At 40.3% G+C, this 72089-nt stretch overlaps 2 protein-coding genes across 3 annotated transcripts in view; both read right to left on the bottom strand.

The window, feature by feature from the left end:
• The window catches only part of cemip (cell migration inducing hyaluronan binding protein), a 198561-nt gene extending 185833 nt beyond the window's left edge, over positions 1-12728 (bottom strand). Inside the window, exon 1 of the mRNA XM_022743348.1 lies at positions 12606-12728. The gene's annotated coding sequence lies outside the window, so the exon portion shown is untranslated. The remainder of the gene's footprint in view (positions 1-12605) is intronic.
• Positions 12729-31999: 19271 nt separating this feature from the next.
• abhd17c (abhydrolase domain containing 17C) lies at positions 32000-59962 on the bottom strand. Of its 2 annotated transcripts, none has more exons than XM_022745909.1 (3): positions 59099-59962; positions 43473-43652; positions 32000-34158 (listed from the first exon to the last, which is right to left on the bottom strand). In XM_022745909.1, exons 1-3 carry the CDS (start codon positions 59581-59583, stop codon positions 33939-33941), a joined length of 885 nt encoding a protein of 294 aa, XP_022601630.1. In that variant the 5' UTR covers positions 59584-59962; the 3' UTR covers positions 32000-33938. The 2 variants fall into 2 exon arrangements, with proteins under 2 accessions (XP_022601630.1, XP_022601639.1); XM_022745918.1 differs by having other exon boundaries at positions 32000-32288.
• Between the last annotated feature and the right edge of the window lie 12127 nt (positions 59963-72089).

Below are 72089 nucleotides of genomic sequence, written 5' to 3'. Positions count from 1 at the left end.
CATCTTCAGACAGGAAAACTGTGGTTATTTTGTCATTACTGAAACCTCTGTGCTTGAAGTCTTCACGGGGCAGAACTCTATGAATATTGCCCATAACTCATTAACCAATCATCATAAATCTTGGTAGATATCTTCAGGCCGTGTTTGGGAATTTACTCACCAAAGCATTCTGAGTCTGACCCAACTTCAGACTTTCCTTATCTCAACTTGTTCAGGAAATTTTGTTTTGTTAATCCAGTACTGCAACTTAAGAAAACACATGCAAATACACACACGTGCTCCAAATTCAGAAAGCATCTTCATCAGTTTGACTGTCGCTCTCGGAATTAAGGCAAAAATAATTTAAAAAGAAAAAAGTGATGAACATGCTGGGACGCACTTGTTGTTCAATGCCCAATTGCGACTTTTGAAGTTGAAAGTATTGAACAACAAGTGCGTCCCAGCAGGTTCATCACTTCCTAGTGTCCCCCTGGAAACACTTCCGTTGTGTTGTGAGTATTAGCAGCTCATGTGTTGTCAAATTGATGAAGATGTTTTCTGTATTTGTTTGTGTTTTGTCTATTTGCATGTGTTTTCTTAAGCTGCAGAGCATTTAGCTCTCAGTGCCACCGTAAAATTGGCTTAAACGATCAAAACAAATTTCTACACGTTTCACCTGCCAGACTTCAGAAAAATTCAAATAAATCACTCGTACGTCCCACAGAGCTGAAATCATTTCAGCACATCCACTGAACTGCAACAAAAGCCTCACTGCAAACTATGGTCAATCCAGTGATATTCATCCTCTTGTTGTAATTTGTACTGTATGCATATGCAACATTTACATTTTTGCAATGTGTTGGATTTGATGATTCTCCTGAAACCAGCAGAATGCTGTTTTTTTTCAGGTCTTTCACACCAACATTGTATCTGTTTTAAATGTTTTGAGGTTAAACAGACAAAACAAATACCTGTTTTGCCTGTGATATCTCCGTGGAAACACCAGATCACCAGAGTCCTACTATGGTACCAATGTAGCAACTCATACATATGGCATCCTACTGCTTGGACCCTGGTAATTTCCACTTGTGGCTGTATTTTAAACTTTAGTGCTTCAGTCTATTCACTAACATTTGTTGGCCGTTCCATTGTCACAGACTTAATCAACACAGAGACTATTCAAGTGATTTACTATTACACCTGAAACGTCACAGAGACACATTTTTAAAAAGAATGGAAAAAAATGTTGAAGCGACATATCAGATATCCTATGGGCCACGCTTCAAAAATTGCATCCTACATTTCCCACAATACAACTTTTTAGAGCTAAATGCCCACATCTTTCATTCTCCACGTGCCTGTTTGTAACACAGGCTTTCGATTATAAGTCTCTCATCTGGAAGCACAAACTGAAATAACCCTGGTGACATCCCCATGACATCACCAGGGTTATGTTAGGTTTGTTCAACTTCATGTTCGACAGCAGTTCCTGAAGTCAGGTGAAGTCGATCTCGAAAGCACTGTTTCTCAAATTTTGGAAAACTGAGAACTGAGCCTGATGTATAAAGTTGGTGGGGTGCTCCTTTAGAATGATGACATTTACAAAAACTGCTATCATTCACAAAAATAAACAGAAAGTGAGTGGCCTGCGGTAAAAGTTACCACAGTCCAGACCTCTGGGACTTCAGTGGCAGCCTCTGTGGCGGGTGCACAGAATATTAATGGGATGTGGGCGTACTAAAGTACTTTCATTGCCAGATGACTGCTGGAATGACTTGTGACTTACTAAACTGTATCTAAAACAGCTTTCATACACTTAGTACCACAAACTATTTTTAGCTTCGCTCCAAAAATACATATCAGTGGAGAGCAGACGGGACAGGAGCTGCTGCTGTGACAGTGGCCAGGTGAGATGAGTGACAGCCAGCAGACACATGTGAGATGATCATCAACAGTAGATTGACATGTTTTATTCAACACAGCGCAAAGGATACGCTACGGTTACACAGCATGTACACACTTTGTATTAATGGATGAATATTAACAAGTATATTCATCACTCCTGGGAGAGTGTGATATGACACATACTATCCTTATATGAGTGTGTGTGTGTGTGTGTGTGTGTGTGTGTGTGTGCGTGTGCATGTGTGTGTGTGTGAATGCGTGTGCGTGTGTGTGTGTGTGTGTGTGCGTGTGTGTGTGTGTATGCGTGTGCGTGTGTGTGTGTGTGTGTGCGTGTGTGTGTGTGTTGTGATGAGAAACTGACAAAGTGATTTCCCTGTGTCCTGAAAATAATCCGTGTGGAAGGTCTGCAAGTCTGACAGCAGTTCTGGACTGGGCAAGAGACGAGAGAGAGAGAAAGAGAGAGAATGAGAGAGAAAGAGAGAGAGAGAGAGCAAAAGACATGAATAGAAATTAGGAGGAAAATCCAGTAAAATGGATGGCATTCATAACGTCTCAATATGCCTGTGTCTTCTCTTTATGCTTTAATAAAAAGGAGATCAGATATCTTGCTGAGCTACTGCTGATACCAAACTGGTGTCACATACATTCATATATCTGCATATTGCAGCTTTACACAACCTAGAACCAAAACCTGCCTCACCATACTCGGATTTGCATTATATTCTTTTTAAAGCTGCATAAAACAGGATTTTTTATTTACACAATGAATCATATGGCTGTGTAATTCGTTACCAGTTGTCCTGATGTCACTGAGGATCAACAGCCAGGCCTGCCAGCTTTATATAAAACTAAAAAACAGACATAAAACACAAAATCATATAAGATGACATATAAGACAAAAGCTGACATAGACATTGACAGAGTGTGTTTGTACACTAAGAGATAATGGACATTATCGTGAAGCAGTTATAATGATGTATGTGATGATGTATGATATGAGTCGGGGAGTGAAGATTAGATTAAGTGTAGATTAATTAGGGTGTGTGTGTGTGTGTGTGTCCATGTTCAGTGGTCTAGATTAGTGGTTGGTGTGTGAAGTAGGGAAATGTGGCAAGTGAAATTAATTTCCTACAGAGAAAAATGGTAACAGGTGTAAGCATTAAACTTTACTCTCCAGACATGTTTTAAACTTAAAAATATTCTTAAACTATGATTAATATTTTGTTTAATATGGTTTTAAAAATAAAATCAGAGACTAGCAGACGGTCAGCAACAATTAGCATAGTTAGCATTTTCTATTTGTTTATGTTGTTTGTTAGCTTGTAACTGGCAGTGGCTGACACTGTGTCAGTGGTCGTGCTAATGCTAACTCTCTTTCTCTGTACTGACAAGGTTTCAGGTTTATTTAGCCCCGCCCCTCATCCCCACAAGTTGACAGGATTGGTTCCTTAGGTTTGTGACGTCATTGGTTCACTGCAGTTCAAGGTGGGAACACGCAGTCATGGTGCTGATGATTATTTCTCTCATCTTGTGTTATATAAAAACATATGAACGTTAAAAAGGGGTGAAACACTTGATTTTCATCGGAGGGGTCTTTCAGTTAATGGAAGGTTCTGTATGACCAGTGATATCCACCTCAGCTGAACAGACAAAGAAATAAATAAAAGCAAAAAATTCAGAAGTGCTTTAACTGAAACTCAAACAAATAACTCAGCACAATACCAGACACGCTGTCTGAGTGACAGGTGTATCACCACCAGAGTAATGAACACAGCAGCAAAGGCCGGGAAACTATCACACAGAAAATGGGATATTGAGGATTAACCACTTTCAATTTAAGCTTCTCCCCAAACTTAACCCAAACCCTGCACCTATACTGGAGTCTGGACCCACACTATGTTTTCACTTCAATGATTTCACTCACTCTTGTATGCTTGTCACTTTCAACATACACACACACACACATATATACAAATATAGAAGATAGAAAATAGATTTCCATAGAGAAGCTGCTCCAAGCGTTAATGGAAACGATGATCGATTTGCACAGACAAGAAAGTAGCAAGTATCCTCATCCACAGCTTCCTGTGTTTCTTTCCAAAAAAGCCTCAATACAACACACAGTTGCTCTCTGCCTGCTACTGCATCTTTCTCTCTCTCACACACACACACACACCCACACACACACACACACCCACACACACACACACACACACACACACACACAGTACTTGGAAGTCCTGCTTGTTTATCAAGCCTTGCTTCTAATGTGCCAAGATATGTGTTTGGACAGGCAAACCTCGTTATCCACATATGGAAGGAGTCACTTTCAGACACACCTTCACGGAGCTGTTTGAGGGTTAGGACTTGGTCTTAGAGGCAGAGCTAGGTTTAGGTTTAGGCTTAGGCATTTAGACGTGATGGTTAGGGTTAGGGTAAGGGCCTATTATGTTAATTATGTTCATGAGCGTCCTCACAAAGATTGAAGTACAGGTATGTGTGTGTGTGTGTGTGTGTGTGTGTGTTAATACAGGGTCAGTGCAGTGGTATCATGTTGAGATCTGCTGTTTGGAGAGCACAGACATACTCCTTTATCTCTGTCGACAGCTCCGTGCCTGCTCTGATTCTGCTTAAAAACTACTAATCACTGCTGAGACATTCTTGGCCTGTTGCATAAAGGCCCTGCAGCAGCTTCACACACACTCGAAGCTCTGAAACAGCTACATCAGTGTTCCAAGTTGGAACAAAAGATTTTTCAGAGCAGAATTAATATTTTTCCCCCTGAAGGAATAATCCGCTGAATATCTGTCTTCTCAGTATCAAACACTCAACCTGTAGGCTTGATGCTGTAGGTGGCTCCAGATGGGATTCACAATGGCAGGATCCAAACAAGGTTTGTTTTTGAATGACTCAATGGCTACATCCACACTACTACATTTTACTGATGCATCACTTTTGCTCCTGCCGTTCACACTACGCTACTGCGCCTAAAACAGAGACTTTCAGAAGCGCTGCTGGACGCGTTTTAGTTTGAAAACTTTGGGTTGTTTTGTATCTGGACGGGCAAAAACTGAGACCTTTGAAAACGATGATGTAGACATCCAGGTCTATGATATAATAATGAATTAGTGTTACTGACCTTGTTGTCTTTGCTAGCAGCTGCTGTTCAGTTAAATTCGGTTAAAACGTAGTATTTTGTGCAACTAATCAACTGCAGAGTGGACAAAGTGCTTCCTGCTTACACTGGCTCATGCATGCCCAGTGTATGTAATCAGTCATGTATGTATGCGTCTTCAGGTGTGACTGTATGGACGGATTTCACTTCTAATATGGAGCTCAACGGTCATCTGGGTGGAGATTGTTCTTGTTTAAAAACAGTTTTAAAATGAAAGTAGTGTGATTGTAGCCAGAGACATTGCAAACCATACCTGTCAAAACTGGAATACCAAAACTACAGCTGATAAATATAGTACAAATGTTTCTTCATATAGTTCAGTTCAGTTCAGTTTGATATATTAGGCGACATAGCCCTCCATTAGAGCGCTTACATTACTACACAGAGAAAGAAAAAAACATCTGATTCAACTCATAAACCCTATATTAACTAACCCAGCCTTGGTAATGACAGAAACAGAAACCAAAAACCAAAAGACAATACTTGCCTAAAAATAGCAGCTACATTTACATGTGGTGAACAGGTGCTAGTTTGTGGCAACATAATCTGCATGTCAGCTTTTGTCCATTTAGCAATGTGCTGACAATATGTTTGCTATTCATATCTGTCAGAGGTCTTTCCTTCGCCTGCTGAGGTGGTGAACCCAGTTCTTTCTAACCAAAAAGTGGGTAAACAAGAATTCCACTGGGTGTATGCTACACTACACCGCTCCTCTCAGGGCTTTGATCTAAATGAGACTCCCGGGACCCGAGCAAAACATGGTCTGCAGGACATGGCTACATTGTGTGATTTTAATGTCAGCTTTTAAGCAGGTTCTCTGGCAGGTAGGCAGGGACAACAGACTCACCCACAAAGCACGAGCAGCTGTCTGTTGTAGTGCCAGGGCAGGGCAGAGCCTGGGATCAATTTACACCCAGTTATCCACGCAGGCCCATCGTTGCTATTTTATGTCATTAATTAAGAACGTTTTTTATGGAGGGGCGTTGAAGTTTGGTCTTGCAAGTAGCAAGCAAGTACGGGCAGGAAAGTAACTGTTCTAAACAGTTTCACAGCTCATTAAGGAGTCGATGGATGGGTAAAAAAAAAGATGTCTAGATTCCATCTGGGTAAACTCATCTACAAATATGGCACTATTATTCTCTGAAGCAGAGCAGAGGGGAAAGCAGAGAGCAGGCTGCGGCCAGCAGGCCTGACTGCAGGAGGAAGAAATTTCCCTCTTTCCACTGAAGCTTGAGAGCTGATGGTTTCCTCAAGTAAACTGTGGCCTTTGGCTACCGGCCCAATCATCCACGGTGGCAGCTCTCTGCCAGTTCTTCCCTTTGACTGTACGTCTCTGACTGTATGTGCTGATGTGTGTGTGTGTGTTTGGAAACTCCAGACTGTACTGGAAAGTAGAGGCTTTTTTCTGCCAAGAGTTGTGTTCCTCACATTGGAAAAGGATTTCCTTCAATAGACATAATACAAGACAGGCCAGAAAGTTTCGGGGGTGTGTGGGTTTTAAAGGATGTAGAGGTGACTCAGTAGCTTTTCCTTCCACACTTAAAAGGCTTAAAATTGTTCCTAGATTTGTAAAGTCATCCTTTTTTTTTTTAACTCAGAGGCATATTACACAGATATACAAACTGTATACATGCATATGCACAAAGCAGTATTTTCTTATTTTCTTGGATATATTTTGGACATAATAATCTGATCAATCTTTCATAGTATATATAAATAACAACATCTCCTCCAACCTGAACGACCACACAGGTCGTTTTTTTCAACCCTCTGATTCAACCCATAGGAGCATCTCTATGGCTGCACATGTACTGGATCTCGGTTGTCATGGTTACAATAATCAACACGCCGACCGTAGCGACGCCGACTCTACCGACAGTGGTGTACCTACCTTTGTCACCATGGTTACTATGATAACAGTCATGGCTTGGTTAGGTTTAGGAAAAGATCGGGATTTTGGTTAAGATAAGTATTTCCTCAACGTTACGTGGTCTTTGTTGCCATGGTCACAATATAAACAGCTAATTTCAATTGGGAATCGAACACCGCTCTCCTGTGTCACATTCATCCATCCAGCACAACCTCCTCCTGACGTGGACTTTGTCTCTCTTTATACTACATCGCCGCACTTTTCCCTTTGCTCCTGTCATCATTACTATGACCACTAGATGTCGCCTAGCAACAAAATGTAACTATGGGTCATAATAACCTGATGCACAGACGACCTGTGGGCTTGTTTTTTCTTTTACAGGAGGACAGTCTCATAGATAAATAAACGTTGATTTTAGTGCAGCTTTAGGGTTTCACAGGTGGCTCTTCTGTCAGTTAAGTCCCTGTCATCATCATCACAGCTCATGAGAACTCCACAGTTGTTAGTCCATACAAACAAAAAGGAGGAATCACCTCCTGTGCGGGAAGCACTCACGGGGATTTAGAACACCATGTGAGAACATTTCACAGGCTTCTCACTCATGACATACTGTGGTATGAGCCAAAGTCTGGGCAGAATTGTTTTACTGATATTTTCTCCCCTTCCTTTTTCCTTGCAGGAGCACATCTGTGCAGCTGCAGTCCCTGGTTTCTTCTGCCAGTGTTTCAGGTTCAGCAGCAGAGAACTTTCACTCACTCTCTTTTGTGCTCCATTGTTGGCAGACATGCTCACGATGCAGCTTTAACAGCCTCACGTCAGGTCTTAATTAGCGGCAGTGCATTCAAATTAACTCAACCGTAGCTCTGCTCATTTACATCACTCATGCTTAATACCCCGCCAAATTAAAAAAGATTGAAAGACACAAAATGTTGTGGCTTGGACAGTAATTTGTGGTGGGCTTGGGAAGCAGAGATTTCCTCTTTAGTACCCCCTATCGGGCCCCGGCCGCCTCGCCAGCGTGCCATCCGCGCCTTCACCTACAGGTGAAGAACGCCACTGTGGTTCTGATCGCTGCATAGTCGCGCCCGGTTGTGGTTGCCGTCGCGGTCCCGCGGCTGCCGATTGGGGCGGCGTGGCCGGTCGCCGGCGCGCACAGAGTAGATCCTAATGTGTGGTGGAGTAGCTGTCGGGGGGGGGGGGGTGGGCATTAAAGACACTGACAGGGACTGTAAAAATTTTACACCTAGCAAAAAGTGGTGCAAATTGAAACATAAATGTCTTTGCTAGTTGCGGACCGACACATTTGTCATTTTCCCATCCAGCGCTCACCTTGTTTAATCTGAGCACCCATGGGCGTGTTGATCTTAAAATGAGGCGCGTTGCTATTTGAGGCAGCAAAAAGTGACTGACCAACAAAAACCTGGTCTGAAGTCGGTGGCGCAGTATTTCACTTTTATTTTAACAGCGCATTATCAAGAGAGTACAACGCGCCAACATGGGTGGGTACATTGTGCACTGATTAGATTTTGGTGGTCAAAGCTCAAGTTTGTGGTGACCTAAAAAAACATAGTTTTATCTATAACTCACACATTCATACACTAATCATGACACAATTTTACTCAAATGTCTATAAGGATAAAATGAAGTGATGACATTTGATATCCAAATGATCAAAGGTCAACTTCACTGTGACATCATAAAGTTCTGACTGTTATTCAAGACTGTAACTCAGGAAGGAGAGACTGTGACCATGCTTGCTGAAAATTGGCTGGTTAGCCGAAGCGTAGACCGTGAGGCTTTCATTCTAGTTCTTTTAGACGGGGGTTAAACCTCGGCGTGTTTGAGCTGTGGTGGGACCTTCCCCCTCTTAATAATATTGAGGATACTAAGTGAACCTCTTTAAACAGCTTGACTGGAACAGCATCAAGGCAGTCAGTAGTGAGCTTCAAGATGGAGATGATTTTGGGCAGAAATGTGCCAAATGCTGGTGGACTCTTGTCTGGGGCGGAGATAGCTTCATCAGAGGGAGAGAGACTCTGGCAGATATTTTCAACCTTGTGTAAAAATAATTTTTTTGAAGTGCTTGCAGCTGATTGTAGAGGGGTCCAGGCTAGGTCTACGAGGGGGGGTTATAACAGAGTAAATGCTCCTGAGCAAGAGTTTTGGGCTGTGGCAAGTACATGTTTTGCCCTCACATCCTTAACAGACAGTTGATATTTTGTCAAAAGATGTTTAGAAGTATCGTGGGAGAGCTGTATTTAATAATATAGCAGGTGGTTTGGGTGACAGTCATACCAGAGGCTGGAGTTCACATCCAGAATCCTGTCTGTGGTTTGGTTTAGGCAACAGAAGTACTTTGGTTATGGTAAAGTTCTTTGCACTTTATCATGGGCGATTGTTTTATAGGTCTAGGTGTGGTTTAGGCAGGTGAAGGAAGCAAGGTCAGAACTGACATTATACCGGGGGGGGTTGGAGTTGCACCCGTGGAGATTGGGGGTGGGATTGGACAGACCACAAGGGAGATGCTGGAGGCAAGACACTTTGGAGAAAAAAAAAAGCGACCGAGAAAATAGAGTATGGACTGTTTCGGTACGAACTGAACATCCACACAGAAGAGTGGACTGAAAAGACAGAACGGCTCCCGCGGCCCATTCAGAGCCTCCGTCCGGTGGAGGAAGAGAAGGACGCAGAGGTAAGTCAACTACACACTCTCTCTCACTCACACACACACATATACACACAAGCACGTTGACAACGGACCTGCCTGTCGCTGAAAACAACAACACATACCTGTTTATTTCACATGAAGCAGAAAGTAAGAGCCGATCACAAGTGGTCAATCATTAATCAGCAATTATAATCATCATTTTAAAGCAGGTGTGAACTCACGTACTTAGAGCTGTCCACTTATGATCAGATCACTGCAGACACATGTTAATGCAGCTCTGAACAGGGCCTAGGTCACACTTTCAAGTCCAATGCAGGGAGAGGCACCAGGTTATGGGCTTGCTAGCCGTAAGGAAAATCATTTATCTGTGATTAGCTCAGCAACGTACACCTTGGTTAAATGTACATTTTGGAACCTTTTTCTCTATTAAAACAAACCACAATCTTTCCCCAACTTTAACCAAGTCCTGTGAGTACCTAGACAAAGTTTAATAATGTACAGAAAGACTGAATGAACACACTCTCTGTGAACATTGTACTGATATGTCCAGTATCAACATATTTGTGGCTTACCTTATATGTGAATTAAAAACATTCCCTCATTATGGTTAATTGAAAACATAACCTGATCGCAATTACGTTTCTTTCAAAATTCATTTGCTGCTGTAAATTAGATGAATATAAACATCATTTGTAGTTGACGCATTGGGTTTCCTGTTTTCCAGCAGCAGGTCAGCTTTGTTTGTCGAAGCAGTGAAATGCAGCAGCTGAACTCAGACCAGTCGCAGCAGATCAGACACATCAGAGCAGGTGCAGATTCATAAGTGATGCAAGCCTATAATAAGGAAAGGAATCTCTGAGACACACACACACACACACACACACACACACACACACACACACACAGAGTATCAGTCATACTCACACACATACAAAACAGTTCTCACAACAGCTTGTACATTTGCAAGTCAGCCATAGATGAAAGGCAGTGCCACCATACCAGAGCTTGTGTAATCCCAACTCCAGCCTCTCACGCTGGGAGGCAGCTCGCTCTCAGATGATTCATTTTCAAGATTCTCTACACCTTCCTATTCTCTGTTTCACCACCAAAACCCAACAGACTGACAACCTGAGCTTTCTAGAGCCGTTTCTTATTTTTGGTCTCACCCGGTTGTGTAACCATCAGTTTTTACAGAGCAGGTCCCTCAAACACCAATTTGTTCGCTCCCACAAGAAAGCCACCCTCCTCGTCCTCCTCCTTCTCATTACCATCATTACTGCCACTCTTCCAGCAGCCTGCTCCTGCTCTTTAATACAGTCCTCCTCATCCTCATCATGTCATCCTTTCTGGAGGACGCTGAAGGTGAGGAAGACAGCTCTGAGGCATCACCAATTCATCAACCCAATGCACAGATTCCACTCGATCCCCACAGACACAGAATCTCCATCAGCTGCCTGAACCGGTGATGAGTTGCATTGCAGATGAAGACAAAAGGGGGAAGTGTTTAAAAGGCGGCATATGCGGATGTTAGGCACTATAGGTAAGCAACCAAGTAACTGTAGCAGTCATTATCAGACTGTACAGCACCAACACCAAGACAGTTTAATACTGTGTGGGGCAACTGTTGAGTTAATGATAGGGAATGAAACTGCAATCGTTTTCAGATGTTAAGAGTGATAATCACATGTACTTAAAATCATCCAAAGCAGCACAAGAGACCTCCGAGGAAATACAAATTCATATTGGAATATATTGTAATTACCTGTAATTATCTCATCACATAGTATTATAATGTTTCAAATAAAAATCAATATTGAGCTTTTAAGCCTGATATTATGTTTTAGAGTTAATGTAGTGTTTCGCCACGGGAATTATGCTGTAATCCTGGCATTGTGTGTGTGTGTGTGTGTGTGTGTGTGTGTGTGTGTGTGTGTGTGTGTGTGTGTGTGTGTGTGTGTGTGTGTGTGTGGAGGGCGGGAGGGGGTCGCACAGTCATATAAGAGGGTAACCTGTATTCTCTAAGTTAGATTTAAATATAAAATGCGGAAAGAGAAAGGTTTAGGGATGAGCTGCGATGAGGGACTTTAGACTCTTGCTCTAAGTGTTTCTAAAATTCTGAGATCTGCACAGACAACAGCGTTGATAAGCATAATCACTGAACACATTAAGAAGGAAAACGGTCCACTGACCTGTTGGAAGCAGCCTGGAGAGCACAGTACACTTGTTTCCTCTGGAGCCGAATGGCCGCGCGGAACTACATGAGCCGAACAGTGCGCACCATTCATAGAGTGGAGGAGTGGAGGAAACCTGCAGACGCCGGCTTTAATACACGGTGCTTTGGAGGCGAATGGTAGCTGGATGGACAGACATGCTCTATTCTCAGAAAAGCATATTTTCACTTCTTTGTTTCAGACAACAACCTCTGGCGCTCAAGTTGTGTTTAAAGGTCCATCAGCCTATAGACGCGGCTCATCTCTGCCCGAGAATAACCGGCAGTGTTCTGACAGCATCTTGAGGTGAAGTCACACCATAACACCAGTGCTGCCCTCACAGGATCCTTGTGGAGAGTATTTACAGTAATTTCTCTATTTCACTTCCAGCTGCACGCACGGTGCGACGACGGAGGGACTGAGTGTTAAAGACAGTCGGGGACCGTGTGCTGGAGCGTGCACTGTCCAGGAGTCCACTTACCTTTGCCCCTAAAGTCGTGGCAGGACAGGCGGCGTGCGTACAGTCCAGCAGCGCACGCTGACAAGATATACGGACCGCGAGCAGCTCCAGTCCGCTGTGACACGCTAATAAAGTGTACCTCCTGCCAAACAGCACAAACTGCATTTACCGACACGGATTTTTTTCCAGCACACCTGTAGCTCACATGAGTACCCACTCTGGATGCACCACAATGTCCACACACCCGTGCATACACACACACATACACACACACACACACACACACACAACGCGCTCTCGCCCTTGACAAAGGTGTTAAAGAGTCGACAGAGACCTACCGACCTGGAGCATGTAGTCTGTGTCTGGTCCCGGAGCCTGTGAGATGAGCAGCTCGGAGCTGTGCAGAGATGGAGCGGAGCGCTGTTTATGTGTCAGCCGGTGTCGGCGCGCAGAGACGTGGCCAGTCCCTGTCCGAAGCGCACGGTCCTGCGCCGCCTCTATTTACTCCAGCTGGAGGAAAGGCACGCCCACTGCATGTGTGTGTGTCTGTGTTTGTGTGTGTGTGTGTGTGTGTGTGTGTGTGTGTGTGTGGGTGTGTGTGTGTGTGTATGTGTGTGCGCGCGCGCGCGTACGTGCGCGCGCGTATGTGAGGGGGTATTCCTCATTGCTCTATTCATTGGAAACCTAGCTATTTTCAAGGTGCAGCATTTACAGATATGCCACTGAGGTCAAATGAAAGTATTGATGATCAAATAAAGAAAGAAAATACAGAATTATAAAGAAGATAAACGCAAAATCTGTTTCTAAAACGTTTTTATTGATTGTTAAACTCATTTTTCATACATTCTTTATTGTGTCAACTGTCTGTAAATCTTGTCTCTTAAAATCTAAATGCTATTTCAAAGCTTCCTCCACGCTGCCACAGATTTCGCCTAATTGTGGTGGGGAAATGATGATTATTTATTTTTTGTTGGTCTAGACGGCTAGTCAAGTTCTTCTTCAGTCGACATATATTATCCCCAAATCCTCCGAATCAAAGGAGAAAATACTTTATTTCTAACTGTGCTTCAGGATGACACAAAGTGTTTGCAGATCTGACTCTTATCAGCTGGTCAGTGTCATTTGTCAGTGACTTCCAAATCCGTTAACCTACAAATTACTGGTGAAATTGTGTTCTGGTGTTACATTATAGACATATGGACATACTGTATACCGAAACAAAAGACATGGTAACCCTTTAATTTACAGTTGTAATTATGTAATAATGTGAAGCAATTACCAATTGGTCAGTAATTATACAGTAATGAATTGTTATAATTAGTAATATATCCCACCTACAGGGTAAGACAGGTGGGTCATTTCTGTATGGGCTTAATGTCTGTCTATGTTTCAAATACACAGTGCACATGGCACTTTACAGCCAGTGGAAAGTTAATTATGGGTTAACTACAATGATGTTTCCAGCAGTTGTCACATCTTTCATATTTCATGAATTTCTCCTAGGGTGTAAATATCTATCTATCTATCTATCTATCTATCTATCATTCACTGATAAACAACTGTTGCCATGGCTACCACTCCTCTTGGCTTAATGGAAGGTAAGACTGTGGAAATTACAGATACATTAAGTTTTGAGGAAACTGGCCGCTGCGTTCATTTTGAGCAACAAAAACGTTGACATGCTGACGGTCAAAGCTTTGAATGACATGTTAAACAATAACAGCAGCTATATAGTGGAGTCACGGCATCTTGAGCAGACAACTAAGTCACACCCCCTCTGTGTGTTTTGTAATCTGAGTTTCTCTGGTCTTTGTTTTGGTTGCCGGTCTGGTCATGTGTGCATGTTAGTGCACGTACGTGTGCATGTTAGTGCATGTCAATCCCTCCTGTTTAACTGTTGGTAATCCCCACAGTTATAAACACACAGGCACCACCCACAGGTGAGATGGCACAGTGCAGCACGTAGCGTTCAGGTGAGAGCCACTGTCCAGAATTTCTTCCACTGAAGAAACCACGTTTCCATCTAAAATGGCCTCAGACAAGGAAGAGATATGGGGACTACCGGCTCAAATCCCGGTCTGCCGATACACTTCAAAGTCTTCACCAGCTCCGTCAGTGTATGTACAGGCTCCTTCAGCGTCATTCCTGCGACCGCTGTCCCAGTGGATAAGTCAGAGGCTGAATTTCTGTTCCAGCCCAACCATGGAGCAAATACTGGTCTGGCTTTACTGAGATGGAGAGACCTATGAGCTGCTACAGCACAGGGGGGGGGCGAACAGAACCAAACGGAGGCCAGAGGTGTGGCTGATGAAGCATTTGTTTTGCTCTGAGATGCATGCGGTCAACTGCAACATCTACTAGCTGGTACCTACTGGTAACGATCATTTACAGAACCTTTAAAATATGAGACCACACAACTTGGTATTAAAGGCCTGTCTTTATAAAGCAATAAGGAGTATTAAATTGACTTACTTACAGAACTCATTTTGGATTTTGAGTTCTGTAAGTAAGTCACTTTTTTGTTATTAAAAGACCTTTTTCCACAAACCCCCTTTTTCGTTGTTTGCATTTGGGTTCAGTTTTTCCCCACCATGACACTTTTAATGACAGAGGTGTCACCGCCTTCTCATCTTTCAGCCTATCACACAGCCCCCTGCTTCCCTGATGGCAAAATGTCTCCAATGAAAGCCTCTGGCCCAATATGCTTAGGTCCTCAGCCCAATTCTGGCCTATATACTTCCACATCTGGGCCAAGAGTTTCTGAGTGTGTGCCAGATTTGGTCCAGATGTGGAAGCAGCATCAGACAGTCATGCTGTAAGTGGGCTCGCGTTGGGCTGAAGAACCTGGTATATATTGAGCCAGCGGAAACACAAATATGTGGCCTGATGTGCTCACAAGAATAATTTTGCTATCTCTTAAGTTAGCAAACTCCATAACTGCCATCAGAAACAAGACGGAAATCCCTACAGATATAACAAATGTCTGAAGCGTTTCTGGGATTTGGGTTAACCATTGATTCATCAGCCTCAGAGCTTGAGAGAAAAATCATGGGCTCTATTAAAAAAAAAAAAAAGATAAAATCTCTATAAGTGCTGCAGACAAGGTTATGATGGGTCTGCAAACTAACCCTATGAGTGCCATATATTCCAGTGTAGAGGCACGAACTGCAGAGAGAGAGAGCCACCAGCCCTTTATGTGCATTGTGTAGCTCACAATCTTGGTCTTGAATTGAGTGACTTCATTAAAAATGTCCCAGAAGTTAATCAGTTTTATGACACTGTAGAAAGACTATTCAACTTTTTTGCTCATAGTATAAAAAGATGGGCTTTGGTTAGTGATTTGATGACGCCAAAGGGCAAAGAAAGAGCACTAAAACTTCTTTGTCCTACTCTGTCATCCTCCCGTTATGAGGCTCAGGTTGCATTGAAATACAGATATGGGGACATTATCAAAGACTTTACAAAAATCTTCCTGACCAGTGAAAATAGAGATGAGGCTAATGCACTTAAGAAGTCAACAAGAAAATTTGCTTTCATATTTTTGGTCAACATGCAAATCAAAATTTTCGAATTCACAAACACTGCTTCCAAGTTTATGCAAGAGAAATGCAGTGACATTCACAAAACCTCGACTCTCCTGCAACAAGTTATCATGGTTCCAGTGGAATACAGAGGAAATTTTTAATGGCACACTTGCTACTTGCTGTACTCAGTCTGAGCAGAGTGAAAAAAGTAGTCTCGCACTGATGAACTGAAGACTGTTGACTGTTCGACACAGAGGCGTTCTTGTTTTCTATCCCTGTCTCAACATAATCATCCAACAACTTTCCCAGAGATTTACCTGCCTACTGAGCAGTTCCCCCAGTGAACCAGTTACCAGTTACACTAAGTTGCCGGGTTCCGGGCTGATCAGTACAATCGGGATATTGATCCAAGCTTCCCCAGTCAGCTTATTCAATTCCTTACATAGATCAGAGATCACTGCAAAGATATCCATTCTGTATCTAGCTAAAGTATTTGACCATCCTGCACTGGTGTCTACATACAGTGAGGTTTGCACAGCCTTTCTATTATTTATGACAATTCCTATTTCTGTTGTGACTCCCGAGTTCCCATTTTCCAAACTGAAAGTCATCAAAAACTATTTGAGGAGCACAATGGGACAGGGTTTGGTTGGTCATGTTATCTATTGAAAACAAAAGAAACAGCCAACTTTAACTTAATTTAATTTACTGATGGGGATATGAGGTGAGCAATAGTGCTAGAAAATCTAATTATTGAGAATAATAAAAGTAAACCTCTAAACCCCTGTCTCCATTTAGACCTGGACTTTCCATTTCCGAAACCAATATCACAGGTGCTGCTGTTGGCTTTTCTCTTGCCAGTTTGTCCAAACACCTGCAGTCATCACACTCTCTCCACAACGCAACTGACTGTCTTATCTAAAAAGCTTCCCTAGAGCATCAAAACAACAACAAACTTGTGAAAGGGCTTTATTTACTGATGATTTTCAATAATAGTGAACATCATTAATTGATCATTATCTTTTTTTTTAAATAATCAAGTAACTGCCCAACAGTTAAGATCCTACTGTAAATATCCAGTAGTGTAAAATCTTAGCGCAAGATAGTTTTCCTTATGCAAATGATAAATCAATGATAATGTCCCCTGTACTCACAACCAGAAACAAAGAGCAACAAAATCCATGTACATTTACATTTACATTTACATTTACTCATTTGGCAGATGCTTTTACCCAAAGCGACTTACAAGTGAGGGACATCACTAAAGCTTCAGTGCAGTAGCAGACCTTGGCCTAAGTACTAAGTACTACATCTATTAAGTGCAAGGAGATGAGGTAAAGAAGTGCACCTCAAGTGCATAGTAAGTGCTTGTTAGTCATGTTACGGTGTTAGAGGTGTTAGGAGAGTATGGGGCTGAAACAGTGACAGTAAAATGTTAACATCGAAAATGAAATTTGGCATTGAAAACAAAATCTGAACTGAAAAAGGAAACATTGGCATTGAAACACTTGGTTTGGAAAAATGTGCATTGGCACTGAACCAAGTATTGGCAATGAAAAAAATTCCCAGTTTGACGTGAAAAAACAACAAAAAAAACAGCAGCAGAGAGAAACAGACTTACCTGTGCCTTGGGAGTTCCAGGTCAACTAGTTGAGGCCATCGTCCACATGTGCGGTCATGTAGGTGAGTGGACGGTGGGTTCGGTCAGAGTGACGTGATTTCTTAGTATGCAAATTATATGCAGATTATGTGTAGATCACGCGCTCCTCGCCCCTCCCATCAAGCCCACCCCACCCCCTACGCCGAAACAGTGACAGAAAGTTGAAACTAAAAACCAGTAACACTGAGAGAATACTGACAGCATAAAAAAACACTGTCACTGAAAAAGGGCAGACATGAAGATACATCATAATGCAAAAACATTCAAATAAAATACAATAATTAGATTGTAAGATTGTAATTTTTTTCAATGTCTGTGATTTGTTTTTCAGTGGAATTTTTTTCAGTGCCAATACTTGATTCAGTGCCAATGCACGTTTTTCCAAACCAAGTGTTTCAATGCCAATGTTTCCTTTTTCAGTTCAGATTTTTTTTTCAATGCCAAATTTTATTTTCGATGTTAACATTTTACTGTCACTGTTTTAGCCCCATAGGAGAGGAGGTGCTCTCTGAAGTGATGAGTCTTCAAGAGATTCATGAAGATAGAGAGGGACGCTTGTCCTCTGATAGCATCTGGTAGCCTGTTACACCATCAGAGACCCACAGACCAGAACAGTGTAGACTGAGACTGTCTTGTGTGCAGGGACGGTGATGACAGACCACATTCATTAGAGGAACACAGTGGCTGACGAGGAGAATAAAGCTGATTGATTGAATTCAAGTGGATGGAGCAGACCCACAAGTTACTGGGGGCAGCATTAGTGACCATTGGTAGCCAGTTGAAGTCGGTGGGTAGCAGAGTGACATGTACCCTTTTTGGCTGATCAAAGACCAGACAGGATGCTGCATTCTGCGTTGCATTGCAGTAGTCGAGGTGAGAGATAACCATGGCCTGGACCCAGAACTGGGTGATGTATCGAGTCACGTAACGCCTGATTTTTTGTTGTGTAGTGAAGAGTGACAGTGGAGATGGATGCAACATAGTCAGAGAAGGAGAGCTGGTCATCAAACATGACACCCAGGTCTTCCAGGTTCTTGCAACCTTAGTTGGGGAAAGGGATTAAGAGGCAATTTTAATATTGATATTGTGATGTAGAGACAGTGGGGTTGTGTGGTGGGAATGACAGGTATAGCTGGGTGTTGTCTGCATAGCAGTGATATGAGAAGTCATGCAGGAAGATAATTGGACCCAAGGAGGTGGTGTATATTGCAAAAAGGAGGGGTCCCATTACTGATCCTTGGGGCGCTCCAGTGGGGAGGGGATAGGCTAAGGACATTTTCGCTTGCCATGGCATACTGAAAAGAGCGGCCACTGAAATAAGATTCAAATCAAGGACGGGCTTTGCCCAAGATGCCCATGTTGAAGAATATGGATAGCAGGATGCAGTGGTTCACTGTATCAAAGGCTGCTGAGAAGTTTAGTAAGATAAGAACTGAGGACCGAGCTGCAGCTCTGGCTGCCCTTAGAGCTTCTGTCACAGACAAGAGAGCTGTTTCAATTAAGTGGGCACTCTTAAATGATGATAGAAAATCTGAAACCGGCTTAAAAACTGCCCTTTCTCTACACATAGAGAAGATTATGTGAAATTATGTGTATAATGTGACTAACAACGTACTGTATATTGTTAATTAATTTGTAGGACTTGTCCTAATAATGATCATCAAATAAAATAGGATTTTTAAAATAACATAATGTTTCAATCCCGATCACATCATATTGATCATGTCACTACTACACAATTAAACAATCTTTTCTGTGATCACATCAGCTGGTTAAAAAAAATGAAGAATAAGAGAAGACAAGCAAAACATGAATGATGGAGTTTGTTTGATCTCATGGAGTGCTTACGACAAGTAAATCAACCAATATGTTGAATGACCATGCAAGATGCAATAATTCTTGGCGACAAGATGGCAGTACAATGCTTAACTGCCATAGCCACAACTTCGACCATGCCTCTCCTCCCACTGGGGAAATGAAAATGCCATTTGGCTGGTTGTGTGGAGCTTCATTCTGCACTGAGTGCCTACACCGATTGAGTTGCAGTGGGAAGCACCAGCTTCTTTTTTTTTTTGAGACAATTGACAATGCAGCGAAAGTAACATCCAGAGATCAGGATGTTATTAAGGCTACATTAACAGTATTAACTAAATGTAGAGTGGTGCAGAACTGGAAGGATGATCTTTAACAATTTTCATAACATTCTTTTGAATGAAAATGAATTACTGTAAGTTCAAATATATAATTTGACAGTGTTATGCAGTATTTGTGATGTTAAATGACTCACCTTTGACAGTTAACATCTCTTGGCTTCGGCACTAACGATTCATCATGATGCTCGCTGACACTTGAGGACACAAATGCACAGGTCATGTGGTTGAATGAGTCTCTGTGACAACTGTGTCTCTGCATATATGCCAAATGAATGTGTCCCCCCATGTGCCGTGCGCCTTCGTGCCAAAGACACTGTTCATGAATTAAGGACAGGAATTATCAGCGCGCATTGGCAGTTTACCAAATAAAGTTGGTCACAGTGGCATGCTCAAGTTAATGAAGTGGTGCAAATGCCACACATGCCAAGCTGATTTGCATGAAATTGGACTTCCTATGCCACTGGCACTTTTCATCTATCATCACACTCCAGTGAAATCGAACGGGCTGTTTGAATGGATGTTTATGAAAAAGGCTTTATATCATCCTGCTGTCATCAACTGGACTTTCTTAATAGCCTATAAACAATCTGGTTAAACCAATATATGGCATCATTATTCCCTATGAGATCAGCCATTTCTCATTTAATCATTCCTACTCACACCACAGTCGACCACAAGCTGTGAAATCCATTAGTTTCTATGGAAATACATATTCACCTACTAATTTTGAGGCTTGTTATCTGAAGAATACAACTTAATTATTGCGCTATTTGGTGACATAAAAATCCAACTAAATTAAATTTAAAAGGATTCCTGCTACACCAAACATATCTGTTCTGTAAATAACTTATCCTGTGTTCAGCGTAGAGAAAATGAGAAACAAAAAGGGAGAAATGTCTGTATCATATTTTTCAGATTCATGATATTGCTCCTTATTGTTCACATTAATTTAGGTACTGAAAGGTACTAAATTAGATACTAGATTGAGGCCATACTTTGATTAGTCAATCAAATCTTGCATAAAGCAGTAAAATCATTGTTGTATTGGCATAGGTCTGTGTGTCTGTGTGTGTGTCTGTGTGTCTGTCTGTCTGTAGATTTTGTCACTGCGATAGCGTCACAACCTGCAAGATGCAGCCACTAAACTTTACAGGTGTGTGGTTGAGATCAAAATGGAGGCCGAGTTCAAAGATCGGTGGGGTTCAACCCATGGTGAGTACTCATGTGATAAAGTAGCAATAACTACTAAGTAGCCTACTCAGGGGTCAAAACGTTAACATGTTGACTGCCATCTCTACACCTTGACTGGAGTCCACCTGTGGTAAACTCAGCTGATTGGACATGATGTGTAAAGACACACGTCTGTCTATATCAGGTCTCACAGCTGATGATGCAGATCAGAGCAGAAACTATGAGGAGGAAGGAGCTGCTGCAGAGCTCAGAGACAGGACTGTGTCCAGGCTCAGATCTGGGAACGGGTACAAAAAAAAAAAAATTCTGCTGCATTGAAAGTTTCCAAGAGCACAGAGCATTATTCTTACATAGAAGCAGTTTGGAACAACCAGGACTCTTCTAGAGCTGGACCTGGACTAACTGAGACATTAGGGAGAAGAGTCTTGGTAAGATGATGGTCACTGGCTGAGCTCTAGAGATCCTGTGTGGAGATGGAGAAACCTGCAGTAACATGCTCTGTTCACCTAGCTAATGTTAAGATCCACTGATTAGCTTTACTTGTGTTAGCTCATTTTATTTCACTTTTGTGTAATATTAATATACAGTAGCAATAGTAGTACACCTCATTTCTTTCTTATTTAAGTCAGTCAAATTTAAGTTTTTATTATTTCTGCTCTTTTCTACGACTGAGTATCAGGCCACATCGAGGAAAAAACAAATCTGAAATTTCAAGAATAAAGTCAGAATTTTTAGAATAAAATCATAATATTTCATGAAAAAAGTAATTTAAAATGTAAAATTTTGAGAGAAAAAAAACATATATTTTTTAGGAATATTACAAGCAACCAATAAACCAGGTGAAAGGACAGTCAGTGGCAGCCTGAGCTGCTTCTGGCAGCTGCTGTTTGTCTGTCTAACTATAGAATAGACTCAGTTTCTTCACAATCTTTTCAGTGTCCTGATGATGATGATGATGATGATGATGATGATGATGATGATGATGATGATGATGATGAGCCAAAAGATAAAGTATCTCCTTATTAGTGAAACCTTTGCTAAAGTAGAACTTCACAGGATGCTCCACATTCCTCATTTTAAAGCTTCTGATATTTCCCTCTAAAACAACACGCAACCTAAAATTAACACTTTATTGTCATTATATTATGATTTTCTTCCTGAAAAACTACATCTTTTTTTCTTGAAATATTATGATTTTATTTTCAAAATGACGACTTTATTCTTGAATTATTAGAATTATTTTCTTCGATGTGGCCCTAATACTCTGTCGTACTTTTCAGTTTCACCCTTTTTAAATGAATAAACCTGTGGACGAAATGTCTTCAGTGATGATTCAAAGGTGTTTAATTGAAATATAAAGAGGACGGATATAGAGAAACTGAATAAATAAAGGATTTTTAAAAAAGACTTGCAAAATGAGCTGAATGTAATTTCTTCATATCTTATGTGAAGAATGTTATTGAAGATTATGACTTTCAGATAAAAAAAACAACAAAAAAAAAAAAAACTTCTTAGTTGTGCATGCTCTCTGCTGCCAGCTATCACTGACAGGAGGAAGCAGCGAGCATTTTTGAAAGAGCATGTCACTTCCAGCAGAGCAAAGAAAGCAGCAGCAGCTACAGAAGGAGAGAGATCCAGAGGGTGAAGCTGCTGCTGCTGCTGCTGCTGCTGACTCACATTGACTCCACATTCAGCTCCCACACACTCCTGGAGAGGTTTGTTGTTCCACAGATCGACTTCCTCCAACAAGCTCAACATTCTGCCATACACACACACACACACACACACACACACACACAGAAGGCTTCTTTTAAGTCTTATCTTGGCCACGGTTTACAACACTGTTAGCACAGTTTTTGAAATTCCTGACAGCTGCTCAAATGGAGCTGAAAATAGCAATAAATGATCCTAAAAGTCAGTCAATGTTCTTATTTATTTAATTATTCTTTTACTTTAAACATGACATCCAGAAAGTGACATAGAAGTCATAGAGACAAGGAAAGACATAGACAGACAGTTGACATGACGCAATGTGTATAAAATGAGGTTTAGCGGTCAAGGTTGAATTATGTTGGGTCTGTTGTGGGTTATGTGTGTGTATGTATGGTGGGATGTTCAAATGACAGTCCATAAAAAAATAACAATATAATATTAATAAAAATAATATCGTGGTTATGGCAATAATGATGAATAGCATTGTTAATATTCACGTGTATATACGGAAAGTATCACAATAATAATCATTAACACAATAATAGTAATAATAACAATAATAATGTAATAATAAATAATAATGATAATCATGATGATAATTATTGTATTTTTGTAGTAAGGGTGGGGGAGAGTCCACACCAGTGCGCCATGGGGGGGCAGGGAGGGGGCCCCAGCCCAACCACCCAGGACCACAATCGGGGGGGCCCACGCAGCAGACAGCCAAGAAACGAAGTGAGATGAAATGAAAATAGCAATGAATGATGAGATAAATCAGTCAGTGTCGAGGTGTGTGTACATGACAAAAGTGCTGTCTTTCTACTACCACGTACATCATTTAGATTGTTTTCAATTTTAATTCACAAAAGTTAAACTTCAAAAGATTTCCCTTCCCTCTTGTCTCAGCCTTCTCTGCTGTTGCTGTTGCTGTGCATCAGTTGTTATTCAGCCAGCCACACACACACACACACACACACACACACACATACACACAAAACAAGCCCAAAATGCAACCAGATGGCTTTGTTTCATTAATTTATCTTAATTCTTTTGAAAAGATGTTTGTAACTAAGACATTTCAACATCAGTGTGGTGTGGAATCAAAAAACAAAGTAGGATTTAAGATAAAACTGAAATGTTTTTAAAGATTAGCTTATTGCTTGGGGTGCTATTGTATGAGGTTTAAAGACAGTATGACTTTGGCTAAAGTCAAACTATGACATTGACAATAGAAGTCTCATCTGTGACACCTGGTTTATAGACCTGGACCATCATTAATGTTTCCTTGTCCAACAGGCTGATAAGAGGCTGACCTTTATCCAAATTTAACCAATTTAGCTTTGGATTTATTTAGCTAATTTTGTCAAGTGTTTTCTGTATAGGCGAGGCTCTGGCACTTTGCTCATTAGGTGACCAATTAATCACCGTAGAAAGGCCAGACCAGACCATCTCCCCAGTCACTCACAGACAGACAGACAGACAGAGCTTTATCCAAGTAAACCTGTTGTGTGCACAGATGACAGAGAGGAAGCAGGTTGTTCAGTTAACCTTTATAGAGACTGGTATGTGGTTACATTAAGGATGTATGTGTGTGTTAAGTTAGCCTGTTCTCATCAGTTACCTGCTAGTTAATTGTGCTAATATTAGCTGAGCCTAGAGAGATGTATTAAGTGTTAAAAAATGAAGCTGGATGGAAATCGTGTTGTGTTTTCTGATCTGTGATCTGGAGAGTGGTTATCTGAGTGGCAGTGGCCTTTCTGTCAGCACCAACCAGTCTGTCCATTCTCCTCTGACCTCTGACCTCTGACCTCTCTCGTCAACACAGAGCTGCTGCTCACTGGATGGTTTTTTGTTGTTGTTCAATTCTGAGTAAAAACTCTTGAGACTGTTGTGTGTGAAAATCCAGGAGATCAGCAGTTTGACAGACACTCAGACCAGCGTCTGACACCAACAATCATGTCACAGTCAAAGTCACTGAGTCACATTTTTTCCTTATTGTGATGTTTGATGTGAACATGAACTGAAGCTCCGCACCTGCACCTGCAGGATTTTATTCATTGCACTGTTACCATATAATTGATGTTATTCTTACCCTCAAAGAGGCAGAGCCTGAAATGGGACGGAGATAACATGCATCATTAATTTATGATGTTCAGTGCAGTTATTTTATGATGGAGAGTTTTGTTGCACTCCTCCGCCATATACATGCTATTGTGTTCAGGAATGGAAACGTAAACTATCTAAAAGGACAGTGATGGTCATTACTAACTAATGGACAAAACTTTAAGTTTAACTCACTCTATTCAACCAAACTGATCAGACTCTTTTCTGTTTCCACTGCTTTACAATGAGTTTTAAATAACACTGATTTTATTTGACTAAATTTAAACTGTATTAGTGAAGAAACTGGAGTCAGTGTGAACACTACAGTCTATTAGACAGATGTTTGCTATTAAAATCAATGAATCCTTAAACAACCTCAGCACAAAGATCAGGGCTCAGGTTGAAACTGGACATTATCTTTGCGGATGATGTCACTGAGAGGGAGCACCGAGATCAAAAATCAAATGGGACCTGATGGGGAACATCACAGAGGAGGCACCAACAATATAGTCGAGTGTTTGAAACAATTCATTTGAATTCTGGGGATTCTGGGATATCAGAGTGGAAAAGTAAGTTCCACAAAAAAAGTATTTGTCAAAAATACACACAGCTGTCTCCTGCTTATTATGACAGCTGTGCACATCACGCACAGCTGTCTCCTGCTGGACAGTGAGCTAAAGACTCATCAAGAACTTTTTCTGCTGTTTGTCACTCGTGTCTCGAAACAGTCGTCTCAGAGTGTCCGCCTGGACGCCGTTTCCTTAAAACATATAACAGCTCCAGACCGACAATTAAGTCCATCCTCAAGAGTGCAGTTTTGGGGGTTGGGTTACACGTTTCAGCCGAAATCCAGAAATCAATCTAATTTATTAAAGTCCCCCTCTCATGAAAATCAAGTGTTTCACCTTGTTAACATCCATATAATGTTTTTATATAATACAGACATTTGATGAGAGAAATAATCATCAACACCATGACTGAGTGTTTCCACCTTGAACTGCAGTGAACCAGTGACAGTCTCATAAACACAGATTCAGACAGCCAGGGTTTCATACATCACAAACCTAAGGAACCAATCCTGTCAACTGGTGGGGACAGGGGGCGGGGCTAAATAAACCTGAGACGCAAATGAGCTAAATGTGAGGAAACTGAGTTAAATACTCAAAACATATCAGCTAAAAAATTGTAACCGAATTTTTACATTCAGCACCCCATACTGATCCGTCTGCTAGTCTCTGGTTCTGGTCTCTACAGACTCCTCATCTGAGTCTGGGTCTGACTGAGACTCAAACATGTGGCTGAGTCTCTCTGATGTTTCCTCCTCTAACCATCTTGATGTTCTCTGCTCTTTCACCTGTCCACCTGGAGACAGCAGGTGGTGGGCGGGGCTCAAGGCCCGTGAAAACCATGTTAAACTAAATATTAATCAAAGCAGAGGATTTTTACAGTTGAAAACATGTCTGGAGAGGAACTTTAACAATGTTCTCCCAAAACCACTTTGAGTTCATTCACCTTTCATAAAAAACAAAATGCCCCAAAGCAGAGTTACTGATGTACTTTAAAGGGTTTGTGTGTGAGAGTGTGTGTTTATGGGAATTCAAATTGAGGGTGTATTAAAGGGAAGGGTGAGTCCAGGCTGGGAGAGAATTCATGTCCGACAGAGGTGTAAGTATGACACAGTTTGAGGTGCTGGAAGTGGGGAGAGCAGAGAGGAGTTCATTTCTCTTTGTCGAAGGGTAATGAGGGAAAGAGAAGATTATTTCTTGGTTGGCATGAGATTTTAAAGAGAACCGTCACCAGATTCAGTCAGATAATCCAACACTATGATTCTCCAGGGGACGAGCAGTTCCACAGAAAATCACAGGTGCAGAAAGGTAGAAAAGATAATCAAAGCCGCTCTTGGTGCTTTGCCACCAACAGTTGTCAGTCTGATGCAGCTCAGGGATTCTTCACTCCACTAAAAAGCTTGTGATGACTTAATATCAACTAGACTCAAAATGGATTTAAGCTTGCTTGACATGCAGCTCAAACACTCGCTTCTAGGCCACGCCACGCTTCCCTGCAATGTGTCTGTCTTCTTCTCACACAGACTCCGCACAGGTGTCAGCAACTCTCATCTCCTGTTGCTCTGCAGTAAAGGAGCAGTCTGCTGATTTTTTTTTTTTGGCTGGCTGCTGTATTACAATGGGACTAAAATGATCAAATCTTAAGATGTCAAGTCTAGTCCATGTATTTCTAGAGCTCATTTAGGACCAGCAAATGTTGGCCAAAGTCTTTTACAGTCAGATGACAGTTACAGTCGAATAAAAACACAAACATAATTATGAAGATAAAGAAGTAAATAATAAAAGCAGAAAAATCAATAATATTAGATGAAATCATAAAAATACAAGAGGTGTTCTGCATTTTTATCGTATAAGTTATCTCACTTTTCATTTAGAGCAGGTCCAGACTGGACTATTTATAGTTTCCAACCTTTAAAATAGTACCTTACCAGAGCACCTATAAGTACCTTATTTTAATTATCACAATCCAACATTTAGGACTGAACTGAAAGCAGGGGACCCATGCTGAAATATAATATATGACATACTCTATGTCCCTTTATCAAAAGTGATGTTGCTATACACGTACGTCACCTGTAACAAAATATATTATTGTCACATATATACATCCTCTGGATATATGAAGATATAAGTCTATAACATATGAAATACCCATAGTAAAATGTGTATATGTACATATATTAAAAATATATGCTGATTTCATTATTGTATAACATGTTGAGATGATAAATGTTAATGATATATATTTCATTTATATATGCAAATTTATTAAAAAACATAATCCTACATATAAACATTCTCTATCTTTATATATGTTATTCTTATTCATTTTTGATATATTTTGAACATATCTCTTCACATTCTAGGAAAGTGGTCTCAGACTGCTGTTTATAATATCTATATATTAACAGGCTTTGGGATGGATATATATTTACATAACATGTCTTCAATATAAGTAGAGACTACATACATTTTTGCTTGGGTAAGACATATATGTCAATATATTAAAAAGTTCCTATTTCTAACAGGTTTCATATAAAATACTTACATATACATTTTATTTTATGTGCATATATTTCATATATGGAAATTCAATATTTGTACATATACTAAATTTGCGGGTAAAGGAAGCTGTTTTTCTTTTTTTGGCGGAGGAGAGATTCAGTGTCTGTCTCTGACCCTCTTTCCTTTTAATGTCCGTCCTGTTGCTAAACAGCTATACATTTGATTCTCCAGTTTTTGCAATTAGTGCAGTCACACTGAGATAACTAACAAGTATATGAACATAAAAGTTCCTATCATTAGCTTATCACAGTCTAAACATTTTTAATGTTTAAAAAAATCATTTCAAAACATCAAAAAACTTTTCATTTATTTTATTTTTTTATAGTTACATCTTTTCACCAAAATTGTCCTGTTTTGCAAATGATTTGTCAGCCCACCTGCAATACCTATATCTATAATTTCATCTACAGAGAGGCAACATAGGGACAGAGAGAGGGAGAGGGAGAGAGGGAGAGAGGAGCGAGCGTGAAAGAGAGCATAGCATAATGCAGGTTACACATAAAGATGTATAATAATAAGACTAATGATAACATCAACGATAATAAAAGGACTAATTAATAATAAAGAGACTAACAATGAGACTAATGATAAAAATTTCTAGCAGTGGATGTTGAGCAGCAGCTGGCTTACAATCACAGATCCAGAAATATCTGCAGGAAGTGACAGGAAGAGAAAGAGAGGGGAGAGATGTGGGAGCCCAACTGTGGGAGAGGTAAGAAACCAAGTTAGTAACCTGCATTAAAAGGATATGAAGGGGGAGAGGAGGAGAGAGGAGCTCGGTGCATCATGGGAAAGTTCCCCAGCAAGTCTAGAGGGACCAATTAAATGCTCCAGTCTCTGTAATAGGATGTGATGGTCAATGGTATCAAATGCAGCACTAAGATCTAACATGACAAGTACTGAGACGAGTCCTTTGTCCGACGCAATTAGAAGGTCATTTGTAACTTTCAGCAGAGCTGTCTCTGTGATATGACGCATCTAAACCCCCACTGAAAATCCTCAAATACACCGCTGTTGTGTAGAAAGTCACGCAACTGACTGGCGACCGCTTCCTCGAGGATCTTAGAGAGAAGGTCTATGTTTGGCTAACATACATACACAGCCTGTTAATAAAGACGGACTGATTATATCAAATAAAGAAGTGTAACTAAGAGTAAAACTTCTTTAAGCAGCGTAGTTGGGATGGGGTCTTAGAGACAGGTTGATGAGTAAATAGTTGAAATTAGTTGGTGGAGGTAGATGGGAGAAAAACTGTGTACTAGTTAGAATTATATCGGTATCTTTGAGTGCCAAGAAAGGCGCCTTTAAATAAAATGTATTATTATTATTATTATTATTATATCATCAATAAAGCTCATCAGGTCGTTACTACTGAGAGCTATAGAACTGCACGGATCATTAGACTTGCTAGACATTACTATGACTCTGTCAGCCTGGCCACAGAGCTGACGAGAAACCTGGGGTTATTTTTACTTTCCTCTATTAATGGTGAGTAATAGGCTGCTCTGGACTTCCCATGTGTTTTAACTAACTTGGCAGACTAAGCAAGAGTCTTCCAGTTTGATGGAATTCCATTGTCCTTTAAAGTTTTCAAGACTTTTCATGACATGGAATAGCACTTAAAGGAACTTGATATTAAAGGGATAGTTTGTGTTATTTGACGTGAGGTTGTGTGAGGTAGTCATGTATAGTCAGTGTTACCTGCAGTAGATTCTGATCAGCGCTCTAGCAGCATCGGTACACTAGCAGAGCGATGTGTTACTGTGCAAGGGGCCAGCAGAAAAAACGTGTTTTATTTATATATATATACATGCATACATATATCTTAGAAAAATAAAATTTGTTTACTCTTTGATGAAGACTTGAAAACATTTCTGGAGTGTAATGAATGCTCAGTGGTGCTTTTATTGTGATTCACTTGTGTATGATCTGAAAAGTGTTTGATTTTGAAGAGTCAGAGGTTTGGTGAATGTACACAGCTCAAAAAAAATGAAGGGAACACTTAAATCACACGTTGGATCTTGATGAACAAATTATTCAAGCTGAAAATCTTTACTGATGGACATTGTATAATTTGTTGAGAACAAAATGACGTAACAGCAGTCAATGGAAACCAAAATCATCAACCCACTAAGGGCTGGATTCACAATCTCACCCAAAATCAAAGTAAAAAATTGAAATCACAGGCTGATCCAACTTGCGTCCCATAGGTGCTCAGTTGGATTTAGGTCTGGGGAACGTGAGGGCCAGTCAATGGCACTGATGCCTTCATCATCCAGGAACTGCCTACACACTCTGGCCACATGAGGCCGGGCGTTGTCCTGCACCAGGAGGAACCCAGGGCCACTGCACCAGCGTGAGGTCTGACAATGGCTCTAAGGATTTCATCCTGATACCTAACAGCAGTCAGGATACTGCTGGCTCTGACATGGAGGTCTGTGCCATCCTCCAAAGATCTGCCTCCCCAGATCATCACTGATCCATCGCCAAACCGGTCATGCTGGGTGATGTTACAGGCAGCATAACGTTCACCACGGCGTCTCCAGACTCTTTCACGCCTGTCGCATGTGCTCAGTGTGAACCTGCTCTCATCTGTGAAGAGAACGGGGCGGCAAGTGCCGGACCTGCCAGTTCTGGTGTTCTCTGGTGAATGCCAGTCAAGCTGCAGGGTTCTGGGCTGTGAGCACAGGTCCCACTAGAGGACGTGGGGCCCTCATGCCACCCTCATGGAGTCTGTTTCTGACAGTCTGGTCAGAAACATGCACACCAGTAGTCTACTGGAGATCATGTTGTAGGACTCTGGCAGTGCTCCTCCTGTTCTTCCTCACACAAAGGAGCAGGTACCGGTCCTGCTGCTGGGTCGATGCCCTGCTTTGGACCTGTCCAGCTCTCCTGGTGTAACGGCCGGTCTCCCGGTTCCTCCTCCATTCTCTTGAGACTGCGCTGGGAGACACAGCAAAACTTCTTGTGGCCGCACGTATGGATGTGCCATCCTGGAGGAGCTGGACTACCTGTGTAACCTGATTGACCTGCAGATACCGTCTCATGCCACCAGTAGTGACAAGGACATTAGCAAAACACAAGACTAGAGAAGAAGCAGTCAGGAAGTTTTTGCCTCTCCATTACACCTGTTGTCACTTTCATTTGCACCAAAGCAGGTGAAACTGATTCACAATCACTTGTGCTTCCTAAATGTACAGATTGATGTCCCTGAAGTTTAACTGACTTGGTGTTATACTGTGATGACTAAGTGTTTTTTGAGCAGTGTAGTTTGACAGCGGGGGTTTGTGTTTAGTTTTGAGAAAATCATGGAAGGTTTCAAGAAACGTGTTTTAGCAATCATGAAAAACTGTCAAAACATGCTGGAAAGGCAAAATCTTCCATTCTCACTGACTTTCCCAAAATTAGTCATAGATGCTGTGGGTGGAAACCAACTGATGACTAATTGGTAACAGGCCTATTCACCAAAAACGTCTTTGCACCTACTGTACCTATGGTGCAAGTAAGAAATAAAACCAACACTATGTAATATACTGAACGGAGCCTTTAAAAAGAAACCAAGCAGGAAAGACAAGTGATAAAAGGCCTGTAATCCCTCTAACACAGTGAAACAATGAGGCCGACACGCACTTCCATGCATCCTTTATTCCATTATAAGCATTAAAACATCCATTGGGCTGCCTTCTTACAACAACCATCACATGTATGACAATCTGTTTCATGGCATATTTAAGGCTTATTTCATCTGTTTTACACACTATTACAAAATCTGATTCTACTAGCATCATCATCTGCCTTTCATTTGCATATCGTGAATCCAGTGTTCGATCAATGAGACTAGACGGCCCTGTGTGAGGGCTAAACATGTACAGAGAAGATATTGAAGTATACCGTTACAGAGGATTATCATACAAACCAGCTTCAGAGACAGTGTAAATCTATCAACATTTAGACTGGAAAGCCTCGTAAAAATGTCAGTATCAAAACAATGATCAGGACCAAAGCAGGGTCTTCATTTCCTTTTAAAAAGAAAGGAGCTAGAGGAATTATACTAGAGATGATCAAGGGCTTGTTATCCAGAGCATCGGCCCAACATTATCTATAATCAGAAAACATTCATACCCAACTGACAAACCACTTTACAGCAATACACAGATCAGTTAAACGATCATCACAAGTTGCTATGGAATTATCCTTCAAGCACAATCTTCATCTGAAAACATTTTCACCATTTATCTCAATGTGATAGTGTTTTCCTTCTTTTTTTTTTTTTTTCTCTTTTGGTGTGATTGAAACATCATTGTTTAGGGTTTTACTGCTTTTTTTTTTTCATTATAGGGGGGCAAAGAACAAATCATTCAAATACAGTTGATATATGTTGAAATGTCCACAACTATAAGAGGCGGTCTGCATGCGCTGCTTATTTCCACAGCATTTCATTTCCCCGTCGTGGTTCTTCCACGTCTTCCCAGCTCCAAGTCCAAACTATGACAAGGCTCAGCAGACAGTGTTGTTAGAGGAGAACGTCCCTGCAGGCAGGAACACGTGGCTGACAACAGAGGAGGATGATGATGATTCGGTTTTAGTACCATGCTGTCATTTCAAACTGTCTTTGACATGATTGATCCTCTGATGAATAGCAGCAGTTATCAGTCCACCTGAAGACCACAAGGGCCCCGATGTAGTTGCCAGAACTGTCTGGGTGAAATGTTTACGAACATAAGGCTTTATTTGTAGTGTGAAATGACTGATAACTTAAATACACACCCAAACCCAAGCAACAACACCTTCACTTTAAAATACCTTCACATGGAGCGGGGTTCACAGTTGAGTGTCTTTTATCTGCAGGTAAACCCAGCACCACAAACCCTGGCTTCACTTTACAGTCTCCTGTGTGAATCAGCTGTTAATCTCCAGTTAACAAAAGCATAGTCCTGATACCTGCTGCTCTCTCTTTTACTGAGGTCAGCTTCTATATTACCCAACAAGTGGGATCTTCATTGTTTCAACAATGGCTTCACCAAGTGCTGAGATGTCAGGATGTGTTTGTATTGTGCAGCATAGGTTGATGAAATCAGTTCAATCATTCAGGTCCTCTGGTAAATTCAGGTTCACGTTCCATCACCTTTAATGGTGTACAATTGTGAATAGGCAAACCTATTCTAAATGTTTCATGGAAGTAACTGTTTGCTAAATTTATCAGAGGCTCCAAAGTATTCAAGGACTTGAGTCATTTTCTCACAGAATTAAATATGTGTGTGCCAATAAGCACAGTGGCACACACTAACGATTAATGATGTAGGTCAAAGCAGCTTGTAAATTTGATGTGAGAGTAGCATGCACCAGGACAACAAAGATCACAGCTACAAAGACCAGATGTGCAGAGGTGCATTCTGGTTAACAGCTTTTAGACACACACTCTGGGGGAAAAAAAAAAGAGTTCTAACTGCATTTAAGAAAAAACATGGAATGCCAATAACAAAAGAAATCAACATACATCTTCGAACGCAGAAAACAAATCATTACCTGAAAATGTCTGCACATGAAAAGTGCAACTGTTTAATCAACCCTGAATGGTAACTTAAGAACACATAAAAAGTAAAAAACTTCAATTTTATCTCGAGGTGCAAAATTGATACTTCTTCACCTGGTATAAAAGAATAGAAAAATCAAGCTTGAACATTGCAAAGACTCTGTCCAAAGAAAAGCAGGGAGTGTGGGAGGAGCGGGGGGAGGAGTGAGGAGACGTGACAAACTGAAGCTCACAGTGAGAGACAGTGATGGAGGAAAAGTGAGGGAGAGTCAGTGGGAGAAGAGAGGAAGGCTGAGAGCTGGAGGGGGAAATGAATCCAGATTGAGCAGCGAGTGCAAACACTGTCTAGGCCTGGGCTCATTGGCAAACTGGGTCCACATGTAGGAGCAACAGCCAGGGTTTAGGAGACACTACATTTTAAACCACAGCTACACACCTTCCGGGACTGGTGTTACGCTCAGCTGCACCACAACAATCTAGAACCCCCTCCTCTTCCAGTCCACTACACATTCCCACCCTGAAATGGCTCGGAGGACAGGGGAGAACAGTGTGGTCAGTTTACTCTGGTCCTGCCCCCTTTGCTAAGAGAGGAAGTTGGGAGATGATAAGGAGGAGGCTTCTTGAGTGTGTTGAGATGAACCCGGGCCTGATGGGTGGAGCTCCCCCTCAGGAGGTGGGAAGCTCGAAGGAGATGAACTGCTTGAGTCTCTCCAGGTACTGGGCGTACAGTTCAATGTCGTTGTGGCCGGCTCCCTCCACCCACAAGGGCTCCACAGCACGGGGGCAGCGTTCGTACATGGCAAGACCGTGAGAGAAGTCGATGACCTCGTCCTCCGTACCATGGATCACTAGCACTGGGGACGCCACCTTGGACACCTTGTCAATGCTGTTCAGGGGGGGAGAAAGAGATTAAGGATGAGTGTTAAAGAAGAGGAGAATGAAAACCTTATAAGCACCTGTTGGACCGGATCTGACTGATGACCACTGATATTTGAACCAATTTATTAAAGTTCCTCTCCAGACATGTTATATATGTAAAAATCCTCTGCTGTGATTCATATTTTGTTTAACATGGCTTTCACACTTAAAAAGAGAAAAAATAAATCAAAAACTGGTCTGAAGCTCATCTCCTCTTACTTCCTGATTTAGAAATCTGGATCAGGCCTTTAGCCCCGCCCACCACCTGCTGTCTCCAGGTGGACAGGTGAAAGAGCAGAGAGCATCAAGATGGTTAGAGGAGGAAACATCAGAGAGACTCAGCCACATGTTTGAGCCTCAGTCAGACCCAGACTCAGATGAGGAGTCTGTTGAGACCAGAACGAGAGACTAGCAGACGGATCAGAACGGTTAGCGCAGTTAGCATCTTTTATTTGTTTATGTTGTTTGTTAGCTTGTAACTGGCAGTGGCTGACACAGTGTTAGTGGTTGTGCTAATGCTAACTGTCTTTCTCTCTCTGTACTGACAAGGTTTCAGGTTTATCTCACGAGTTGACAGGATTGGTTCCTTAGGTTTGTGATGTATGAAACCCTGGCTGTCTGAATCTGTGTTTATGAGACTGTCATTGGTTCACTGCAGTTCAAGGTGGAAACACTCAGTCATGGTGTTGATGATTATTTCTCTTAACATATGTCTGTATCATATAAAAACAAGGTGAAACACTTGATTTTCATCAGAGGGGAATTTGAGTTTTGACTCACTGTGGTTAAAACAGAAGTTCTTCCTCAATATAGCACATCTGAACTCAACTCACATTCTTGGGGGTTTGAAACATCTTACCTGTAAGTTGAACTTGGGAATTCAAACTGACAATACAAGGTCAACATGTTGCACTCAACTTGCAATGGGGACAACAATGTTCTCCAGCTCAGCTGGACTCAGCTGATTTCACCTAAGCACAACAGATACACTTGTTTTCAACTTGTTTTCACTATATTGTGTATTTACAATAAGACCTATTCAACTCAATGAGGGTAGGCTCTAAACATCTTAAAACTGCTACGTCTTAGTGATGTGGTCAAAAATAAATTGTGAAGCCCAATTTTTAAGCCAATATGTATGAGAACTCCAAACAGTGCACAGAATAATGGAAAGTTGGAGCATCTCCAGTCCACTGAGCCCTGAGGAAAACTGTGTGATCTGGTTGAAAACCTAAGAACAAGTGAGTAAGAACTTTGAGATGAAAGTGTTTTGTCAACATCTCAAAACTTTATCTGGTAACACAACAACAGCTGTAGAACAAAAATCCTTACAACTGTGGGTTTGTCTTCCGCCATCACCGCTGGTTCATGTAAAAAGTATGCTGCCAAGTTCCCAAATTCATACATTGGTTGGCTCACAAATCATCCTCAATAACAGGCACATCAACAACACTTCCTGGCATTTACACGGTAAATGTGGACTTTGAATCAAGCCAGTACTTGGGCAAATGACTGACATTTCAATGGCTGAAAGATCTCAAATCTAAGCATCTAAGTCTAAAATTAACCATTAAACCCCAGGATTTAAGATTGACTATATATTAAAGCTACTATGTGAACAATTTAAATCACTCTGGCAGACAACGTACGCTGATACAAGCTGCACATCAGCTAAGTGGCGTTTCCTTCAGGGATGTTCTGATTTTCATCATCAGTTGATGGTTAAATTCACAGAGAAGAAAACATGATCAGAGCAGGGTTTTCACTGCCTCTTCCAGCTTCGTAGTTCTGTTTCCAGCACAGTTTACCCTCCTGCCTCGGTCCACACACACTGCAGATGGTGCTGTTGATCACAACATGCCTGAGAGGGATTTGAAATAAAGTCAGACTAACAGTATCTTTAGGTGTCTAGAGATCGCTGTGATAGGATTCTGCAAGCTAAGGTAGCTGAGAGTTTTTCCAAACAAAAACAGGCTTTTAGAGGATTCACAGTGGGAGTTTGAGCACATCACTGTGGGACCACAGACTCTGACGAGACCACAGTGGGAGTGGAGATGCAACACATGTGTGGCTGCTTTACTGTTACATGGACAGGTGAATTAGTGAAAATGTAATGAGTGACATTTAATTATGATAATTCACGGTGGCCTTTACAGGAGCTCTTCAGGTTGGAGACTCCCTAACTCCTATCCAGAGGTTTTAGGTCCAAAATTCAAAATGCATACAAGAGTTCTGGTTTTGAAGACAATAACATGGATGTGTAAATGTGTTCATGTGTAAGACGCCACACTGATGTGGTTAAATGATGATCGGCTCTGTCTTGTGGCCTGGATGAAATTGTGCAAAGCCCCAGTCCCTGCCATGCATACCAATTCCTCACTAATCATCCTTGCCCATAACTAGGTGGAGCTCAGCCTTCATGGTCCCTGCTGTTCAGATAGAGGTTTAGTTGGAAGATTAATGCTGGGAAATCATCAGAAGCTAATTTCATTCCAGATGGAATAAAACTATTATCCTGTTTGCTTCACAACTGGGGTATACGGACTGAATTATTGCAGACGTGACTGTCAAACATGCGTATTATCTCTCCCAACATTAGTATGAATGTGAGCTCACAGCTCCACACAACAACTCTGACAGAGGAGCGACAAAAGCACAGGCAAAAGTTTGGTTTACAGATAATGGACTATTAGGGCCATTTTCTTAAATTAGTCCAGTATCTAATCTGCTTATAAAACCACAATCCCTTATAGAATTCAATTACATTTAGCATTCACCATTTTCAAATAACTTAAGTTATAAATAGTAGATGTCTAATTATCTTTTGTTGACTTAGAAGGAAAAAACTGTGCAGTTTTTAGTGTCAGTCTAATGAACGTTGACAGTCAGTAACTACAATAACCTGCAGCAGCAGATATGAATGTTGTTACTTAAATCATCAGGCTGCACCATGTCACACTGTTCATGAAAACACATGTATGAATCTAAACCTGACTAAAAAAAATGTGTCATATTATCAACAATACTGTGACATGTTGACGTCATAACATCATGACTACCTACAGCAGCAAAACACATTGCTGAAAATATATACATATACATACACACATGTAGATGTGTGTATATATGTTACAAATAATCAAGAGTCAAGTCAAGATGCTGGACCTAGGATGTGATCTTGATGTGATCTCATGAATTTCAGAATCTGAGTATTTGCTGGAAAGGCAGCATGCACTGTCATTAAAGCATCTGTCATCAAGTTTCTTTTCTAGCTCTCAGGGAACTAAGCTTGATGTATTGATCTTGTGGCGGTGTGGTCTCCTCTGGTCTGCCTGATGGTGCTTTGGATACAACTGATGCAGGTTGTGCAAAGTGTTTGAGTTCAATGCACGGCACCCTTAGAAACCTTTAGTCTAGCAATTACTTGATGCTGAGAAAGCTTAGTTCTGATCACATTTTTACTACAATCAAAATGTTACTTAGTAACCAATGATCTGCTAGAGACTTGAGGCACAGCCTCATTTCAAACAGGTGAAGACTGGCTGCAAGTGAGTTAATTGAACGAGCCTCTGAGTAAATTAGTTTTACATTCAAAACAATATTTGGTTTAAAAAAATAATTAAAGGGTTAACCACTAAGCGCTTATTGCCGTCATGCCACTGCCAAAATGTAATCAGTCAGGACTATGCCAAGGAAGGCCACCCGCCCCTGTGGCCTCACACCAATCAAATCAATGCATGCTATCAATGTTATTCCACTGTTAACAACATTAGCAAGTGCAATTATGGAGAATGGAGGATTGGAGTTTAAAAAAAAAAAAAAAAAATTCAATAAACTACCACTACATTCGCAACTTAAAATTAAATCTGATCACAGGTCAACACCAAAACTAGAGCTGCGTAAGGAGAGGAGGGATCCAGACTTTCAACGAGGACAATTATGGCCACATAGAGTGGCTAGCTGGTAGTGTTAAACTTCAACAGCTATTTTGCTGACCATGTCTCTTTTTGACAAGGATTCATGCTCACTGAACAATCCTTGGGCCACTACAGGATTCATTGATCTTGCCAACCTGTAAATGGCAATTGAGAGACATGGTAAATCAAAAAGTCACATAGACTGTGCTGTGAAAATGAAGCTTTTTGGATGCATCAGGATTGACGAGGCTCTGGCCCTGGCAAGAAACATTTGCACAAAGAAGTACAACGAACAGGTGAAGAAGAAACGGGATATTCTGATGACACTCATTGTTGCAGCCCTTTAACCTGTGCACCGAGAACAAGCATTCAGGAGACACAATGAGGCCACTGGCTGCTCCAACAGGGGCAATTTTGTGGAGCTGGATGGGGAATGAACTGCACATGCTGTACATCAACATGCTGTTTCACAAGTCATCAGTAAAGCTGGTGCAGCTTCTTGAAGATGACCTACAGCACACTCTCTGGGGTCTACTAACTGCTCCAGCCACCAGCACATCAGCAGAGCCCGCCGTCTCCTGTCTGAAAGGGATAACAACATATCTGATGGACATGTCTAACAGAACAGACTTGTAAACCTTGGCAAAATATCCACTGACTGTTATTGTGGAGGACTTAAAAGCCTGTGGGAAATTCTAGGACATCGTTATTGAGCACTTTACCACCGTGAAAGACAGGAGAATGGCCTCCCTCTTCAGATATGGGGAGTGAAATACACCACCCCACCCCCTTCTCTCTCTGTGGCTTTACTGTTGACTGCCCATGTAGCCATGTGTTATTGTTTATTGGGCCTTGCTTGCCTTGATTTAGCTGCATGTGTTAACCAGTTTGCTGAAGTAGCTGTTGATGCACAGAAAATCAGCACCAAGGACAGCACCCATGAGGGGTTAACGATACCTGGTTACTATTCAGTTTAAGTTACGTGAATAAATGAGACTTTGATTGTTTATAGCCTCCACAGAGGTTTGAACTATGAAGCAGGATTTGAGGTTATCAAGGTAACTTCAGGTTTAACTCTGGGTTTTCAGTCCTTCGATGGTGGTTCACTTGTTACCGGGGTAAATCACCATGGTAACTTGCGCTGAACTCCTTACCTGCTCTGGAGCAGTTTCATGAACGTGCTTATAGCCGGATAGGTAAACCTGAGTTAACTGAACTAGTTGATAACCAGCTTCATAGTACAGGTTATCCAGGACGGTCAATGTTAGGTTCAGTTAAGCCAGATAATGAAAAGATATCCTGGGTGTGTTGAACTTGCTTCATAGTGCAGGCCTCTGGTCCGGTACATGTTTGAAAATCTTTTAGGTCGTGTTGTATAATGAACATTTGACCTAGTCTTGAATGGTAAGGAAATATGGAAAGTATTTATGTAATCCAAGCACATACAACATCATGTGTTTGAAACATGTACCATTCTGATACTATATAATGTGAATGTAAAACATTAAACATCTCACGATAGAGTTTGTAAATTAATGTTTTTTTTAATTCATTATCGATTCTGTGCTGTGCATTAAGCAGCCGGTTATGCATTGAGGTGGGGGGAAAATGTATAAATTTGACTTGTTTAGGACTACATCATCTCAAATCAAGGACTATTTAATGCAGACAAACTGTGCTCTGATGTTCAGACTCTGTCCTGTGTGCACAGAGAGCTGATTTAACATATATAATTGTATTTCTTAATGAAGGAGTGGCTCTGAGGCTTCCTCTTGTTTGAAGTGAGATTTAACAGATTGATTTGAGAGAGATTAGAGTGTGTTGGCAGCTCTGTATTATGTTTACCAGAAATGTAAAATTATAGATTTTAGTACCGAGACAAAATTATATGTGATTTTGCAAAGGCATTTTAACTTTAAAAACCTTGTTGTGGGAATCACAAAAAAGTTTCAGAGCGACAGAGACACAGAGCGTTTAGTGGTAGAGCATTTTGTACGATAAGCCTGTTGCAGTTGCCCCTCATACCAACCTGTAAACAATCAGGAATCTCACGAGACAAAGAAAAAAAATTAAGCTAATGTCTCGTGAGGCCCCTGGTCGGTTAGAAGCTTGGGACTCAAGCCCAGGTAAGGCCAGGTACATTAAGGTGCTACCGGCTACTTTCTGTAAGATGTCAGAAGCCACTTAATACTATTATTAATTATTATTACGGTGCCAAAACATGCAATGAAAAATTATGTTCTAGTGCAGATAAATGAAAAAGGTAGGTGATTTAGAAAGTTAAGTCTGAGTCCTGAATAGTATCAGTGATTACTGGCAGACATGTCATGGACCAGTGTGATAGATACAGTAGATACGAGACGAACACCACCACACACCAGCACAATAGAACACTGTGCTCGATAAGGTGCAGTATTTCAACAAAAATGCAGATTTTTACAGAGCCTTTACATGCTGCGTTCCACTGCAATGCTTACTGAGTGTTTCACCTGCCTCATGTAATTAAGTGCCAATGTATTTATGTGCCACTATAAATATGCATGTTTTATCGTTTCACAATTTTGAAACCTATTAGCAAATTGGGAGATGAGAAGATGGGATACCAATCTCATGTGCTCAGTGCGATAAAGTTTGGCACTGTCAGTTCCTTGTTGTAGCTTGTAGTTCCAAACAGCGTTGTGAGGACATTGGTCTCTGCTGAAACTACATTTTCTCCTCTGCATCTTGCGCAAAGTCAGAAATAACTCATGTTTAATGGGCTCATTGTCTTCAGCTCCTCTCACAGAGTATTTTTGCACAAGCGCCATCTCCTGGCAACTTCTAACAGGTTGGAACACCTCTGAAGCTCTTCCCACATTTTGGCCAGGATCTCCTAAATAAGTTCATAAAATACTATACTACATATACTATTACCACCTCTGACATGCTTGTTAAGTACTGTGAGTATTATACAGTATGTGCAGTATGGTGACTTTCCCATTGTCTTTTTTTTCTAACTTCCTGTGACTGTACTGCTGTATTGGTAATGGCTGATCCAGGCATTTTGTATGGATCATATTAGTTACATGAGGCCTAATAAATTCCTTATTCCTTGTTTACTGTAATCTGTTGTGCTCTGGGTTTACCAGCGGTCTAAAATACTCCAGCTCACTTTGTTCAATCAGAGAAACAGCAATGAGAGCCACTGAAACACATAGATAGTGTAGTAATTGCTGCATTCCTCAGCTGTTTTATTAACACTAATTCTACAGATGGCTCAACTGATATAACTGATTAAAATTATGAATCAACTCCAATATCCTACTTTGACAAGACTTCATATGCAGTAGCAGCATGCTCCTTCTGCTGACCCCTGAGCAGGAGCCATGAGACCCACCATCTGCAGCAGGGCGGATCTAAACTGAACAGCAGGTCCACAGAAACCTCTGTATATTAAAAGCCATTACTTTGTATCATGTAGGGTGCAAATTCAATCACTGCATGACTAGTGCTTTTTTTCAGTCATTGTTAGTTATTTAACTTGTCACTATCACAAAAGTATGTTTTTTCTGTTATCACAAATCATTGTCACACACCTGCATTCAAATCAGAGTGCATATGAATAAAGTTCTGAAATGAGGATAAAGTACACAGCATGGTGCGTTATCTGGAATCTGAACAAATGACAGGCTACACAGGAATCTGTCACATTGTTGTGCAGTAAGGAATCACAGGTTCACCATGCAAGCAAAAATAAGCTCTTCTTGCTAGAAAACTAAGAAACATGGGCATAACAGAAGTAACCTGTAGACCTGGTCATCAAATGACCTGTGTTGCTCTGACTGTGCTGATCTGTATTCTCTGCACAGGTGCAATATGTTCATGTTGATTAGTCAGCTATAAGAAAAAACATTAAGGACGTGGACATGCACATCAGGATTAGGCATGGATACCAAAACCCAGTATTTAATGGGCCCCGGGGCTGATCTTTAAAGACTTGAGTGTTGATAAGCTCCGGCGTTATCGGTACTTGATAATAGGAAAAGGCATTTTCAGTAATTTCAATATTCCAGTACTCTCATTACCTTATGAACGAGTACTCGATTACTCGCAAAATATATATATATATATATATATATATATACATACATACTGTATATATTTATATATATTATTTATTTTTATTTATTTATTGTTTTTCACTGTAAAAAAAGAAATACAAGAGGTCCGTGTCCGTCATACACTCACCTCCCTGACCAAGCCTACTATTTGGCTGTCGGAGAACGCACTGCACGCTATCGTCTTATATATATATTTTTTTTAATCAAAGTATTTCCCGACATCACTTTCCCTAGTCATGGCTGCCATGGTGCACGTAACGCTATCTGAGTTGAACTAATGTAGCCAAAAACAACAAGTGCACAGGTGCGCGAGTAGTGTTTCACTACTCGAATGATGACGTCAACAACCATGTACCCATCCCTCCATTTCCTGTTTATTATTGAGACATAAATGTGCAGCTCACTCTCTCTCCAATGCGTCTGTGTGTGTGTGTGTGTGTGTGTGTGTGTGTGTGTGTGTTCTCTGTAAGTGCATGTGAAGACATCGCTCCTTGCAGTTGTGTGTGTCCTCAGTCCGAACAGAAAGATGAATTCCACTGGCAGTGGAAAAGGGGTGAATCTGCTTTTAATAGTGGGTTTACCCATGTTTAAAATACCTGCTTATACCTGAAAATGTTGGTGGAAAAAGGGAATATGAGTGCTGATGTCTTGTGGTTTATTCCGTGATGTGTGCTGTGTTGACTGTCATTTGACTGAAAGTGAAGCTAAATTTACTGTCTATCTACAGTACACTCTAACCCTCGGGGCTCTGGAAAGTGAATGCAAGAATAATAGAAGAACATTTAAGTGGCCAAAACAATTTCCTTGGCAGGGTGAGAAGCTCAGACATCCGGAAACAGCTGCTCCTGCACGTCTGAAGGAGGCGGTTGTGGTGGTTTAGGCTTCGGACAAGGATACTACCTGGACACCTCCCTGTGCAGATATTTAAGGCATGTCCTAGTGGGAGGAGACTACAGGGCAGACCCACACCACAATAGAGGGATTACATATCCCATCTGGCCTGGGGACACTTTGAGAACCCCCAGGAGGAGCTGGATGATGTGGGGAGAATGATATATGGGCCGTGGTAGTCTGTTCTATTACTGCAGAGCAGCCTTTTCCACTAACCTACTGACACCTGTAACCATGGTAACTGTTCACAGCAAAGACGGCGACATTTTGGCCTGATAGCCAACTGGATTTTACAAAATAGTTTTTAGTCTGCCAGGTAACTGCTGCTGCTCGCTGTGTGTGTGTGTGTGTGTGTGTGTGTGTGTGTGTCTCACCTGGGGAAGGCATCAAAACAGTAGGTCTTGCGTGTATCAGGGAAGGCCACTCGCAGCCCTGACATGAGTGGTGAGTGTAGGATGACAGCAGCACATTCATAGCGAGCAGCCAGGTCAATGGTGGGCACAGTGCCAATGCTCTGACCATACAGGATGATGTTCTCAGGTGTTACACCATACCTGTATAACCACACACAGACAAACCAGATTAATTTATAAAGTCATTTTACATAGAAGAACATAAGTTGCACTCAACATTGGGAAGTAGGTTACATGTTTTAAGTGTAAATGTGTGTGTTTGTGCATATATGTGTGTGCAACTGCAAGGTTTAGGCCAAAGTATGCCACTGTGATAGGGCTGAAAGATATATCATCATCATGTCCTTAACAAGATATGAACACACACAATACTGATATCGCAAAAGGCAACAATATGGACGATATCAAATCGCTGGTGAATTGTTATGTATTCACCATAAGCCTGAGCACCATGTACTACTGGTAACACAGAATCTTACTGCAACCTTAATACATCTAAGATCTTGATATACGGGGTAAGGAAAGACTTAGATGTTGAGTTTGTGAGTTGCTTAGCAGGTCCAAGAACAGCATGGTCAACAGTCACTTGTATAACACTCTAAAGCCACTTTTCCACTGGTCAAAAAACCCATTGAGACCCGCTAAAATCTGGCTTTTGTCAGCAATGGAAAAGGTAACAACCTGCATTAAGCCCCAGGTCAAATGACTCTGAAGTAGACAAAGGTATTTATCAGCTCAGATCAGCATTGATGTAAACACAACACCCAAGTGAACACTCCAATTTTCACCCCTTTTCCTGCTGTAAGGTCTTTCAGAGCACAGACACTGTAGGCACACCCGATACAAGTCCTGCACGGTGCTCAGACACACCTTCCTCTGAGAGTGAGCTGCAGCCCTGAAATAAGTTTTAAAAACACACAATCACCGATCGAGGCGTCTCACACGGAGGCTCCAACGCTTTTACAGAAGCACCAACCCGGGGATGAGACATGACACCTCCACTGCGTCTGTGTGTGCTCTGTAAGTACATGTGATGACATCACTCTTAGCAGTTGTGTGCGTCCTCAGTCTGAGCAGAAAGACAAACTCGACTGGCAGTGGAAAAGGGGATTTTATTAGCAGGTTTACCCACATTTAAAATACCTGCTTATACCTGATAATGTCGGTGAAAAAAGGGTATAACACTGCAACAAAAAAACAAAAAACAAAACAGCAAATTCCATTTTTTTAATGAAAGCTTTTGACAGCTCTTTGGAAACTTCATATCACCACATGTTTTGTGCAAATGTTTATTCATCCACTGCTCGGTGAAACCACTGCATGTTGTGATGTTGTCACTACATGCCCTATATTTCTGAGCTTTTATCCCCCTATGATCCAGGACGCAGTCTGAGATCCTCTGGTAGTTCACTGCTGGTCATTCCAGTGTCTGGGTTGAAAACCAAAGGAGACAGGGCCTTTGCTGTCAGGGCCCTAAACTGTGGAACAACTTACCAGAGCAGATCACACTCTCAGAGTCAGTTCAGTTTTATCTTCTTCACTTCTTAAGACACATTTTTATAAAAAAAAAAAAAAAAAAAAAAAAAAAGCTTTTATTGTGTAATGTCTTTTTAATTTAATTTACTTTGGTTGTTTGGATGTTTTTTTATCTTGACTCATGTGAAGCACTTACTTGATTTGAAAAGTGCTGTATGAATAAATTATTGTTTTTTTTATTTATTATTAAATAAAGTTATTATGATTATGTTGTAGTTGAGAAGGGAAGTCCTGCAGATTCCAACTGACACCAGCTGAGTGCAGTGTGTGGTAACACTAATAAGCAGTGTGCAGTTGCCTGGATGACATGACACTGACCATGCTCCATTCCTTTCTGAGTGTTTGAAGCTCTGTGAGCGTTTCAGCAGCAACATCCAAAACCACAGCTTTCTAAAGAGAACGATCACATCTGGCTTCTTCATAGTTCACTTGGAAAAAAATTCTAGAGATGGAGAGACTTCCTGGTTTCAGGTATGCTCTGCACAATAGAGAACCGTTTGATGTATGACCTGGACAGTGGCGTGTCTTTTCCCGGGCCTCTCTTCTTAAGTACTGCGGGGTGAAAGGCAGCGCTGACAGAGAACAGGCTCGTCTAGAGTCAGTCAGGGGGAGAGAGGGAGAACAGGGACGTCATGCTCCTTTGCCAGAACTCACAATCTGGAGAGGAAACTTCAAGCAAACGCTCCCCTCTCCTGACAGCGCTGGGAATGCAGCGGGAGGCCGAGCAGAAACGTTCAGCAGCCACAACACATACACAGAGGGATTACACCCTTGCTTAACAGACAGCCATGACAAAGGATTTGGACAAGAGGTGCTAGATTGTATGTGTCCTATGAAGTGATGCCATCATAACAGCTCTTCAGATAACAGCTTGGGTGTGACTAATCTGCTGTCCTAGACAAATCCAGCCTCTGATAAGAAGCAACTGAACTGAACCGTCATCCTGATATGAGATTATGACCCTACACATGGGTGAACAAAGTAGCCACTGGCTGCCAGCTGACTCACAGGACACTGGACTGCCTCTGACAGGACACTAAGCAACTCTGAGGATGATTACAGCTACAACTTGGCATCATGGCTGTCGAAGATCAAAAAGGTGGATAGTCAGCCTCAGTTGTTCTGGTAATGAGAAGGGTTAAGACCTTAGTCTTATGATCCTCCTAACACCATTACAATTCCCAAACGTGGGTTACATATGACAATATAGTTAAGCTTTAGACAGAGGCAATAACCAAATACTGATTTTCAGTTTTCGATTTAAACTGAGTACGCCCCTGTGCAATATGAGTAAGATGTTAAATGATTCAAAATTATTTTATTTTTAGTTGCATAATTAAAAACAACCAGGTTAGATAGACTACATAGAAAATACAATCCAGAAGAAGAACCTCAATGCAACCAAAGTCAGTTAGACTGTGTCCCTATGAACACTGTAACAAAAGTTATTACACCTGTGAATTCCAGTTAAGGCTAACTGCACGAACAAGGTTATAAAATAACCTGCAACATGTTTCCACATGGTGAGAAATAGGGCTGAGCGATACTGCGATTCAGACAGATATTGCAATTTGAGTCACGATTTCAGTTTGGAATGATTGTTTTTGGATTTCCTTTTCACTGAAGAAAAATATAAAAATGATGATGATGCAATTTTTGTTGAGTCTTGTTCCAAAAAAACATGTTCCTTTACATGTGGTGAATATAATTTTAGGCCGGGGAGTCTCCATAGCACCACAATGCTTCATCTATGGTTTGTTCTTACACATTTTACCTCTATCAACAAAAAAAAAAACTGCAGCCCCAGTGATTTGGATATTCTCTTGGCCATATTGAGATTTCATAATATTTTGATTAATTGTGCAGCCCTGCCCAAGAAAGAAACCAGATTGTGAGACTACATAAAGATGGAGAGGACACAAGATCATCAGTAGACTGCTGAACACAAGCTGAATCACAGCTGCAGCAGTGGTTAAAATGTGGCCATCCTTGAAAAATGATGCCACACAGAATTTGCTGTTTACACAACCTTGCATTAATATAACACATGGGTAAGAGCTTGTAACTTGGCACAAGGATTATCTGCGGGGATAGGTGCTTCAGTGACTGTGAGATGGACAGTGCATGAAGTCAGGCCAGGACTACCACAGTAACTGCATAGTGAAACATGGAGGTCGGAGTTCACTGACATGGCTGCATGAGTGCAGAAAGTGCAGGGAAGATGACATTTATAGATGACACTATGAATACAAGTTTGTTTACCTGAATATTGAATGAACATGCGACTCCCAGTCTCGAGAGGCTCGACAGGAGAGGAGTTTTACATCATGACAATGAACCCAAACACACTGCAAAAAGAGTTCCTGAGAAAGAACATGAAGTAAAAACTATGACCTGCCAGGTATGTTCCCGACTTGAATCCAACAGAACACCTGATGAGTATTTTAAAGTGGATGTTAGAGCCATGAAACCCCTCCAGTAAAGAGCAGCTGAAAATAATCATCTGTGAGGGATTGTGCCAGACCACGACAACTCCCACACCCAGGAGAATCAGATCTGTCATCAATAATAAAGGCAGTTATACAAATAAAAAATAATAATAATAAATAAATAAAAAATGGCATCTCGCTAATTAAGGGTACACTGACTTTTGTTGCAGTTGAACATGGACCTTTCATTATGGTGTAATAAGTTAATTGCCTTGATTCCTCTTGGGCTCTGGATACAAAGAAATGAAACTGTATTAAACAGACAGGACTTGTAATTACTGAACATTTTAGTGATACTGACCAGGGGTGTACTCAGTTTTGTTGTATACTATCTGTGTGAGACGCCACAGCAAGACAGGCAGCACGATTAATTGTGTAACAGTGACAAGCTAGATTCAAGCCTCTGTTGCCATCTCATTCTCATGTGACAACAATTCTGTCATGTTTGCTTTAACAGGCCTCAGAAAGAAGCAGTCCCAGTTTCTCCCAGAGATCCGTCCACGGATGAAAAGTGTGCAACCGCAAGACAAAAAAAAAAAAAAAAAAAAAAAAAAAAAAAAAGATTTGCAGGAGCAGTAAAAATGAGTCAGAATCACAGACAGTGTGATGCTTAGAAAGTACAAATGCATTTAAGGAGCACCGCATTTTTTTCATGCTCAGATTACAAAGATACAGTAACTGTCTAAGAGACAGATTTCATTGTGATGTGTATTTTATTTGGCTCATATAGTTTTTATCACAAATTTATGATAATTTAAGTTCATACAGTCAATAAAAAGGATTAGAAATACAATAAATAAGATGTTAAAAAGGGTAACTGATAAAAGGTTTGTCTAAAATATACAAGTGTCAAATAATGTTTGGTTGGAAATTAAAAGCCCTTCATTTAAGGCTTTTATTTTATTTTGGAGATAAACGAGTCACATGACCAGAGTGAAGCTAAGGGTAAAACCGTGGCATTGTGGGTTGGAGCAGTGGATCAGAACTCCGTGGCTACAGAGGAGGGATATACGGCTCCAAAATGATGTCATTCTGCACACGGTCATTGTATTTCATTTGTTATATTCGTGTATAATGTTGTTAATGTGCCTTTATATCGACAATGTGATATGTTTTCTGTATCTTTATCGGACTTGATGTCTGTTGTGCTAACATGATTGGGTCTGATTATTGATGGACACTAACTTAGCGTGTTTGAGCTGCTTATACAGACACTTAAGAGACTTTAAAACGATGGAGAGACGTATGTTCGAACTTTTATATTTGTCTTTTCTTGTAGTTTTCATGGGGTCTTCTGATGTTGTTGTCAAAAGAGGGATAAAATAAATCTTCAAAAGACATCCGTGTGAATAGTGGCCATTATTTCTTGGACAAATCAGTGCAGCTACAGATACTAAAGTGAAAACAATTAAAAAGGAGAAAAATGTATGTGTATGTCCGATTGGTTATAACCTTTTTAATCTTCCCCATGTAGTTCCACTTGCTAATTTTTGAGTCTTTGGGTGGGCAGCACAAGCATGTTTTTCAAGGTTCAAATTACCCATTAACGACATGCTACTGCATCTCCAGTGTCTGAGTCTGAATGTGTCAACAGGGAAAACATGGTCAGTGAAACGTTACACACTTCCACATTACCAGCATGTTCGTCTCATCTGCATTATTTATTCTGATGTCAATTAATCTATATTGATTATGTACCAGTGCTTGTGCAAAACAAATGGCTGCGGAGCTGAATGCCACCACAGTCACTTAGAGAGGTCTGAGAGAGGGAGTCCAAATGTACAAGTGTTGAGCTTTAACAGGGCTGTCATTTTAAATAGGGAGGTAAAAGGGAGTCCACTTCTTTTAAGTGGAGAACAAAAGCTTGGGAGCCAGTTAAATAGTGCAGGAAGAAAACATGTTTGATTAAAAGAAATCATGGCTTTCATTTTCGATAATTAATGAGTAAATCTGATGCCGCTCCCTGTTCAAGGAGCAGCATTAACTGCAATCAACCATGTTTAGTGACAAAACACTTGAGACTGTAAATGGAAAGCTACCAAGTAAATAAAGATACAGAGGGAGAGATGGAGAAAAAGAGAGAGAAATGTTTCCATTTGCAAACTCAGGCCAGTAGAAATGGCCTGTCCTAACATAAATACAGTACATTCCATGGAAACATCAGGACAGGAAAAGTTTCAGGTCAAAGAAAAGGTAGAACAATCTCTGAATGGAAAAAGCAGTATTAGGTTTTCTCAAGTTAAAAAAGCATCTTACAGTTCATCCTGTGTGGTACACAGTGAGGGTTATTGAATTGAAGATAATTAGTCCCTTTGTGCTTTTCAAACTGTAATGAAGATGATATAAAGAGCCAATGTCATTCTCTATCAGCATTCTTTCATGCCACTTGTTTCCTGACCAGGGCTGATAAAAATCTGAGTTGTGTTCTGCAGTTTGGATCATGCTATTTCATTAAAACCTAGTGGGGGAATTGTATAAAAAGGCTCTTGGAGAAATTTGACAACCTGCATTACAAATCACTTTTTATTACATGAATAAATAAACCTAAGTGGTGGGCATGTCCAAACTGATGCCTGAGGCATTCAGGTGGATTGCCATTGGCTAAATTATAAAGCATGTCCATAGTCTGACACGAGAGGCCCAGTGAAATTTGATTTTAAACACAGGCTTTAATAAAAACACAGCCAACAGCTCATCACTACTCCCACAAGAGAAGAAGAAGAGGAGTAAACTAAATACTACAACATCAAAGATGCTCTCTGTGAGGCGTTTTAAGACAACTGACAATTAATGTGTGAGCTGCTCAGTGAATGATGCCATGTTTTGTAGTTGACTGACAGTTTGGGGCCTGGCATTGTGTATCTGCTGACAGACACACAAAGTTTCATGAAATTGGAGTCCATTTCAAAATTCCATCACAAGTTAGGTAACATCAAGCAGAAGGATAGTGGGACAGGGAAACTTCTCATATGTACAAATAAAATGAACAAGGCCACATCTGTGAAGCAAAGCACTTCGCGGGGCTTCCCAGAACAACACAGAAGCCAGAAAGTTTACATTTACTCAAGTCTAACCAACTGTTATTTATTATTTGTTTGGAAGTTAACTACTTTCCTAAAGGATAAAAGGGTTTTTTGTTCTAATCCAGTTATCATTTTTAACACATAAGGCAACTGCAAGCAATGCTCTATGGCAACACTCAGTGTGATGAAGTACCTTGATTTGTTGGTAATTGTTTGTTATTGATTGAATTATCACAACAGACATTTTAAGCTGTTATTTCATTTAGAAACATTTTCTTTTTTCAGAACATTTACTATATAATGATATATATCAACACTGTGAGAAAAAATTACATATACCATGACAAAAGATTTTATCCATATAGCCTGGGGGTGGGTGATATGGCCAAAGGATCACAGGACAATCTTTTGGGGTAGAATCCACGATCTAAATCACGATCGGCATCCCATTTCCACTCTGATTTTTTGTGAATGTCCTGACTGGACGTTGAGAATCTTATCTTCCTGTTACTTTGACACTTCTTTCAGATGTTTGTCCATTCGCCACTACCATTTGCCCACAATGCTGTCTTCTGTTTACAAACGGTGTCACAACCAATCACACTTTTTGCTTAGTTCATATGGAGTATTCATTTGGACAGCACTGCTATTAATATATGAGGTGCTACATCGACCTCTGGCTCGTTCCGCCTCCTGTCTCACTACCTGCAGGCAGGTCTCTCGTCCCGTGGACAAACTATAACTTGAACTGCAGATGGTGACTGTGGTCCTTTTTCTTGTTCTGCTCAGGTGGAGTACTGGTGCATGTGCTACACCAAACTCACTGAGGCTATAGAGCAGAGCAAGGACTGCTGTCTCCAGCTGCAGTTAGCAGGCTAGCTGTTTAACAGTTAACATGGACTGAACTTTTGAAGTTCAAGATCTAAATACAGAAACCTTTAATGATGCGATTCATCTGAAAAATACATCATATTCCCAAGTACAATCATCCACAATATAAGATCGTCAGATCAGCCCCGCTAATATAGCCCATCTAACAATGGTCGTGCCCCATCATACTCTGAACTCTACAGTACCATTGTTAAGATAAGTGTTTAATGCACAGTCTTATTCAATTAAACAGATTTGTTGGTAAAAATGCTGAAATGGTAAGAGTAAAAAGTGTCGACAAAGTGCATAGCACTATCGACACTCTGAGACTTTACCACAGCAATATAATAATAATCTACCCACTGGGTATGGTAATGTACAATACTGTTCAATGGGACCTTTTACAATTTCCAAATGAGAAATGCAGGCAAAGAAATTAAGCATTGCGTGGGCTGGAATCTTTGCTTAGGTCTTTTGGGAAATCACACATCATCAGTGCACGTACTGTCATACTGTCTGTCCTGCCAACACTAGCCACATCAGACACGGAGCAATGTCCAGCATGAACAGAATGGGCTTAGAGGCAGGATATTTCCATGCTTCACTCTTTCAGTAAAAGAAGAGAAACTTCACCCTGGTACACCCACACTGATGGGATGAGGCCTGTGGAATCTTAATGAAAGAAAATTGTGCTCATCAAAATTGGCTTATTGGAATATCCAACCAAGCTATGATCTGTTTATACACCCAAATAATGATACAGTGACAGATTACTACACTTAATTCTTTTGAGACACACTCCCTTATTTTGTTATTGAAAACTAAATCCCCAAATTTCTTTTCCAACTCACAGTGATGTTCTTGAAGAAACTGGGGTTTGGAGGCACTATAAGGCATTACAACACAAGGGAGTGTATCTTTAAAGCCTACTGTGGGGAAATGTAATTTCAAAGGGGAAGAACAAGTACAATCAACTCATTTAGCAATTATCAAAATGCCAGGCCAAGTGATCTTTGAGCAAACAAATCTTTATCTCAGAAGTCTTTCTAGCTGCTCCAATTCAGCAGAGCCCTGCAGGCTGAGTAACCTGACTACCATTATGAAATCAAATTGCTGTTTAAGGGCATAGTCTTAATGATTTTCCACAAAATGTAATTAAAAAGATATTGAATAAACATAAACCTCCTCCTCAGGTGCTTAGCTCCCCTAAGGAGAGCCTAATGATTAAGACTGTTACATGCTTGGGTAGCTCACTCTCCAAAGGGTTTGGGAACAATTAAATGTTATTTTTTAATGGTAGGTGGGAAGAGACAGTCTTGGTCTCCGTTCAGTTGCAGTTAGACTACCTGTCAAATGGAGCATTAATCTGAGACATGCTCTGCATGAGAAATCTATGGCTCTGCTTCGTTTTATATGAGGTAATGATCAGCCTTTGGCCTCTATTATCATATGATGGCAAGGTGATAACAATAGGAAAATTACTCTGTCAGCTCTTTATCATTAAATATGTACTGACTTCAGAAATCTTCAATCAATTTAAGAAACAGCTGTACAACCCAACAGCGGCGACGTGATGAGCATCAGACCACCTCGTACCTGGGACGTCAGAGACGAGCCGACATGATTTTATTTCTGTTCCTTTACCTGTTTTTACACTCTCAAACTCATTGTCAGCATCAAGCTAACTACATATAGTTGAAGTCAGAAGTTTTTAAGCACCTTAGGCAAATGCATTAAACTCAGTTTTGCACAATTCCTGACATTTAATCCAATCAAATATCACCTGTCTCAGGTAGGTTAGGATCAATGCTTTAGTACAAGAATGTGAAATGTCAGTGCAGGAGCCAAATTTCTAATGTCAAGGTATTGTGTAAATCTTAAGTTGCCCCATAAGATATTTCATTTGTTATTATAATTGAGCTTTGCGTTAAGCTAACAGAATATGGAATCTTCCCTTTTTCCCCATGGTTCCCCTCTACCACTCTATCTTGGAGGTTCTCAGCACTCAGGTAGTCCCCAGGTAGAGCAGTAGAGAGTTTTCTGACTGCACATTATTGTCAGTTTCTCCAGTCCATCTGTAGGCATAGGCAATAGAACCTTTATTGTTTATTTTTCTAGCCATTGTGAAGCAACATTTGATATAGTTTATTTTTACTATTGGATCCCTTTGTTTCCTTGGCTGGATGACAATTCAGAGCGCATTTAACTACACACATCATACCTGGAGACTCAAGGCAAGTTTGGATCGCAGGATTGCCTGTACATTGTGTCAAAAAAAAAAAAAAAAAAAAACACTGACAGACATTACCTTTGTAGCGGAGGTATGTGATAGTGTTTCTGTCGAAGCGCCCTGGATGGGTTGCTGTGTCTGGCGGTGGAGTGGATTTGTGGATTTTATGAAGGTGAAAGAGCCCAGGAGTCAGTATTGTTTGAAATTGTCTTGAGCTGGGTGAGGTGGGAATAAAGACAGCCTCTGAGCTTTAATGTGCTGTTCTGTTGTGTTTGAATAGTAATAACAGCAGAGAGAATGATTTATCTCAGCTTTTCTTTCTTTCATCACAATCCCAGTGTGTCAGAAGTTTACAGACACTTTGTTAGTATTTGGTAGCAATGCCTTTAAACTGTTTAATTGGGGTCAAACATGACATCATCTTCTGTCATGAAAGTTTCAAGGCACAGTCGACTTGGCGTATGTTAACTTCTGACCCACTGGAATTGTGATATAAATAGATAGTTTGACCACGTGAAATATGTGGAGAGGTTAAGAAATGAGTTGAGACTTCAACCTAAGTGTGTGTAAATTCCTGGCTTTAACTGTAAATCCTGGTTGTCTTTTGAAATAAATCTTAAATATGGCAACTTGCTAAATTCTATGCTTTTACTCATAATAAACAAATAGCCAAGTTCTACATTAAATTATAGACATAGAATTCATTCTACTTCAGTTCTGTGGTCACCATTATCTCCATCATCCAGTTTTATTTGCCATAATTACATTTTTATTTATTCAGTTCAATTCAATTTTATTTATATAGCTTTGAATTATAACAGAAGTCATCTCAGGGTACTTTTCATATAGACCTTCTGCTTTATAGTATGATCAACTTCTTATATGAATTAAAAAGTTTCATCCCTATACAAATGCTGTAAGTAATTAGTAGTACTATATTAGTAGTATAGTAGATGTGGTCTGCTTTCAGTCATTTTGGGTTTTTTCTCTTAGTATTTTTTTAATAACATACAGAATTTGTCATATGCTTAATCTCTCCTCTAATTAATGTTCTAACAAGGTTTTTGGAGCCACAGTGTGTAACGACCACTAATGACCGTCCCTGCCTGCTCTCCCATCATACGTTCACTGCATGAGAGAGTGTGTGTATGTGCACTTGCTGTGCACACTCGTGCACCATGTGATATCTTCACTGCCGTGGCTCAGTTAGTTAGTTTGTCCTCCTGCTGCTCTGCTTGCGTTCTGGGACTTTTACAATCATGGTAATCATCGTCCCTGCTTTCTCACAGCAGCAGGTGTGTTACGTGAGTGGAGTTAATGCTTTCACCCTGACCATTCAGACCAGGTGTGGAGCAGGAGAGGGCCACAGCACAGTTTGTTATTTTATCTTTAAATAGCAAAGATGTACATTTCATTACTTTATATGCATGTAATGCATCTATAAATGTCAATTATTAGGTAATCTGAGAGAGTAATTTGGTTATAATAACCATTTGTTTAGCGTGACCAATTTGACCTGGACAGATTTCTATAAGCTGTTTCCGCTATATTAACAGACACCCAACATTCCCCCATAAATATATGGATCACTGAGCATTTAGAAACTTCCCTGATCCAAATAAGTGGGACAGAAAATTAAAAGATACAAGAGTGCAGCTGTGTGCAGTGACATGATGAAGACATTTTAAGGCTGAATTGACATAAACTTGATGCTTAATCCAATTAATTATCAATAGATTAAATAATGATGCCGTGGCATCAAGTTGTTTTTCTTATTTGGTCCTCCCCATTTATATCAATGCCGGTAGGCTAAAGAACAGATATTATACACCTTTCTGTGTAATGTAATACAGCTCAACAGCTGCACACACTACATCCTCCACAACAATCATCTACTGTCTAAAACAATTTTATTACAAACTAAACATTATAACCTTCATGCAGGAGGACTTATTACAAGACTGCCATATTAGACAACATCAGTTTTATCTACATGTTCCAAATAAATGCCAGCTGAATATATATTAGTAATTGTCAGTTGAATGCACAGACTGCAATGTGCCTGACTGGAATTAATTGGTTGCTTTCAATGCTGCTCTCACCTGGGAACAACATATATATGCATTGAAATACCAATGTACATCTGCCTGGTAGCCTAAAGGTGCTCTTTGATAATAATAATAGTTCTATCATATATTATTATTATTATTATCAGTTTATAACATGTTTTACCTCTTCCTTCTTTTAAAATGTAACAAAGGTACAACAACATGCTCACTCATAGAGACTTTTTAACTGATTGTCTTTGTACTTTTATCTGAGAACATTTTCACAGAAATAATTTTACTTCCACTGTAGTTAAATGTCTTTTCACTAACAGTGGTAAGTGGACGTTCACATGTTCACACAGTCAGTGTAGTGTCTCATCTCCAGTTGATGGAGTTTCTGTTACTGTTAGCAGCTAACTACCCGCTGTACATTTAAACTTACACTAGTTCTTTACTTCTTTACTTTAGCTTACAAGTCCTCTTGCACAAAGCAAATATGGCATTATTTGCTCACATAGCCACACTCAGGCCAAGCCCACAGATGCCACAAAGCCCATCTGTAAAAGTCGCTTTAAACCTACACAGACCAAACAGAGGCAACACGACAGACAGGTCAACCTGATCAAAGATTTCAAAGAGCTACAGGTTAGCAAATGAGAGTTTGATGAGGCACTAAAGGGCAACGATAACTGTTTAATTTGGCTTTATCTTTCCAGCTAACTTATCAATGTGGCAAACAAATGCAACGTTCACACTGGGAACGTATGCAGATCAACACCAGAGTATAAATAATCAATTTATAATAATAATAATAATAATTGTCTTTTACTAGAAAACACACTCGGTAGAGCTCAGACCTCCGAGCCTCATTAAACACTGTTTAATAAAAGATATTTGGTTGCAAATATAAGGTCAAAGAAATCACTTAAACTCATATAGAGGGAATCAGATTACTGCATAGCATGTAAAAGCTTTAATAACACTATGACCTTGATTCTTATTCACAATAATTCAATTTCTAATGTTATAAATTTACTAGTTGTCAAAAACTAGGGATGTCATGATAGAAATTTGGTAGTTGGTACCAAAACTAATGAAATTCCACAATTCTTGATACCAAGTTCAATACCACAGCAAAACATAGAAAATGAATGAAAATGAAGAGAAGTTTAAAAAGTCAACATTATATTTTGACAGACTAAACAGTGATGACAGTAGCTGCTAATGTTGTGAGCACCCAGCTCACATTATGAGCTGCTGCTATGTTAGCCCCATCAAAAACACACCTATATGTATGAAAATTCAAACAAAGCTGAATGCCTTCATACAGACTGAGGGTTTGTAAGTCATCAGTAACAGTTGTAGCACCTGTAGGAATTGTTTGCATTAACTTTCAAGGCTTCATTTGCTTCCACTGCTGCAGGAAACCTGGGAGTTTCTCAGTCCCTGGGAAAAAGCTGTTTTCTATGAAATGTACATGATTTATCATTTTTTGGTGACCTAAACTTTTTGTTTTTTCCTTGGGCAGTTTAAGCAGTGAACTGCTAAAATTTGAATAAAAACTGGAAAAATTAAGATGTTTTAAAACTTTTGACCAGTAGTGTATATATGTATTCTTTTATTTACACTTTGCTGTGGCTTTTTCATCATCTCAGTTTATATAATACCTTCACCCTACACAACCTTGTCACATTATATTTCCCTACTCTTTTCCATGTTGATAAGGACAATCTGAATGCACCATGTAAAAGAGATTGTGGAACACAGAGAACTGCAAAGAATACACTAGCATTTTAAGCCTCGTCAATCCAGTGACGTTTATTTCCATGGTCGAGAATGAAAAAAAACTTTAAATCTCAGCCAACATAGACAAGAAGTCCTTAAGTCCTCACAATGATGGAAACTTGAACATCTGAACTCCCTCTACTGGGGAAGATCATGTGATACGAACAAAAGCTTCGAACCAGAACTAGAATTCTCAGTCGATTCACATATGCCAAAAATCATGTTTGCTCACCGTTCATGACACTGTGTTGACTGAACCAAAAACTTCCAAATGAACCAAAAACTTCCAGCTGAACCGTGACGGCACAGTGAAGCACCCGGACACACACACACACACACACACACACACACACACACACACACACACACACACACACACACAAGGTAACTTGTTATTCCTCTTCAAATAAAACAAGCATTGTGGATCTAATAACTTCGTATTGGTCCTTGATGAAGGTTATGAAGGTTTTCTGTGGAAATCATAACTCATCACCCACAGGGCTAACACTAGTGAATCAGAGCACCACTAACAAAAAAGCCAGCAAACCAACCCACAATGCAACACTTTACAAAACAATTCTGGTGAAGAAAACAACTCAGCCATAGTCCGTTTCACTTCAGGAGCCAGTCCCAGTACTGGTGTTGCAACAGAACACACACATCAAATTCTGTTTAAACACCATTTCACCAATGATGTTGGTCAGTAAATTACACTATTAATTTATGATTCCACTACAGACAGAAGATTGTAACACACCTAATAGACACACCAAATAGACCTGTCACAATAATTACATTATTTGGAAATTATTTCATCCTTTGATTTATTTTAGCAGCCTAAGACAATGATTAGTCTGTTCTATTTAGTGATGTAACTGCATTTTTAACATCCATTTGGTATTACACTGTTTTTTGAAGAATGCTTCATTTTTTTTTAATTGTGGCTACAATTTCAAGTAGATGTGAATCCATAGTCATATCATATATCGTATCACTATTGAGATATTTGGCTTAATATCAAGGTATGAAATTTTATTTATATTGTGCAACCCTAATATATATATATAATCTAATCAAATCAAATCATGAAATTTAATTTGAACATTCCCACCCCTACCACTGACTGATCAGTTTTCTCAAGTGATATATTTTGTCCTGACATATGGACCCACATGTCACACAATTGATTGTTCTTCACCTTGATTTATTGTTGAGCCTGTTTTTCAGTTGAAATATTAAATGTGCATGTGACATGTTAATTAAAACTAATTTTATATGAACAAAACAGAAGGTTTTGGCAGTAGGTACCACAGAAGCTATCCCTGTTGTGTGAAAGGAGCTAAATTCTTGTCTCGGATTCTGAATGGCTTATATCTTCATACACTTCCATGGTGCACCTGTATACAGTGATAGTGTGATGGAGAGAGGCAGCCATTTGTACTGCTACTTTTCGCCTCTGTCACAGGATTCAAAATGAGAAACAGTTTTGTTTTTTTTTATTTAGGGTACCAGTTCCTCAACATGAGGAATGTTGGGGTTAACTTAAGACATGAACACCAAACAATTACATTGGCTGATCCATAATACTCTCATGGTTCATACTCACTTGTTCCTCAAGACCTGCCAGGCCGCTTCGATGTCCGCATACAGGTTCTTCTCAGATGGCTTGCCGGTGCTGACTCCGTAGCCTGAGTAATCATAGGAGAACACGTTGCAGTTGATCCTGGAGCCGAGGCCGATGTAAAAACTGCACATCTGTCCCAGGTCCACGGCATTTCCGTGGGAAAACAGCAGCGTGTACCGGCTGTTCGGGGCGCAACGCACGAACATGCATCCAACCCGGTTACCCCTGCTGCTTCTGGTGGTAAACACTTCCACTGCATCCAGTTCCCGCTGGGAGTACTGCCAGTCCGCCCGTTCGGTTAAATGTAAGCTAGTTACCCCGTTAGCGTCGGTGTGCACCGAGTATGTGGGCTCCGGCGGGAGGAAGGCTAGCTTGGCCGCGATACGACTGGGACAGGGTGGACAGCAGAACAGCCAGCATAGCTCACCGAGAGAAAACCCATTCATCCTGGGGCCTTGTTCGGGCATTTAGGCGCGGGTATACCCGGTTTAATCTCTTGTACTGAACCAAAAAACAGTCAGTTCTCCTCTGGCTTGAGCTCCTATTCAGTTGCCATTAACAGAAAGTAGCGAGTAGTGCTGGATGACAGGTGGCTCAGTCTCTCGGCTTTACAGCTAACAGCTACCTGCAAGCCGGCTAGCGTCACAGTGAAACTCGCACTTCATGTAGATTACAGATGAACTAAAACGAAGCATTTACATTTATCTTACTTGAAAGCACAAAACAGTGCAGCGGCTGCTCTCGATTGAATAATTTCGCCTCTTTAACATATTATTTGGTAAACGTCAAGGTTTGTAGCTGATGTATTGTAAGAGAGACAACAGCCATTTCTCTAGCATGGAGACGAGCCGGTTTTCCGGTATAAGCGGATATCCTGTTTGGCATCTGTTTTGTTCCTAGTTTTTTTTTTTTTTTTTTTTTTTTTTTTTTTAACGTTAGCTCATTGTTTTCCTTTTGTGTTGTATATTAATGTAATAATCATAATTCCTTACAATAATTATTACAGTATATACTCTACACTATATACACTATCTAATATCTTTAAAGTAGGCCTATATCATTTTTTTCTATATACAATATGCATATAGGCTATATACATTATATCATGTATATGTACTGTATATAGGCTATTTATTCATCACATGCTTTCATCTCAAAATCAAATTAGTGAACTTCCTAATCTTATCATTTATCATCCCCATTTTAGAAATTTTGTGTCTTTCCATTCACTTATTTGTGGTGATGCACTTTGTTTTCAACTTTTTTAAAGATCTATTTTAGTGCTTCTGCTCTATTGCCCAAACCTGGCGATGACAATTCAGTTTTATCCTTTAACCAAGTGTTTTTAATTGCACAAACACAAAATCATTCATTACCCTTCAATCCTGGCAGCATTGCTGTATGTTTCCTACAAATCTACTTATTTGTAATTTTCAGAAGACTGGGTTGGTCTTGCCATTCCTATAATATAAACACTTACACCTATCAACATACAGCGGGCAGTATACTCCCAACGCAGAACACGGTAGGTCATTACCACATATCAACACTGAGGACGGCGCACATGAAAACAGCTGAGACTCAGATTCAGAAACAGTATAGAGGCACGTGTCCTCAGATAGCTGAAGCACTTCAAACCCACTTGAGAGCGAGAAGAAAATTACACACGTAAAATCTACACGCATATTTCAGCAGTGTCACTAATAACCATATGGAGACAGGACTTGGCTACGTTTGTCATAGCCTGGAGGAGGAAAGCCATTCCCAGTTAGTCTAATGTGTTAAAATCTAATGGGCTGCGGCGATTGAATCTGGGCCAAGTTTCCCATACAAACACCACATGTCTGATATTTGGAGCAGGTAGGGGAAAGTATAAGTAGAATATTTATGAGTCTGAAACCCAAGATGTCTCACTGTTACAAATAGGCTGAAATAAAGCCTGTGCATAGATATGTTTCTTTCATCAAGACAGTATGGGATCAAGCACCTGCCAACATGAATCATCTCAAGTCTAATTAAATTCAGCCTCTGACCTTTAATGTAGAACTGAACTGTTTTTTCTCTATCCTGCCCCAGCTGCATTGATTCAAGTGCAGCTGAAGATAAAATGATTCATTAGGATGAAAGGATCATTCCTTCTCCCTCATCATGATGAACACCAGGCAAAAGTCAACCTTGATCTTCCATACCTATGTTACTGGTGACAACTGGTGCTGATATGAAGCTTAGCGAAAGTTCAGTCAGGAAGACTATCTACTTGCTTCTAAATCACAAGCAACGTTTCCTGCTATCTATAAGCTCCACCCACTCATTCACATCTTCACCCAATCACAACCTTACATGGTGGCTTTCAGCCAATCACCTGTAAGCTGTCAAACTTTAAATTTTCTCTCTCTCTGCTGTCATTCATCTGTCATTTCATCACTGTGAATAATCTGCGACCCATCTCCACCTAAACCATGGACGCCAGACCATCTCCAATCAAACCATCCAATCAGAAGTTCCCTCATCAAGACTTTCCCATTCCCGAGCTCCATTCCTCATCACCACCAGTGTCTACACTCCGGGGGAAGATTCCTCTTATTGGAATGACCTTAAACCTAAGGATCTTGTTCATAGTGATCCATGTCCTGCTAATCGCCCAAATCTATTCCTTCTGTTCACAATAAATTTCATTTTACTTTAATTCTCATACTCTCTTGTTCTTCTTATTGTCGATCGTTAAAGGACAAATGGATGGATGGGTGGATGGATGGATAGATGAATGGATGGATGAATGATTTTTTTCTGTACATGAGATATTAAAATACACAAAGAAAAAATAAGTATAATTACATATCAACTTAAAATGGCAGCACTAACAATAATAAACTAGAGTAAATCATTATTACTTCCACTTTCTTCATTTGTGTTTTTAAATCTATTTCTTCACTTTCAGGGTGTTAAACAAAGGAATCTAATAAAACATAATACAAGTAAACATTCAATAGCCATGCAACAATAAAATGCCAACCAAATAACTGATATAAGATTAGCCAAATAAAATAACATAAGGTTTGAGAAGTCCATTCTTTAACTCAGTGGTTCTCTTTGTTCACAGTGGTTTGGAAGGAAAGAGGTTTTCAGACAGAAGGGTGGGGTTGTATAACTTCCTGGGTGTGGTTAATAGTATGACAGGTGATTTCAGATGAGGCAGGGTATTACACTTCTGATTTAAAAAACTTAATTAAAGGACTAACACACTGAAATGATTTAGCACATATGTAAAACTGTTCATTGTAAAGTCTATGAGCCCAGAGCCCAGACCTAAACAAAAACACAGACAAAAAAAACCCTGCACACTAACGTCCTATGTTTTCTACATAACATGACCTGGTTTACAAATAGCAACTCAAGACTTCTAAATGAAATCCTGTAACATCAGACAATTCCTTTATAAATGCCAGCTCTATTTTTTTTTTATCACCAAGGTTCAGTTGTGTTTGTACTGTACTGGTATCACAACAAGCCTGTAATTCTATTTCATGTAGCCTATGTATTTCTTGTGTCAACCATAATGGTGTACTACTTTTGATATTTTTAGATTGGCACATATACGGAGAAGATGAAGGAGAGCTTGAGGGTATGAGGAGCTTTACATTGATCCTTGTGCCTGACCAGGAATCCAGATTGGGAGTCCTGGTGGGAGCGCTGTACCCAGTTTCTGTGGTAATTGAAACAGAATGCAGTAGAGTTGCTGTAGGTGTTGCTGTTTCAAAGTCTCAGTTAAGTCCTTTCCAGACATTGATCATCTGTAGTTGCTTCAGAAAGTATTTAGACCCCCTTCAGTTTTTGCACAATTTGGATTTCATTTTAAATGGATAAAATTGCCATTTCCTATCAATCTACGGATTAGGATTAGGGCCACATCTGATCTTAATTTTCCAACTGAATCTAAATTTGAAATTCTGAGATTAAAGTCAGAACATAAAAAAACACAGAAAAATTCATATATGGCCCAAATCATCTTCCATAACACCCACAATGACAAAGTTTTTAGACATTCCTGTAAATTTATTATAAACCAAAAACTGAAATCTCCAGTTGTCAGACTTTGGCTGTGGCACTCTTAATTGAGATCAGGTGCATCCTATTTACTTTAATTATCCTTGAGATATGTCCAGAACTTGACTCGAGTCCACCTGTGGCAAATTGAATTACCAGGATATACAGTAGTTTAGGAAGATTCCACAATTACACTGCATGTCAGGGCAAAAACCGAGCAATGAAGTCCAAGGAACTTTCTGTAGACCTTTGCAATAAAATGTTGTGGTGACGTATAGATCAGGGCAAGGTTTTAAAACCATTTTTAAAGCTTTGACTGATCCCAGGAGTACAGAGACCTTAATAATTGTGTATTAGAAGAAGTTTGGACTCTTCCTAAAGCTGGCCATCCAGCAAAACTGAGTTTCTGAGGAACCTTAAGTCTATAGACGTTCATTATCATTATCTCTATGCTGACAGTGGGAGCCAGAGCAGAGTGTCTCATGGTGTTCATGCCCACTCGCCATGTTGTTGGAGGATTACCCGGCTGATCTGTCCCTGCACAGCTACTTGTGAGTAGAGGACACAGACAACATTTGAAACAATGTGATCTTCTATAGACAAATAATTGAAAGTAAATGATACTCCGGAATGGTTGAACACAGTCATCTTTTTTTAGACAATTAGAACATTTATGCTACAACCCTGAAATATCTGTAGCTTTCTATTATGACAGCCCTCTCCACCTGTGTACCTGTTGCTTCCTGTGTGTGGCTGCTTCCTTTACAGGTACTAGAGGTGGGTGTGGCAGAGGGTTGTCTGTACCTGGGCTCATCAGCAGACCTGGCACACCTGGGCCCTGTTTGCTAGTGCTAGTTCTGGTTCTCTCTCCTCCTGGAGGCACCTGTTTGGTTTGGTTGGCATTTGGTTTGTGTTGTTTCTGTTGCTGCATCATGCAACATTGCATTCACACACCTCTTCACTCATGCACTCATTTACATTGCTGATCTTACAGATTACATATGCCATTGTTAGTTTAGGTTCTTCTTCTAGATTTATTGTCTGTTTTTTTTTTAGACAAATTAAACATTTGTTAACTGGCTTGTCTGTGTGCATCTCTCTCTTTTGTCATGGCCGTGCGGCCCGGTTTGTGACACTATGAAAACAGAAACGCTATAAAAACATCCTGTGTCCCCAAGGCCATCATTGTCTCATTCTTGCTCACCACTGCTGTCTGTCATTTCAGACAGAGAAACTTCATCTAGCTGGATGAAGAACAAAATATAGACGTGTGAACTCTTATCTCTCTATCTTATGTTTATTGTTTTTTTAAATGACAAGTATACAAACCGCCCACCCCCTCACCCCATCCCAACCACTGACATACAAAGTAAGTAGATGAGTAGGCTAAGTCAAATAAAATATAAATACAGCAAGTAAAGAAGTACAATATATTTTTACAATATAAAAAAAATAATTAAACAATTAAAAAAAGGAAAAATGAAAGTTTAAGTTCAAAAGAGACTCTCCTTGTTCTCAGGGTCCATCACAGCACGATGTTTGATATTAGACAGTACCGTTATCCCATAATCCCATATTATAGTTTGCCAGGTGAGCCTCGCATCGCAGTGTGTGCCTAATTTTTTTCTAGCCTCATATAATACAAGATATTAATTGAATCCTTCCATCTCAGTAGAATTGGACGACGGGCAGCAGTGTGTATGGAAACATGTGAACTCTTATATTAAATGTTATAATACATTTATGATACCTTTTAAAAATGGTCATACCCTGTTTAGCACTGTGCATAACCTTTACAGCGGCTATTGGGTCTACTTCATTATACTAGTAACATGCTTTGATTTAGTGATTTCAATTTAATTAAAAATACACAGTACTTAAATGAACTAATAAAATATTTATACCATGTAATGGCTGATGTATTAACTGTTAATAAATGATTTCAAATAATTAAAATTTCATGCAATGGAATACATTGTGGGATTTTTGGGATACAGACCTGATGAGGCAACACATGAGACTTGAGAAACTCTATGACTTTATTACATTTCTGAACGGGTAAGTTCTTTGGTCCCACTCCAACTTGGTTTTGGATGCAATAGCTTCCCACACCGAGTGAGCAGAGATGCTGCACGGGTTGTTACTCTTCCTACTGTGAGGTGACAGAGAGTATCACATTATTAAATAACGTACACCAGAATGAGTTCAGAGCATGGGATGACAGAGATAAAAATATGACTTCACTATACACTGTGCAGTGTGCGTTTGATGGCTTACCACTCACCAGGAGCTGCACATCCTCTGCTATTTCTTTCCATGCTCTATCCTGTGATGATAACAGCTGGAGGACTCTTCATACAGACAAGGCCTCTGCTGCCACAAGCAACAAGATTTTCTTTTCTGTTTGAATCCCAAACATTTTGGTTTTCATTTAACTTCCATCTCTTGTGTTATGCACCAGTGTTATGTTGATGAGGAAAGCTGGGTCAGGAGGTAGAATGGCTGGGTCTGGGTCCGAGTATCATCGGATAATCCATAATTCATTTGTAATTCAAAAATTAAAAAAAAAAAAAACATTAACACTAAACCAAAAACCATTTATTTATCTATTTGTTCATTCATCTATCTATCTATCACCTTTTTAGCACCTTTTTTGTTTTTAAACTACCAATGAATCCTGGATTATCCAATGATTCCCAGACTGTGGAGTGGGTGGTCCAATAAACAGAAGGTTGGTAGTCCAATCCTCCTCCAGTCCGCATATCAAAATGTCCTTGGACAAGACACTGAACCCTAAATTGCCCCTAATGCATCATTGTGTGTGTGTGTGTGTGTGTGTGTGTGTGTGTGTGTGTGTGTGTTTGGTAGAAAAGGTGAAGGTTTAGTAAAAGTGATGTACACATGTGTGAGTGAATGGGTGAATGTGACTTGTGGTGTAAAGCACTTTGAGTGTTCGATAAGACTAGAAAAGCTGTCCATTTACCATCAGTGCGTCAACCAGCATTCACACTGTGAGATTGTGATCCCAAATATCTATCAGAGTTTTGTCCCAGGCTGTCTTTGGTTGCAAGACAATGACAGCAGCCATCACACAGTGCAACGTAGGACATAGTTAACCTTGGTCTAACATTTGCTCATCAAGCTTGTACATCAAATCAAAGTGATCTTTTGCATTACACTGGATCGCCCTCATAGACAGTCAAGCTAATACATTCAAGTGAACTTCCTTTACTGGAACATTTCAAGCCATTAAACTACTCAAATCTTAATGCTGCTAGGCTGACTTTGCTCCTCAGGCAGTAGAGGAGTTGATCAACAAATGAAAAAGTGACGGGAATTCACTCCTATTTTCTCAGCAGTACAGTTTTTCACTCCAGAGAATAGTGTCGTCAACATTTGTTGAATATAGACAGTCAGCATCCTGAGCTCTCTTGAAAACCTGGGCCAGCACAGGAGTGGGTGTCCAGGGGAACAGCTGAGAGGTGACGTTTTCTCTTCAATTAAAAATATTTATTTAATGAAAAAAAAAGTAGGCCTTGACCAAATTCAAAGCTGCATGTGATGTGATGTCCATTATTTTATTGTTTTCTGTGATGTATTCCATGGTTCAGTGGCTGTAAAATACATACTGTACTTTCAATAATGAATTATTCTTTTGTTTAGACGATTCCATCTGAAATGTGTCACACTAATTATAATACTTTCTGTTCTGCACTCTTAAATGAATACTGACCAATGTGACGATGAGTTGTATCAAAAACTTTGTTTGCAATACTGAAATTAATAGTTACATATTGTTTATATATATGTATATACTATAAATTGTTTTATTAAAATACAGTGGTTTTATTTGAAAGAATGAGGAAAAATAACACATATTCAACTGTTGTATTCTTGAGTGATAATCTGTTCCACACTCAAAAATAAAAAACTGATCAAATTCAGGTTTGTGTTTTCTTAAAACATGGGCCTGTAGATACATGTCTGGTAAATAGTTGAAGACATTGTGGTTACCTTAATGTGATAATGGTATGATAGGACTTCTCACCATTTTTGTGTAATAATTATCCAAACTGTATCATTCAGCATGTCAGAATATTTGGGGTTTCAAGCATGTTGAACTGAAACACTGGTTGTACTGCATGAAATGAATATTTCTTTTTCTGCTGTATATGAATGTATCATTATTTATCCTCCTTCTTCTGGCTGTTTGCAATTTCAAGTGAGTAAATGCTGGAAATGTCATGGCAACGCAGTATGAAACGCTAATGTCAGGCCCATCATGTAATAAAGGCTATAGATTGTGTCTAGTTTCATAAGTGAATGTCATCTCTGCCATCATATTTCATCAACATTGGTAGTTTAGAGTTTTAGACCATCAGCCAATCACCTGCATCCCCCTCCATTATATGAATAACTGAACTACTGAGTAACCGCAGAGACTCTGCTCAGCTTTTTGAATGTCATATATCACACTGAAACTTTATGAAAGCTGCTTATTGCCTGTTGCAGCAACGTCATATTTTTTTAAATCATAAAGCTGTGATCAAAAATCTTGCACAGGGTGTTCAAGAAGAGATCCTCAGAACAGCAGATGGGGGAACTGTGAGCCCGCTGACCATGCCTCTGCTCAGCGTACACTGCCCTGACTCATGGAGCTGGAGGTGAATCCGCCATAAGGAGAGGGAGCAGAAGATGAGAAACCAGGGAATCCATGCAGGCAGGTAGCTGCTGCATCTGGTCAGTGATATGACTCATCAGATTTCTTATGCAAGTCTGGATTATGAATGAATGGCAGCAGGCAGGTAACAGGGTGAGGTGAGTCCATCGATGCCAGTTTGTATTGTAATGAAATGCACTGCTCAAGGTAGAATCAGGTTTCCAAAAACCACAGTCATTACTTGGGCAAAACGAGTAATCAGTAATCAATCGGACAACCAAAGAAATCCAAGAAGGGTAGGCAGGGGGAGATTCAAACCATGAAAAAGTCACACACAAGAGACTAAAACACAAGAAATGGCTGGAACCATGTCATGGGGAATGAAGATGAACTGGCACAGAGGGAAAGGAGCACAGGGATTGAATACTCTAGGGCTCAATTCCAATCCGGTCCCTACACCCTCCCACTCTGTGACAAAGTGTGGCTCTGTGTGAAGTCACACTCGTGGCTGTGGAGGGTCTGTTAACTAAAAGGGAGAGTAATAAATGCACCAGCGAGTTTTGGGACGCCCTCGCCTCTCTCTGACAGAAAAAGGAAATTTGTTTTTACCCAAAATATTTCAGAAAGATGGATGTAGCCTCTTTGACATCACCCACAGGTTTCAGAAGAGCGGTTTTAAAGCTCAGAGTGAGCTGCTCTGCCATTGCCATCTAGGCAGTGTCTGACTCATTACATTCATGGCATGATAAGCTTGTGTAAGGAAAATTATTTATTCAGTGCTTCTTTGGCCACATTTCTTTTTTCGTCTACCATCTTAATCGGATTATATCTAAGTTATTTTTCCCTAGTTCTTGAAATTATACAACAAAGGAATTCAATCATGTAACATTTTCTAGTCTGTTTGATCCAAGGCATCGTATGATTATCCTTTGGAAAAAAAAACACACAGAACTCACATTCGTAGGTTTGTGACATTTCATCCATCCTGGACTCAAAAGGATGCTGCACTGCTCAGGGAGTGTGGTTTATAAGCCTGTATAGATGCAGATTTGTTGTTGGAGGGTTGTATAACCCACTTACACTTAGTGGTAATTGGTTTGGAATGACACTTTATGTGTCAGACCTTCTACATGAAAACACCAACAGAGTGAGAGTGGGTAGGGGGAGGGTGCAGGGGCCACATTGGAATTGGACTGAGGAAATGATAATCCACCCATAAAATTGATAAAAATTTATATGATTTTCATGTCTTTACATGATGACTTGTTGAAAATAAAGAATATATACACACAGTTATCTATTTTTCAGAAATCAGTCTCAATAATGGTCCTCACAAAAAAATGTTTTACCACTATTTGACAGACCTGCCACAACCATGCTAAACAGAAGCTGGGGCCTAGTGCCCAGTGTCTGTTCCATGCAGTTACCCATCATGTGAGCTGACTGACATTCTCATGGACTTGGTTATCACGATGCAAATTCATAGGCTCATAGGGTCATGTCTGTCAGCGAGAAAAGAGCCACATTGTTGTTCACCATGGTTGAGTGCATGAAAGATTTCAGCACCCTATTGGTGTAATAGAAACTCAAGCCACTGAATATAGGGGTTCAGCTATGTTTGTGTTGGTCTATATAACCACCCTCATGCATCAAAGCGCATGTGTCATGTGGCGTGAAGTTTGTTTTGTAGAAGTCCGTACAGCGTGAAGCTGAAGTCGTATGTTTAAAGGGAAGCACGTCAGAGAACTTCACACTTATTTCACTGTAAATCATGCATGCCTTCCTCAATACCACATCATTAACCCCATTGTGCCTCAAAACACCTGGCGGCGGATAGTGTTGTACTGCTGTATGAAAGTGGCCTTTTCACTACCCATCACCATGTCATACCTATAGTAAGAGGGGCCTCTGTGAAACTCATCTCAGCTCTGATGGTGAATTTGAGAGGGAAATATACTTTTTCCATGTCATGACACCTGAGAGCAGCTGGAGTCTCTATCTTTCTTAAAGCATTGGGAGAAAGCTAAAGGAATCTGCTATAAATGTAAAAATACATTTATAGAGCACTTTTCAGGGTACTCAAAGATTGCATTAGAATGACAGTACTACCTCGCATAGTCAGGTTAGGTTCTATACCCAGTTCCAACTTGATGTAACAGTGTTGAGACACCGTGTGCAAGTGATTCGATTTTGGTGGTCAAAGGTCAAAGGTCAAGGTCACAGTGACCTCATAAAACATGGTTTTGGCTTCTTGAATGTGATATTTCAAGACCACTGTGAGGGAATTTAGTTGGCACAAACATTATCTTGACCTCAAAGATGAACTAAATTTGTTGATCAGAGGTCAAAGGTCAAGGTCACTGTGACCTCCCAAATCACATTTCTGGCCATAACACACAAATTGAAACAGTAATTGCAACACAATCTAACTCAAATGTCTAGAAGGATAAAAAAAGGAGAGTTTGTGACCATATTTCTGCAACTTGGCTGGTTGGTGGAGGAAACAACCACATGGAGATTATTCTAGTGTACACCTGAAGTTTTATCACAGTCTGCACTGCTGGCACACCACCTTTCACTTTTGAATGTTATAGCACAGACAAAGTTGAGCTCAAAATAGTAAAATATATTCTTTGTGTCTGGGTCTTCCTTGGGAATATGCTGAACGTTTGTGTTCAGCACACACAGTAGTGTCCGTCATGTCAATATTGTTGTGATTCTTTTTCCCTGGAATAAGTCCAGATTTTTCACTGCCTGACCAGCAGAAGAACCTGGTAAGGATTTTAATGGCAAGGCGCATTTATTTGAATTGCACCAATTTAAATGCTCCAGAAGCGACCTCATGTTGTCCATGGTGACTAGAAACATGTCTGTCGTCTTTGTATGTTATTATTGCTGGTGGAAGTTCTGCACCTCACCTCTGACTCAAATGTTTATCCCAACAGGTAATATAATAATACTGATCACAGCAGATGAAAAGTTACTGATAGACTAGCTCATGATATGTGTTGTTGCTTCTTCACACTCAACAGTCTTTGCTTTGTTACTCTTCTCAGTTCTAAGCTCAACCTTATGAAATAAAAGCTGAAATCAAGAGAAACATTCATCATATCAAATATCTGCCTGAGCAGTCAGTTTGGAGCCACGCACTTGATCCAACAATCAAACACAATATTTTCACATGGCAGCATCAGAGCTCTGGTTCCTCCCTCACAGACATAGCAGTGCAAGTTGTGACTCAGGAGATTTAAGCTGAAATTTAAGTAAACTTTCAGAATAAAAGCGAGCTGAATTTACTGAACATAAGCAGAATGTGTTTACATTCCTCGGTCATGTGAAAGGTTAGATGGAGCGCTGTGATTGGCTCAGAAGCTGTGGTAGGTCCTTGTCATGTTACCACATGGCTATGATGAAAACACATGGTGTTTTGAAGATTCTGAAATACTGTATTAGTCATGACAGACTGAGGCAGCAGGATGATTTGTCATGACACAACTACTCCACAGTGTTTTGACAGTTTTCCTGTTCTTGAATCCTAAACAGATTTGGAGTTTGACAGATGTCCAGATCAAACCATACAGCCTCTCACCAACAATCTGCAGAATCTCTATGCATTCGTTCCATGAACTCTAAAACACTTTAAAAACGACTAATGTGACAAGTAGAATGACCCTTAATAGCCTCATTGTAGAGGAATGCTATTCCACTGAAGTGTAACATTAAAGGGTACTCCACCAGTTTTACACCAAAGTCTGTTTACAGGTCCTGAGAGGTACTACTGCACATTTGAAAAGAACAATTCTGCAAAGCCTTTTGTGAAGTCTGACACGTTTGCTCAAGTGATGTCACTTGAGTCAGCTTCAGCTGGTGCTGAGGACTACAAGTCCAAGAATGAAAAATATCCAGGGGTGTGGAGTTAGAAAAAGTGAGCTCACCAGACCTCTGCAGCTCACTCTTTATATCTGCTAGCACTTCCAGGATTCATTATTCATTCATTCATTGCTGTGACTAGCAGAATGTGAATCTCTGACTGCAGGGGGAGTAGCACTGTTGGTAATATAAGGACCAGGATTTGACAAGGAAGAATAATACCTGCAATAAACAAAATTATACCTCTGGTCCTGTAGTCAACACTGTGCTAAATTCATTACCATATGCTTTTAAACAAGCATAGTTTGAGAAACACTTTCAGGTAAATATACCACACATCCAATATGAAAGTACAGTCTGCAGCCGGTTAACATAGCCGAGCATGTTACTGAGACTAGC

This window comes from Seriola dumerili, unplaced genomic scaffold, assembly GCF_002260705.1.
Source record: "Seriola dumerili isolate Sdu_G_001 unplaced genomic scaffold, Sdu_1.0 BDQW01000003.1, whole genome shotgun sequence".
Lineage (NCBI taxonomy): Eukaryota > Metazoa > Chordata > Actinopteri > Carangiformes > Carangidae > Seriola > Seriola dumerili.
This window is presented reverse-complemented; position numbering and strand designations above follow the sequence as displayed.

Bases quoted from the DNA above. Each gene is read 5' to 3' on its own strand.
- abhd17c (XM_022745909.1), bottom strand. From the start codon at position 59,583: ATGCCCGAACAAGGCCCCAGGATGAATGGGTTTTCTCTCGGTGAGCTA. The intron at 43,653-59,098 runs GTGAGTATGAAC...GTGGTTATACAG, and splicing joins TGGCAGGTCTTGAGGAACAA to GTATGGTGTAACACCTGAGA. The intron at 34,159-43,472 runs GTGAGACACACA...CCCCCTGAACAG, and splicing joins TGTTTTGATGCCTTCCCCAG to CATTGACAAGGTGTCCAAGG.